This window comes from Gallinula chloropus, assembly GCF_964237585.1.
Source record: "Gallinula chloropus genome assembly, chromosome: 1".
NCBI lineage: Eukaryota > Metazoa > Chordata > Aves > Gruiformes > Rallidae > Gallinula > Gallinula chloropus.
The window spans coordinates 188549316-188617981 of NC_140085.1; the positions used below are offsets into that span (position 1 = coordinate 188549316).

At 56.1% G+C, this 68666-nt stretch overlaps 4 protein-coding genes across 4 annotated transcripts; all 4 read left to right on the forward strand.

Moving 5' to 3' along the window:
- Positions 1–3794: 3794 nt before the first annotated feature.
- Positions 3795–16970, forward strand: LOC311189779 (proteasomal ATPase-associated factor 1-like; the record flags this gene model as incomplete). The annotated part of the gene is made up of 12 exons (XM_084261505.1): positions 3795–3841; positions 3932–3972; positions 5150–5253; positions 6132–6221; positions 7254–7352; positions 8590–8740; positions 10452–10646; positions 12232–12323; positions 13810–13925; positions 14565–14647; positions 15481–15563; positions 16580–16970. 12 exons carry the CDS (start codon positions 3795–3797, stop codon positions 16655–16657), a joined length of 1179 nt encoding a protein of 392 aa, XP_084117631.1. The 3' UTR covers positions 16658–16970.
- Positions 16971–17660: 690 nt separating this feature from the next.
- On the forward strand, positions 17661–21948 carry LOC311204276 (dnaJ homolog subfamily B member 13-like; the record flags this gene model as incomplete). Its single annotated transcript, XM_084279050.1, has 8 exons — positions 17661–17728; positions 18016–18119; positions 18403–18564; positions 19069–19226; positions 20454–20567; positions 20751–20864; positions 20962–21038; positions 21771–21948. 8 exons carry the CDS (start codon positions 17661–17663, stop codon positions 21922–21924), a joined length of 951 nt encoding a protein of 316 aa, XP_084135176.1. The 3' UTR covers positions 21925–21948.
- Positions 21949–44869: 22921 nt separating this feature from the next.
- LOC311191284 (proteasomal ATPase-associated factor 1-like) lies at positions 44870–58045 on the forward strand (the record flags this gene model as incomplete). Its single annotated transcript, XM_084263427.1, has 12 exons — positions 44870–44916; positions 45007–45047; positions 46225–46328; positions 47207–47296; positions 48329–48427; positions 49665–49815; positions 51527–51721; positions 53307–53398; positions 54885–55000; positions 55640–55722; positions 56556–56638; positions 57655–58045. The coding sequence occupies 12 exons, from the start codon at positions 44870–44872 to the stop codon at positions 57730–57732; spliced, it is 1179 nt and encodes a 392-aa protein (XP_084119553.1). The 3' UTR covers positions 57733–58045.
- Positions 58046–58735: 690 nt separating this feature from the next.
- On the forward strand, positions 58736–63000 carry LOC311198570 (dnaJ homolog subfamily B member 13-like; the record flags this gene model as incomplete). Its single annotated transcript, XM_084272546.1, has 8 exons — positions 58736–58803; positions 59091–59194; positions 59478–59639; positions 60144–60301; positions 61530–61643; positions 61827–61940; positions 62038–62114; positions 62847–63000. 8 exons carry the CDS (start codon positions 58736–58738, stop codon positions 62998–63000), a joined length of 951 nt encoding a protein of 316 aa, XP_084128672.1.
- Positions 63001–68666: the final 5666 nt, after the last annotated feature.

The following is a 68666-nucleotide window of genomic DNA, read 5'->3' on the forward strand; positions in this document are numbered from 1 at the left end:
CAGGCTGTCTCCAACCTTAAGACCTTTAATGATCTCCCCCACATTGGTGAGCACCAGGTCCAGCAGTGCATCGCCTCTGGTCAGTCTATCCACTATTTGAACCAGAAAGTTATCATCTACACACTCCAGGAGTCTCCTGGACCTCTTGCAGCTCGCCATGTGGTTTTCCCAGCAGATATCCGGGTGGTTAAAGTCCCCCATCAGGATGAGTGCCTGTGACCGTGATGCCTCCTGCAGATGAAGGAAGAAAGCCTCATCGGTAGTCTCTCCTTGATCAGGTGGCCTGTAGTAGACCCCTATCACCAGCTGCTCTTTATTAGCCCCATCCCTAATCCTGACCCACAGGCTTTCAACCTGCTCCTGGCCACCTTCCAGAGAGAGCTCCTCACAGTCTATCCACTTTTTAACATAGAGGGCAACCCTACCACCCTTCCTTCCTAGCCTATCCCTTCTAAAAAGGCGATACCCTTCTACGGGGGTATTCCAACTGTGGGAATCATCCCACCATGTTTCCGTGATTGCAACTAGATCATAATTCTCCAGTGACACCTGTAAATGTATTAGATGACACATTCTACCTGAAAGGAACAGCAAATCTTTTCCTCTTCACCTTCTGCAGATCACTCAGGAGTTTAAAAACCTAACACAGGCCCTCACCTCTTCACCAGCTACAAACTCGGTTAAGGGAAAGGTTCTCAAGACCTCTCCTCATGCTTTCACACTTCTTTATCTCTTCCAGCTTTTCTAAACCCTGAGACCAGCACTGAAGAGTGCTGAAAAGAGAGATCTACAGAGACTACCATCTACGGTCCCTTCCCAGTAAATTCTACAGTGCAGTTTGCACGTTGGTAACTCCTGAGCATCACATTTCTAACTCTAAGGTCTTGCTCCTCAACAACAGACAGTTACAGCTTGGGTCCTCCTCTTTCTCTCCCTTGCACATCTCACCATCAGGCCAAGGGGGATGGAGTGAAGCTGAAGAAGGGAAGGGTTGGGTTGGATATTAGGGGGAAGTTTTTTACAGAGAAAGTGGTGAGGGGCTGGAACAGGCAGCCCAGGGAGGTGGTGGGTGCCCCATCCCTGGAAGTGTTCAAGGCCAGGTTGGGTGGGTCCTTGTAGATCCATGCCTGGAGGTTGGTGGGCCTGCCTGTGGCTTGCCTGTGGCCCCCAACCTTTCCCTCCCCTGGTTGGGTTGCGAGCCCCTTAGTGCCCGACTCCTGCGAGCACAAGCTGGCCCCAGGCACCGCTGGCACCCCCAAAAGTGGGGTGGAGGTGGCTGGTATCCCAGTGGGTTTGCTGGTGCCTGGGGGTGTGGGTGGGCTCGGAACGGGGCCAGCAGCACCCACAGGGGACCCTCACCCAGGCCCCCTCATGCTGAGCAGCGTCTCAGGGGCTGCAGTGGAGATAGGCCCTGAAGCCCTGAGGCTCGACCCAGAGGCCCTGAAGCAAGGCTGACCTCTAGATGAGTCTCACACCCCAGCACCGTGTTCCCTCCACAGCGGTCGGGATGCCGCTGTCTCTCTCTTCACATCTCTCTCAGATGGGCTTTCACCAAGGCCCGCTACTCCTTCCCCGAGCCCTGGCCCGGTGCCATGGAGGAGCTGGAAGCTCTCAAGCCATTGCCAGCCCTCCAGACCCATCAAGATCCTGAGGGACTGGGGACAGAGCCAGGGCCAGCCCTTCACCAAGACTTCCCACTGGATCTGCCACTGGAGACTGACCAAGAGCAGGGCCATGGACAGGTCTGGGACAGGCCATGAGCAGCACGGACATGGAGCCTTCTCCTAGCAGACACCCAGCCATGGACATGGACAAGGAGTAGCTGGTCCTCGAGGTCATCCACACTCTGTGCAGCGTGGAGCGAGAGTGCTACAAGGAGCTACAGGCGTCTCTGGTCCTGTGGCAAGGGGCTATAAGGGGAGCCTGCAGTGTGATCCCACTTGGGGATCCCTCCCTCCAACCAATAGGAAGAAGGTGCTTGGCCAGATGAGTCTGCTGAAGCCCAGGCTGTGTCCCCGGTGTCTTGGAGAGGAGCAGCCAAGGCTGGACAAGGCTGCAGGGGAGGACTCAGTGAAGCAGGAAAACACATGTGATCCCCTGTGTGCCCAGCACCGCCATAAACAATACCTGCTGAACAGCCACCAAGGCTGGGGAGTTTAGATTCCTGCTTTTCAAGGTATCACCCTCAACTCGGAGTCCTGTGCCTGTTGTGATTTTTGGCTGGCAGCCCCTGTACCCAGCTCCCAAGGAGATGCCCTCAAAGTTTCTGCCCCCCGGGAGATGCCGTGGGCAGCCTGTCCTTTCCAGCTCCCCCAAATGCCTTTCTCTTTTCTTTTTCATAGCTTTGTTCCATGGAGGCAGCATCAGAGCAGCCTCTCACTCCTGAAGAGCACCTTCCCCACCCCCACGCGGCTTCCCACGAGAGAAATTCTGCCTTCCCCATTCCCCCCTCCCACCCCAATTCTCTCCTGTGGAACATGAGGTTATCACGCTGGAAGGACGGGATGCCATGCGGAGGGACCTGGAGAAGTGGGCCCAGGGGAACCTCATGAAGTTCCACAAGGACAAGTGCAGGGTCCTGGCCTTGGGTCGGGGAAATCCTCACTGTCAATCCAGGCTGGGAGAGGACGTGGTAGAGAGCTGGTGAGAGGTGTCCCTGCCCATGGCAGGGGGTGGGACTCAATGATCTTTGAGGTCCCTCGCAGCCCTGAGCAGTCTGTGACCGTTGCTGGAAAAGCTTTGGGACAGCACAGGGAAGGACACAGAATAGAAATCCGTGGTAGGGCTGTTGCAGAGCCGAGCCTCAGCTTGGGTACCCCAAGCGCTCCCAGTTTGGGCTATTTTGGACCGGAAACACCCATCTGTCCCCAGAAGCATCCCCTCCCCCTGGTGGCACAGACAGAAAGGAGCCCTTTGGCCACCAACAGATTTAATTCCCCAGTGCTGCTGCCAGAAAATCGGGGTCAGGGGGGTGTGGCTGTCCCCCACACCTGGGCCACTGGGGGTGGGCTGGGTGACAGCACCAGCACCAAAGGTCCCCAGTGATTTCAGTTCCCAGGTGGTGAAGCAGGGTGGGCTTGGTGTGAGCCAGGTGCTGCTCCACGGGGCTGGGTGTCACGCTGCCGGCGTGCCATGCACTCGCCGAAAGCACGGACCTGGGGCTGGCAATGGCGCCAGTCCTGCCGCGCCGCCATGCAGTCCTGCAGCTCCCGGTGCTGCGCGGTGCAGCCCGTGCGTGAGATCAGGGCGTCCACTGGGTCCTCCTCCTCCTCAGTCTTCTCCAACGACGGAGAGTTCCTGGCGTGCCCGGGTCTCGCCATCGCTGAGCCAGGCTGGAGCAAGGAAGCAGGGTTTGGGGTGCTACCTTCCCCTTCTTTGGGGGCACAAATTTCCGGGTGCCCAACACCCCACCCGTGGGTGCTCAGCACCCTCCTCACCCCCCACCTGCCCTTTCGCCCCAGCACGAGCCGTGCACTTTCTATGCCACTCCCGCGGGGGTCCAGCACCGGCCCCCACGGCCCCCCTTTCCCTTTCCCTTCCCCTTTCATTGCCTGCCCCCTCCCCCTCCATTGCCTTGCCCGCGCCCGCGCCCGCCCCCGCCCCCGCCCCCGCCCCGCCCCCCCCATACCCCTCCCCGTGCCTACCCAGCGGCGCAGCGCGGCCCCTTTAAGCCCGGTGACGGGGCGGGGCGCGGCTGTGGAAGCGCCCGCTCACTGGCGGCGTCTTTCCCTTTGCGCTTGGCGGGGGGCGGCGGGCAGGCCGGAGGCGGCAGAGGCGGCGTTGGCCGCGCTGGGATGGCGGCGGCGCTGCGGGTGCAGAGCGACTGGAGCCGGGCGCTGAGGTGGGCGCGGCCCTCGCCGTCCCCTTCCCCCGCTCCCTTCTCTGCTCTCTTTCCTCCGGCTCCGCTCACAGCCGCTCTTCCTCTCCGCAGGAGGGACGAGGGTGAGGCCTGGCTGAGCTGCCGCAGCCCTGGTGAGTGCTGAGGCGGTGTGGGGGGGCTCAGGGGGTGGCGGGCTGGGGCGAGAGGAGGCACACGGGGACACAGCACGGGCAGTGCTGTCAGGGACCGCAGAGATGGTTGAGTCCCGCCCCCTGCCATGGGCAGGGACACCTCTCACCAGCCCCAGCTGCTCAAGGCCCCATCCAACCCAGCCTTGGACACCTCCAGGGAGGGGGCAGCCACCACTTCCCTGGGCACCCTGTGCCAGGGCCTCACCACCCTCAGAGGGAAGAATTTCTTCCCATTATCCAATCTAAATTTCCCCCCTTCCAGTTTAAACCCGTCCCCCCTCGTCCTGTGTCTCCCTGCCCTTCTGAAAAGTCCCTCCCCAGCTTTCCTGTAGCCCCTTCAGGGACTGGAAGGTGCTGTAAGATCTCCCCAGAGCCTTCTCTTCCCCAGGCTGACCCAGACCACCTCTCCCAGCCTGGCTTCACAGCAGAGGTGCTCCAGCCCTCTGATCATTTCCGTGGCCTCCTCTGGGCTTGTTCCACCAGTCCCATGTGCTGCTTACGTTGGGGACTCCAGAGCTGGATGCAGTATTCAAGAAATTAATTAGGTTTTTATCTAGTATAAACAGGGCAAGTGAATAGTTTTCAACTCTGTGCTCATGTTTTGTTCTAAAATCTGTCTCTAAGGGCTAAATTATATGAAATGCTCCAGGCTGGGTTGGTGTAAAGAATTGCAGCAAAATTCCTTTCAGGTCCAGCTGAATCCATAACTTTTCCTTGTGTTTGTCAGGTTAATCAAGATCTTACTCACTTTTACAGTGCTAAACCCGAGGTTGAAACTAATAGCATTTACAGGATCCTAGAATCCCCTGGGTTAGAAGAGACCCTTGAGTTCACCGAGTCCAATCAGGGCCTGGTCCACCTCTAGATCATGTCCTTAAGCTCTTCATCTACACCCCTTTTAAATACCTCAAGTCTGGGGCTTAAGGGGGTGGAGGGGTGCTGTGGGTTAGGAGAGATGAGGCAGTTGGGGGGCTGTGTAAGAAGGAGTGAGGGCGGTTGGGAGTGTTTCCTGTGTCTCAGGGAGGGCTGAGGGTGGTTGGGAGGGGTGCCCTGTGGTTTGGGGCGGGCTGAGGGGAAGATAAGCTGGGGAGGGGGTGGGGTTGAGACGTGGCTGAGCTGATGGCTGTTCTCCCCACAGGGAAGCCCACCCTGTACGGCAGCTTGACCCGCCGTGGGCTCAGCACTGAGGGCGTCCCTGACATCGCTGCTTCCGAGGGCTTCGTGGTTGGGGAAGTCACCGAGGTGCTGGGGTGGGCTGGGGGATCGGTAACTGCCTTCTGTGTGTGAAGGGGTGGTACTGTTATACCAGCCAAAATAAGAGCCTAAAACTGTTTCCCAGTTCCCTGCATGGATTATCCAGCTGTCCTTGGCACCTCGCCTGTGCTGGGTCCTGGAGCTGGTCCGTAGCATCCGCTCATGAGTCTCCCTCTCTGGAGGTATTCAAGACCCATCTTGAGTTCCCAAGGTGAACTCAACTACAAGCCCCAAGCTGCTGTTCCCAGACTGCCACTGGTCACACACAGCCAAACTGGTGAGGTGGAACAGGTCTGGAACGAGGTGTACAGGGAAGGCAACAGCTCCCAGCAAAACAAAGTATATGGAGCAGGAGATCACCAGTATCTTCTCATGGAAGAACTTTTCCTGGTGAGGGTGAGGGAGCCCTGGGACAGGCTGCCCAGGGGGGTGTGGAGTCTCCTTCTCTGGAGATATTCCAGCCCTGTCTGGATGCTGACCTGTGCGCCCTGTCCTAGGGAGCTGCTTTGGCAGGGGGTTGGACCTGATGATCTCCTGAGGTTCCTTCCAACCCCTGGGATTTTGTGATCATGCTGGGGTCGTGTGTCCCATAATCTTAGCATCTCCTGACTTAGAAGGGACCCACATGGATCATAGAGTTCAACTCCTGGCTCTACACAGGCCCAGCCAACTCCTGTGGCCATAATGGCCATCACTTCCCACCCCAGGCTTTGTGTCTTGCAGCAGTAGAACGAAGCAAGCCCAACACTCTGCTTCATCCCTCCTCAGGCTCTTGAGAGACCACAGCCAGGTCCAAACCACAGTTCCACCTCGACAGCCTGACGGCCCTTCTAACTCTTCTTCTTCCCTTTTCTTCCCTCCTCTAGAAAAGCATTCTCATTTCTTGTCCACATGAAAATGCATCCACAAAGTTTCTGGCTCCTTACACAACTTTTTCCAGGATTCATCAGAAAAGTGTAAGTAACCTTGTGAAATGAGGTGGGGGGGAAACACATGGGACTGACCCCGAGCTTTCGCAGCGTGTCTCAGGCGTGTTGCATGCTTGGTCTGAGGGTTGACCAGCAGTGTGACTTCATATTTGAACTGGGTCATTAAATGTTATAGGATCAGAGAAACTTGGGGAAGTTGCTTGTGATTGGGAAAGCTGGAGAGCTGGGCAGGGAGAAACCAGGTGAGGTTTGATAAAAGCAAGTGGAGAGTCTTGCACTTGGGAAAGAATTGTACAGGCTGGGGGTGAGCTGCTGGAGAGGAGCTCTTCAGAGAAGGACTTGGAGGTCCTGGTGGGTGACAGGGTGGCCATGAGCCAGCAGTGTGCCCAAGGAGGCCAATGGGATCCTGGGGTGCATGAAGAGGAGCGTGGCCAGCAGGTCAAAGGAGGGGATCATCCCCCTCTGCTCTGCCCCGGTCAGGTCACACTTGGAGTGTTGTGTTCAGTTCTGGGCTCCCTGGTATAAAAGGGACAGGGATCTCCTGGAGAGAGTCCAGAGGAGGGACACGGAGATGATGAAAGGCCTGGAGCATCTCCCCTGTGAGGAAAGGCTGAGTGAGCTGGGGCTGTTCAGCCTGGAGAGAAGCAGCCTGAGAGGGGATCTGATCAATGGTTATCAATATCTGAAGGGTGGGACACAGGGGGACATGGCCAGCCTCTTCTCAGTGTCTGTGGGGACAGGACAGGGGGCGATGGCTTCAAGTTGGAAGTTTCTTGGGGTCCCTTCCAACCCAGACCAGTCTGTGATTCGATGATTCTTGTCCTTGTGTAAGGGTGTTAAGTGTTAGAAGAGCGTTACCAGGCTGGAACTGTGAAGCCGTGGTGATGGAAACTCTGCGAGGTGCTTTAAATCCCCCCAGCAGTGTATGTCTGGGGGTGACAGTAGCACCCGGGGATGTACTTAGCAGGTCTCCCCCAGCAAGGAATTAGGCTCTGGAGCAGAAAACCCTATGTAGGAGGTGACACAAAGCTAATGTTTGGTGTTTCCACCCTCCTGCAGGTTACCTGTCTCGACATTTCCAGCGGCGGTGGGCTCGGCGTGTCAACCAGCACAGATGGGACCATGAAAATCTGGCAGGCTGCAAATGGAGAAATAAGAGTAAGAGCATCTAGCTTTGATGTTGTGTGTTGGCTGTGACCTTAACAAAGTCCTTTGACCATGAATTCAGTCAGGCTACCCATACGCTGTGGCCTAGGGAAGGTGGGAACCTGACTTTTGATTGCAGAGCTAATTGAAATTATCCACCTGGGAGGTTTGAAGTTCAATCTCTTGGAAAGCCTGACTGCTCCCAAGGGAAATGATGGCTGGCAATCCAGAGGGAAATCCCAGGTTGAAAACGAGAAAGGGTGGTTAGGAATGACAGCTCCTAACCTGTGTGCTGCAAGCCCTGAATTGGCTTCTGCAGTAGAGAAGAGGTGAGGAAAAAGACTCCTGCCTGTGATGAATTAACTGGGTCGTGGCTAGAAACACCGGTTACTGTGGTTCTTGTGCAGCTTGACCTGTCAGCTGCTTGTTTAGCAATGGATAAAGACATTTCACCCGTTCTTAGAACCAAATGTAGCATCCTTTGCTGTGTAATTAGCGACTCCAGCAGTGGAGGGAGGCACAAAGTGGACCTGCCAGCTCTGTGCCTGCCTCAAATTGAGATGAGTTCCCTTGCAAGAACCCAGACCCAGAGGATTTGAGCTTAATCCACTGCCCACGTGTGAACACCAAGTTTTAGAATCCCAGACTGATCTGGGTTGGAAGGGACCCCAAGGATCACAGAGTTCCAACCGCCCTGCCACAGGCAGGGCCACCAACCTCCAGGCCTGGAGCTACACAAGGGTGCCCAGGGCCCCATCCAACCTGGCCTTGAACACCCCCAGGTACAGGGCACCCACCCCCTCTCTGGGCAGCCCGTTCCAGCCCCTCACCACTCTTTCTGGAAAGAACTTCCCCCTAATATCTAATTTAAACCTCCCCTCTGTTAGCTTTAATCCACCCCCCTTGTCCTGCCATTAATTACCCTTTTAATAAGCCATTTCCCCTCCTGTTTATCTGCTTCCTTTAGGGAAGGGAAGGCTGCAGTGAGGTGCCCCCAGCTCCTTAAGTCTCTCTCCGTAGGGGAGGTGCTCCAGCCCTCTGATCATCTCCATGGCTCCTCTGACCCCTCTCCAACAGTCCCACATCTTTCTTGTGTTGGGGCCCCAGCTCTGGACACAGGACTCCAGCTGGGGCCTCCCGAGGGCAGAGCAGAGAGGGACAATCCCCTCTTCTCCAGTGTCACAGCTCAAGAGTCGCTCTGTGTAAGGGTGATAACAATGGAACTAGCACGTAGTTCTTTGTTTTCCAGAGACTGTTGGAAGGCCATGTGTATGATGTGAATTGTTGCAGGTTTTTTCCATCGGGCCTGGTGGTTCTGAGTGGAGGAATGGATGCCCAGCTAAAGATCTGGTCAGCAGAAGATGCCAGCTGCGTAGTAACATTTAAAGGTCACAAAGGAGGTACAGAGTGCTCAGGCTTTAAATACTGCTTCATCTGCCATGTGTATAACTGTTTTGTGCCTGAGGGGTAACGGTCAGTCACCAGCCTACTGGAACAGGCTGCCCAGGAGGGGAGAAGCCTCCCTTGTAAGGCAAGACAAGACAACCCCTTTTTCCTTTTTCTCCTTTGGGTTTTGGGGAAATATTTTGACTCCTCCAAGTCTCAGGATGTCACCATGTGAAGATGCCCTGGCTGCAGGGCTAACCAAGGGTCAATAAAAGCTGGGACTTGGCTACAGAAGCCCAGCCAGAGGTAGATTTTGAGTGGCATGTGGTCAGGGCTGTGGGCTTTGGCTTCTGCCCCCTCAGAAATCTGAAATGCGTTTAAAAGATGTGCCGGTTCTGAGGATAAACCTGGCTGGACCTGTGTGGAGCCAGGAGTTGGACTCGGTGATCCATATGGGTCCCTTCCAAGTCAGGAGATTCTGGGATAAACAGCTCTAGGGTGAGGCTGAAGGCCACTCTCTACAGGGCGATGACAGGAAGAGTTTCATCTAGTGCAGTCACTACAGATATTTCTATTTGAGTTCTGGGAGCTTGATAGAATCACAAGGCTGGAAAAGACCTTAAGATCATCAAGTCCAACCATTCCCATCCTAAGCACAACCATAACCCTAAGTACCTCATCTACCCTTTTTTTAAAACACCCCCAGGGGTGGAGACTCAGCCCCCTCCCTGGGCAGCCTGTTCCACAGCCCCACAACTCTTCCAGGGAAGAACTTTTCCCTCCCATCTGAGCTGACCCTGCCCTGGTGCAGCTTGAGCCCATTTCTCTTTGTCCCATCTCCTGTCCCCTGGCTGAAGAGACCATCACCCACCTCTCTGCACCCTCCTGGCAGGTCAGTGGAGACACTGAGAAGGTCTCCCCTCAGCCTCCTGTTCCCCAGGCTCAACACCCCCAGCTCCCTCAGCTGCTCCTCAGATGATTTGCAAAGCATCAATTAAATCCTCTAACCATCATTTTTCAGATCCAGACTCAACATCCCCATGGTTAACTCTTTTGGGGATGTTAGCAACTGGAATGAACTGTGCTTCTGATGTTGCTGTAGCTGGATGATGTGGATGCTTCTTGCCCCACACAAGCCTTAGCATGATCCAGAGTTGGGCTGGGCTTGGACTTCTGTCCAAGTTAGAGGCTGATTTTGGAGCTGGAAACTCAGCTGTGATATCAGCTCAGTCTGAGGCAAGGTGTTGCCAATTATTTTACTGGTGATTCATGAAGTCACAGAAGCATAGGGGTTGGAAGGCACCTCCAGAGCCCATTGGGTCCAACCCCCCTGCCAAAGCAGCTCCCTAGGACAGATCACACAGGTCGGTGTCCAGCCGGGGCTGGAATATCTCCAGAGAAGGAGACTCCACACCCCCCGAGCAGCCTGTCCCAGGGCTCCCTCACCCTGACCATGAAAAGTTCTTCCATGATACTGGTGATAATCTGCCTTTGTGCCAGGTGATGGCTCCTGCTCCATATGCTTTGCTTTGCTGGGGGCTGTTGCCTTCCCCGTACACCTCGTTCCAGACTTGTTCCAGCTCAGCCAGTTTGGCTGTGTGTGACCGGTGGCAGTCTGGGATCAGCACTTTGGGGCTTGTAGCGCAGTTCACCTTGGGCAATGAGCTGCTGCGTCTGTCCGTCTTCCATGCTGTCTGTCTGACTGTGGCCTTTGCCTTGACACAGGTATTTTGGACACTGCCATTGTGGATCGGGGAAGAAATGTCCTCTCCTGCTCTAGGGATGGCACCGTGCTTCTCTGGGACTGCGGGAAATCCTCCTGCCTGGGTGTCATCGCTGACTGTGGCTCTCCTGTCAACGGCATCGCTGTGGGTGCTGCTGACAGCTCCCTCAACCTGGGCTCGCCTGAAAAAGCTCCTAGTAAGGATCTTGCTCTTAAAAATTCATATTTCTTCTCCTAGCCCAAACTGCTTAGGTTTGTCACCAATAATGCTGAGTGTGGAGCTTGCTTCTGTGCCCCTCCTATCTGGGGAAGGGACCCTGGGTGACCAGACCAGAGCACTCTGGTCCTGTGGAGGAGTTGAGCGTTATCAAGCAGGTTAAGACCGACTGAGTCTCTCTAATTGCTCCTGGGGTGTCTCAGTTACTGTTACACAGCCAGGGAATTTGAGTATTATAAAGGAAAAGCTTTATGTGGAGTGAACTGGAGACACATGGCTCTTTCCTTGTGGTGGTGTGGCTCTGGCTGGAGGCCAGACATCCACCAAAGCTGCTCTGTCAGTGCCCTTCTCAGCTGGACAGGGGGAAAATAGATATTGAGGGGCTCAGGAGTGGAGATAAGGTCAGGGAGAGATCATTCCACAATCAGCGTCAGGGGCAGAACAGACTCAACAGGGAATAAAGGAGAGAGACTCTAATTGATGGCACTGCCCTGCACCCCCAGTGACACCAGAGTTGGGTGATGAGAAGTGTGGCCAGATCTTAAAGCACCTCCCCCCACCCCTCCCTTGTCAGCAGACTGAGCTTTAGCCAGGATTTCACTCCCTTCTTCCCCCCATTGTGGAACGGGGAGGGTCAGGGACTGGGGGAATGGGGATTTGGGTCAGTTTCTCACGAGCTGTTTTCCTTCCTTCTTAGCTGGGGAGGGAGGGATGGGGGCATTCCTCACCCCCTCTCCCTGCTGCACTGTGGGGTCCCACCCACAGCAGACAGTCCTCCAGGAACTTCTCCCGACATGAATCCTTTCCTGTGGGGCTTGAGCTCCTCACCAAGTGCCTCAGCGTGGGTCCTTCCATGGGGAGCCGACCTTCAGGCCCACCCAGACTGCTCCAGCCTGGTCCCCTACAGGGTCACAAGCTTCCCTCCCTCCCACCCAGCAGACCTGCTTCGGTGTGGGTCTGTCTGTCCACAGGCTCCAGGTTTCACTGCCAGGAGCTTGCTCACACCTGGGATTCCTACGGGGTCACAGCGCCCTTCAGGTGTTCCCACCTGCTCCAGCACGGGATCGTCCATGGGCTGTAGATGGGATCTCTGCTCCCTGTCATCGTCCATGGGCTGTGGGGGGACACCCACTCCACCATGGGTTTCTCCAGGGGCTGCAGGGGCATCTTTCTCTCCGGCACCTGGGGTGCCTCCTCCCCCCTTCCCTGCCCTTGGTAGCTGCACAGCTCCTCACATCTCCACTCCCTTCTCTGGGGGCACAAAGCAGCTGCTTGAGGGTTTGTTTCTCCTCACTGTGGTTCCCAGAGATGCTGTGACCATCGCTGATGGGCTCGGCCTTGGTCAGCAACGACTCCGGCCTTGAGCCATCTGGTGTTTGCTCTGTGGGGCCTGCAGAGAGCTTCTGGCTGCTTTTTGGCAGCCCCCCTTCTCCATGAGAACCCAGCCACCCAAAACTGTGAGACTCAGGGTACAGAGTTAACGCCATTACGGGTTCAGCTGTCGGGTTTGGGTATCACCAAGGCTCATTCCGTCCCCCGCTGGAGTGAACTGATGTCTTTGTCAGGTGACCGTGAGGTTGGGACAGAAGGGAAAGTCCTGCTGCTGGCTCGAGAAGATAAGAAGCTTCAAGGAGTGGGACTGCAGAGCAGGCAGCCGGTAAGGGGACTCTCAGAGGTGTTTCCCTGGGGAAGGTGCTAGAAAATCCGCTCAGAGGCATCAGGCCTTTGGCTTCTGTTTCCTTGGGTTGGAAGCTGTGGGTTGTGTGGCTGTGCAGAGCACTGGGCTGAGGAATGAAACCAGGTTCAAAACAACCCAGATCAGTGAGGTGGTTAGTGTTAATCCTGTTCCTTTCCCCTGGTGAGGTCCCCCCCAGGCCACACAACGGGACAGAGCCAGGCCAGGTGGTGGTGGGGAGCTGATCCACCTGCCTTTGGGCTTGTGTGCTCCCCAGATATGCTCTAAACGAAACACCAGTACCACAAAGTGGTGCTGTCTGTGCTTCCCACTGGCCAGATTTATTTGAGAGGGGGGAGGTTAAGGATTAGGAATTGGCTCTGGAATTTAACCCAGGTACTGGGTTAAATGAAAGGCTCTTTAAACACTGGCCAGTAGATGTCACCGTGAGTGCAGGAACCGCAGGCTGCCTCCTGCATCCAGAGTGGAAAGCTGCTCTTGGTTCTGCCTGGTGTTTTAACCACGGTGTGAAGGGAACCTCAGGTGGTCAGCAGTCCATTGCTCTCCTTTTGGAGAGGGAAGATGGTGGTGAATGGAGTCACAAGTGGTGTTCCTCAGGGGTTGGTCCTCCAACCCACCCTCTTTAATATCTTCATTGATGATTTGGAGGAGGGAATTGTGTGCTCCTTCAGTAAGTTTGCAGATGACACCAAGTTAGGGGGAAGTGTGGATCTGGCAGAGGGTGGGAATGCCCTCCAGAGGGACCTGGGCAGCTTGGATCGATGGGGAGAGGCCAGTGGGATGGAGTTCAACACGGTGACACGACGGATCATGACGTGAGGAGGTCTCCCCTCAGCCTCCTCCAGGCTGAACACCCACAGCTCCCTCAGCCACTCCACGTAGGATCAAATCTCAGCCTTTTGGCTAAGAGTGTAGTGTCTCTTCTTATCAGTTTAATATCTGATACGTCCTTGATGAGAGGGTTTTATATTAAATGAATTTTTCGTCTTGGGAGTTGAACCCTGAATTTGCCTGTGGCAGGGGGGTGGGAACTTGGGGTCCCTTCCAACCCAGACCATTCTGTGATCCTGTGATTTGCCCTCCAGCCCCTTCCCCAGCCTGGTTGCCCTTCTCTGGACACATTCCAGGACCTCGGCGTCCTTCTTACGGTGAGGAGCCCAGAACTGGACCCAACAGTCGAGGTGCAGCCTCACCAGTGCCCAGTCCAGGGACACAGGATCATCGAGTCCAACCCCAGGATCCAGGAGCATTTCCTGACTGCGCCGTGTCTGCTGACTTGGCGAGACTGATCCTGGAGACCTGTTCTCCTGCCCATCTTGGAGCAGGGCTGAGGGGTTACTAACCTGGCTCTGGGTTTGCCAGTTTGTGCTGTGGCTCCTGGAACTTCTGGGTGTCCCGTGGCCTCATCTGTCAGTGTCTGACCCTTGCATTTGTTCTGTGTCCTCAGGTGTTCCTCTTCATCGGATCCGATGCGTTCAACTGCTGCACGTTCCTCTCTAGTACCTACATCCTAGCAGGGACTCAGGATGGGAACATCTATCAGCTGGATGTGAGAAATATTAGGTGAGTGTGTGCCAGGAGCTGGGAGTTAATGAACAACCAACATGATCTCCTACTGGAAGGCGACCTGCTCAGTAAAAGGATCATATAATCATAGACTGGTCTGGGTTGGAAGGGACCCCAAGGATCATAGAGTTCCCACCCCCTGCCACAGGCAGGGCCAACAACCTCCAGGCCTGGATCTACACAAGGTTGCCCAAGGCCCCAGACCAACCTGGCCTTGAACACACCCACGGATGGGCCACCCACCACCTCTCTGGGCAGCCTGTTCAAGAGGGCAAGGTGTGGATGTTGTCTACCTGGACTTAGTAAAGCCATTGATGCTGTTTGTTAGGGCACTCTCCTGGAGAACCTGGCTACTCAGGGCTTGGGTGGGCTTACGCTTCACTGGGTAAGAAAAAGAGCTGGATCCCCGGGCCCAAAGAGTTGTGGTGAATGGAGTTAAATCCAGTTGGTGGCCGGTCACAAGTGGTGTTCCCTGGGCTCAGTTCCCAGACACTCCTGGGTGATCACTGATCACACCCCCACGTCCTGCAGATGTTCCTCCTGTTATCTTCTAACCCTGAGCTCGTATTCACGCATTGGGGTGGGCTCCTGACTACAGCCTGTAACCACCTTCCTTGTTTCTTCTCCTCCTTCTAGTGCTCCAATCCAGGTGATCCATAGATCAGGAGCACCAGTGCTTTCGCTGCTCCCATACCGAGACGGATTTATCGCCAGCCAAGGTACCTCAAGTGTTCCCCTCTTCCAGTAGAAATTGTAGAAGCAAATTGAGGAGCTTTGTGCTCTTCGTTACCCTTTTACATATAAGCACAGTCTGTGTGGGCAGTGTGTCCCTGGCAATGAGTGAGGGGATGTAGCTGTGTTACGTGGCTGCTGTTGGCATCGTGAGTTCCGTTCCTCACCTTCCCTGTGTTCCTCCAGAATAGGGTCTGAGGGCGCCTCTCGGCTGCTAGAGCCTTTTCTCATCTCTCTGACATCTTCACAGCATGTTTCCCTCTGTACCCTGTGATCAGTGACCCTGTACTGGGCATTGGTGAGGCTGCTCCTCCAGTGCTGAGTCCAGTTCTGGGCTCCTCACCATCAGAAGGACATGGAGGTCCTGGAGCAAGTCCAGAGAAGGGCAGCCAGGCTGGGGAAGGGGCTGGAGGGCAAATCCTCTGAGGAGTGGGTGAGGGAGCTGGGGGTGTTGAGCCTGGAGAAGAGGAGGCTGAGGGGAGACCTTCTCAGCGCCTCCACTGACCTGCCAGGAGGGTGCAGAGAGGTGGGTGATGGTCTCTTCAGCCAGGGGACAGGAGATGGGACAAGGGGAAATGGGCTCAAGCTGCACCAGGGCAGGGTCAGCTCAGATGGGAGGGAAAAGTTCTTCCCTGGCAGAGTTGTGGGGCTGTGGAACAGGCTGCCCAGGAAGGGGGCTGCGTTGGACTTGATGAGCTTAAAGGTCTTTTCCAACCTCAGGATTCTGTGCCCAGGCCTTTTCACTGGGCCCACTGGAGCTGTCTGTAATTAAGAGCGTGGCTCACTTCACTAATCGCCCTGTTTTCCTTCCTCTGGCCAGGCGATGGAACCTGCTTCATCATTCAGCAAGACCTCGATTACATCCTGGATCTCACAGAAGCGGACTGTGACCCTGTGTACAAGGTGAGGGATGCTGTCTTATCACCCCAGGTAAGGGGTGTAGGGAAGCTTGATGCCAGGTAGCAGGCAGCTGCCCTTATCTCAGGACTTGGCAGCCTGCACCTCAGGTTCCTTCACACAGTTGCCTTTTAAGCTGGTTTCCCCCCCTCCCCCAAATAATCTAAATATTTGGCATAAACAAACCCTCTGGCCTCTTATCTGCATCATGCAGGAGCGATACCAAAGCAGCAGAGTAGCTTGGTTGTTGGAGCAGCTCTGGCAGAATTAACTGAGCTGTGAATTAATTGCTTGGAGGATCCTTGGGGGTAGAAGCAACAGCTGGCTGGGCACTGCTGCCTCTTCTCTTGCCCCCTGGTGACTCGGGACCCAAAAGCAGGCCTCTGGCTCCTGTGTTTCCGGACACCCCGCTGCCCTTGGGAGTGTGACACGGGTTCCCTCAGCTCTCAGCTTGGTGGTGCCAGTGGAAATGTGCTTTTGGTTTTAACCCACAGAATCACCAGGTTGGAAAAGTCCCTTAAGCTCAGGGAGTCCTGTCCTGTGCTGACCCAGATCTCTCAGTACCTCATCTCCCCATCTGTTAAACACCCCCTTGGGATGGGGACTCAGCCCCTTCCCTGGGCAGCCTGTTCCACAGCCCCACAACTCTGCCAGGGAAGAACTTTTCCCTCCCATCTGAGCTGACCCTGCCCTGGTGCAGCTTGAGCCCATTTCCCCTTGTCCCATCTCCTGTCCCCTGGCTGAAGAGACCATTGCCCACCTCTCTGCAGCCTCCTGTCAGGTAGCTGTAGGTGCTGAGAAGGTCTCCCCAACCCACTCCAGCTCTGCCAGCCAGTTTTCCCCCTTCTAAGTACCACTCCTGTGGAGGCTGAGATCTGACCCACACAACTCCTTGGTGTCTCACCCCCTTTTTGCATTTAACAGAAGAACCTCTGGAATCAATGCCAGAAACAGGCTGTTAGCTGTCACTTGAGCAGCAACTCTCCTTAAATCCCACTCACTTTCCCCTCCCTCTTTTTCAGGTAGCTGCTTGGGAGAAGCAAATTTACACGTGCTGCAGAGATGGCATAGTGAGGAGATACCAACTTTCTGACCTTTAGTTGCCTGGATCAGTGTGGAGTTGCACCAAAGTAACTCTTCCAAGCTTATTTTCTGGGGTGGTGTGTTTGAGGTGCGTGTGTAGAAGCTTCTGAGGCCTGTGGAATCTTCTGAGGCCGTTGGGATGAGCGGGCTCTGTACAGCTGTTTTTGGGGATGTTTCTTACTGTGGGACAACTTTGGATTTTTTTTTTTTTTTATTGAGTGGGAGAGAGGGGCTCTGAGGTGTCAGGGAGGGTCTTGTGCTGCCACACATCTTCTCACTGCTGGCATGGGGCGTGGGGGGTGTGTGTAAAATAATAAAATATATTGGATGTGGGGGTGACCTTATGGCAGAATGGCCTGAAATAAAGCAACTGCTTTAGTAACACCATGTGGGAAATACATTTTCACAGACTCACAGAACTGCAGGGGTTGGAAGGGACCTCCAGAGCCCATCGGGTCCAACCCCCCTGCCAAAGCAGCTCCCTAGGACAGGTCGCACAGGTCGGCGTCCAGACGGGGCTGGAATATCTCCAGAGAAGGAGACTGCACACCCCCCTGGGCAGCCTGTCCCAGGGCTCCCTCACCCTCACTGGGAAGAAGCTCTTCCCCAGATTGGTGTGGAACTCCCTGTGCTCCAACTTGAGGCCATCGCCCCTTGTCCTGTCCCCACAGACAATGAGAAGAGGCTGGCCATGTCCCCCTGTGTCCCACCCTTCAGATATTGATACCCATTGATCAGATCCCCTCTCAGGCTGCTTCTCTCCAGGCTGAACAGCCCCAGCTCACTCAGCCTTTCCTCGAGGGGAGATGCTCCAGGCCTTTCATCCTCTCCGTGTGCCTCCCTCCTCTGGACTCTCTCCAGGAGCTCCAGGAAAACTCATTTTAAAAAGCCAAAGTGTTTTTAAAAGGAAATAGAAAGAACCCGCGGGCGAGGCGGGGCCCGGGGCGGGAGGGCAGAACTGCCCCTGCCGTGCTGCCCTGCGCGGCCCGGAAGCGCCGGGCTCCATGGCAACGGGACGCCATGGGGCAGAACTACTACGCCGTGCTGGGCCTGGAGCGGGGGGCCGCGGACGCCGACATCAAGAAGGCGTGAGGGGCTGCGGCCTGGCGGAGAGGGGAGCCCCAAGGCCGGCCGGCGCTGGGGGGGTGCGGGACGGGGGTGTTGGGGATGGGGGAAGCCCCGTGTGTCTCCGCAGCAGGGCCCTGAAGTGGGAGGTGGGGAGGAGGGAGGGGCCTGGGAGAAGCGGCAGGGCCACAAATCCTGGGAGAAGGAGGGAGGGAGCAGCCGGGGCTGGGGGTGTCCTGTCCCCGCGTCCCCGCCCCCCCAGGGCTGGCTGGCTGCAAGGCTGGCTTTTCCCTTCTTTTCCCCTCCATAGCTATCGGAAACTGGCCTTAGAGAATCATCCATTCAAATGCAAGGAGCCCTGGGCACCGGAGAGGTTCAGGCAGCTGGCAGAGGCCTATGATGTGCTCAGCGACCGTAAGTGTGGGGACAGTCCCTGCCCCTGGGTCTGGGGGGGGGGGTGGGCCTGGCAGTGAGACGCCTCTGCTCCGGCCAGAGGTCTAAGCCCCCTGTCATTAGCACCCTATGGAGGTGGCATCAGCCCTTGAGCCCCAGCAGCTGGCAGCTCTTCCTGCTGCCATCCCACTTGGAGAGGGATGGAAGCCCTTCTCCAGCCTCTTCCCGATCACAGCCTGGATCTCAGGCTCTTCCCCTGCTGTGGGAGACCATGGCCGGTGCTGACTCCTCCTTGTTCCCTAAGCCATGAAGAAAGGGATCTACGACAAGTATGGAGAAGAGGGTCTCAAAGGTGGCATCCCCTTGGAGTTTGGGGACGAGAACCCCTGGAGCGTGGGCTACGTGTTTCACAACAACCCTGACAAAGTCTTCAGGGAGTTCTTTGGTGGAGACAACCCCTTTGCAGGTAGGTGGGGGTGACACTCTCCTAACACATGAGCATGTGGCTGTGAAGTTTAACAGGGGCAAGTGCTGCATTCTGCCCCTGGGAAGGGGTGACTCTGGCTGCACACCCAGGCTGGGGGATGAGACACTGGAGGCCAGTCGTGCTGAGAGGGGTTTGGGGGAGTCTTGGTTGATAGCAAGTTACCCTTGAACCAGCAGCATGTGCAAGCAGCCAGGAGGGGCAACCACATCCTGGGGTGCTCTGACTTGACCTGTGTGGAGCCAGGGGTTGGACTCGATGGGCCTTATGGGTCCCTTCCAGCTCAGGAGGTCCTGGGATTCAAAATAAACACACTCCTAGGGAAAGACCACTTCAGCTGGAGCGGGAATGTGGTCACAAGCAGAAGGAGATGAGAGGTTCCTGTTTGCCTGGCATCCTTGGGGTGCTCCGTGATAAGGAGACCCCAGGGGACTCCCCGACCTCTGGTCAGAGTGAGGTGACCCCCTGCTCTGCTCACTCACCCAGAGTTCTTTGACAAGGATGGCTCGGAGCTGATCCTGCCCTTCGGAGGGCTGCGAGGAAGAGGAGCGATGAAGCAAGACCCCCCGATCGTGCGGGATCTCTACCTCTCCCTTGAAGACCTTTTCCATGGCTGCACCAAGAAGATTAAGATCTCCCGTAGGGTGGGTGGAGGTGGGGAGCTCAGCAGGGGGAGGAATTTGGGTCTGGACTCTGGCTGTAGGATGTTTTGGTGGCAGAACCTGAGGTTTTAGAGCTGGTCCTGCTCAGGGGGCTTGGCAGACCCCGGCACTCCGCATCTGTGCTGTGCCACAGAGAGGAATCTGAACCAGACTGAGCACAGATGCTGGAAGGATCTGAGCTGGTACCCTCCTCCTCTGGCTGGAGATGGGGAAATCAGCAGGAGGGGATGATGTAAAAGCTGATGGGAACAAGGGGCTTATTTTGGAGAGGGGACACAGCATTACCTGGGCAACCACAGACTCATTTTCCCTTGGGGCTGCATCTCCTTCATGCTGTCAGCAATCTGTATCCCTCTTCCTGCTGTCACCATCTCCTGGTTCCAGCCCTGAGTGTCTCCTGCTCAGTCTGACTCCATTTGTCCCTGCCATGCTGTGGAGTTGGAGCCACCCTCACTCTCCTCTGCACCGGCTTGAACGCAGCTGGATGAGCAGAGCAGCTGTGACCCCCTCTCCGTGCTGTCCCTCAGGGTGTCACAGCCCTGAGGAGCAGGACTTGGGGGTACCAGTGGGTGAGAAACTGGCCATGACCTGTCACTGTGCGCTGGCAGCCCAGAAAGCCCCCCCTGTCCTGTGCTGCATCCCCAGCAGCAGGACCAGCAGGGCTGGGAAAGGGGGATTCTGCCCCTGTGTTTGGGGGTCCGCAGGACAAGGAGGACATGGAGCTGTGGGAGCCAGTCCCCAGGAGCCCCAGAGATGATGGGAGAGCTTGAGCCCCTCTGCTCTGGAGCCAGGCTGGGAGAGCTGGGCTGGCTGAGCCTGGAGGAGAGAAGGCTGCTTCTGGGGAGAGCTCCCAGCCCCTTCCCATCCCTCAAGGAGAGCTGGAGAGGGGCTGGTGCCCAGGGCAGGGAGGGCCGGGCCCAGGGAAATGGCCTTGAGCTGCAAGAGGGCAGCTGGAGAGGGGCTGGGGGGCAGAAATCCTTCCCAGGGAGGGGGGAGGCCCTGGCACAGGGTACCTGGAGAAGCTGGGGCTGCCCCTGGCTGCGTCTCAGGGTTCAAGGCCAGGTTGGATGGGGCCTGGGGCACGCTGTGCTGGTGGGGGTGTCCCTGCCCGTGGCAAGGAGGCACTGGGGGGGAATTGGAGGTCCCTTCCAAGCCAACCCAGTCTGTGATTCTCTGAGCCAGCTCTTCTGATCCCCTCATCTCCCCCAGGTGATGAATGAAGATGGTCAGACAAGCACCATGAGAGAGAAAATCCTGACGATCGAGGTGCAGCCGGGGTGGAAGCGGGGCACTCGCATCACCTTTGAGAAGGAAGGAGACCAGGTAATGGTCATGGTGGGAAGTTCTGGGCCGGGTTTCCTCAGGACCAACCATCTCTCCAGGCCATGGGCACTTTGTCACATGGCTCCCAGCACAATTCCCTGGTCCTGATAGAAAACCATTTGGTTTCTAGCAAACCATCCCCAGGTGTCTTTTCAGTTTGGGTTTTTCTCCCCTTAATTTTAGGGCCCAAACATCATCCCATCTGACATCACCTTTGTTGTCCAAGAGAAACTCCACCCGAGGTTTCAAAGAGTCAACGACAACCTCACCTATGTCAGCACCATCACCTTGGGAAAGGTAAAGAGCCAAGGGAGGCAACGGGGCCAAGCCCAAACCTCTGCTTTCCCTCTGGGGCTGCAGATGCAGCTCTGAGTCCCACTCCCGTGCCTTGCAGGCCCTCATCGGCTGCACGGTGGACGTGAAGACGCTGGACGGGCGGCTCCTCAACATCCCCATCAACGACATTGTGGAGTAAGTGCTGCTGGGCAGATGGATGGTTGGGCTGGGTGGCCAGATGGGGCCTTTCTGCAGAGCTCGGTGGCCAAGGAGATGAACAGGCGCTCGGGAAGAATCACAGAGTCACAGAGTCACAGGGTTGGAAAAGCCCTTAAAGCCTCAGCCTCCTCTTCTCCAGGCTCAACACCCCCAGCTCTCTCAGCCGCTCCCCAGAGGATTTGCCCTCCAGCCCCTTCCCCAGCCTGGTTGCCTATTTCTGACACAAGCCAGGATGCCATTGGCCTTCCTGGTCACCCGGGCACACTGCTGGCTCATGGTCAGTCACCCACCACCCCCAGGCCCTTCTCTGCCTGACAGCTCTCCAGCCAGTCTCCCCCAGCCTGTAGCACTGCTCGGGGTTGTTCTGTCCCATGTGCAGCACTCCAGCCTGTTCAGATCCCTCTGAAGAGCCTCCCTACCCTAAGGCTGATCAACACTTCCTCCCAGCTTAGTGTCATGACCTCAGGATTGACCTGGAAAAAGGTGGGAAAGGCAGTGAGGTGAAGGCTGGGTGGTAGAGCCCACAGGGCACGGGACGTGGGGATGTGAGGCTGGAGGAGGACGGGCTGTCAGTTGAAGCTGGAGGAGCAAAGTGACCTCCAGAAACCCCCTGAGAAGCGTGCATGGGGCTCTGTGCCGTGACACGTGGCTGTGGGCTCCAGGCCAGGATTGTCCTGTGGCTCCTCAGCCCCTTCCTTTGCTTTGCAGCCCCAAGTACTGCAAGGTGGTGCCAGGGGAGGGGATGCCGCTGCTCCACGACCCCAGGCGCAAGGGCGACCTCCTCATCTACTTCAACATCTGCTTTCCCAAGAACCTTACAGCTGAGCAGAAACTGCTCTTGCAAAGGGCTCTCCTCTCCTAGGGGACAATGTCCTTCCCCTTCCCCTCTCACCGATAAAGTGCTGGAGCCAGCACTGTCACAGGCCAGAGCTGGGTGCAGCCCTGGGATCCTTGAGGCTGTTTCTCCCGTCTCTCAGATCCACCTTGTTTTCCCAACATGGTGCCAGCCTGCAGCAACCCAGAGGGTGATGGAGGATTCTTGTGGGGAGGGGGGGAGCAGGGGGGCTTGCAGTACTCCCAGCACAGCTCATGCATGAGGACAGGGAGGGTTTGGGCGTGCGGGGATGGCAAGGGGAGTACTGGGAGGTAGGGGAAAAGATTTACTCCAAGCCTCGCTGTAGCCATGACAACGGTTGGGCTCTGGCAGATGTGATCCCTGAGGTGCCTCCAGGATGGTGGCGATGGCCTCAGGCGTTGGGCTCAGGAGGGGACCCCCTGCCCATGGCCATTGGGCCCCATTTCAGCTGCTCATAGGTGAGGAATGTCACAAGGCTCCAGGACCTGAGCAGCAGGAACCTTCCAGAGTGTCTGGGCTCAGGATGTCCTGTCCCATCTTCCTCCACTCCAGCAGCAGCTGCGTTTTGGAAGAGGATGGACAAGGGTGGCAAACCCCTTGTAGAAAGCCTCAGGGTCCGCCCCCTCCCCCCTCCCCCATGTTGGAGCAGGGCCAAGGCGCTGCAGCTGCCACCGTCCCCATCCTGCCCTGAGCTCAACTTAACCACCTCCATGGGGGGAGGAGGCAGCAATGGTTTTTGGGGTGCCTGCTCCCTGGTTCTCCCTGTCCATGGACACGGCGGGGGGTGACAACTCAGTCTTGGGGTGGAGAGAGGGGTGGGGGCTGTCTGCTGCAGGTGCCACGGCCCCCACAGGAGGCAGGGATGGAGGTTGGGGTGCCCACCTGAAGGGATGAGGGGTGTGGGTGAGGCCTGGAAACCCCTAGAACCCCACTTGGGGCTGGCGGGGCAGGGCAGTTAGGAGAGAATTGGGGGACTCCCCAAGGCAGCTGGAGGGGACAGGGTGCTCCACAGGGAGAGTGGAGGGCTGGGGCGGGGGGTCTGACACAGGATTGGGGTGTCCCAGGAGCAGACACAGAGCAGACCCTGTGCAAGGACACAGAGAGGCAGGGGGCTGGGGGGTGGGCTGGGTGTGGCCATCGCTGTGGCATCAAGGCTGCACAGCCCACTTCAGGTGACTGGTCTCTTCTAAGGGCAGTGGGGGTGCCTCCCACCTGGAGTGGGGGGCAGTCGCTCTTTGCGCCCACATGTGGCAAGTCTGGCCAGGGACTTGCACCTCTGGCTGCAATGTTTTTCCTTTTTCCCTTCCCCTTCCCTCTTCCCCTTCCCTCTTCCCTTCCCCTTCCCCTTCCCCTTCCCCTTCCCTCCCCTTCCCTCACCTCCCTGCCTCTCCCCTCCCCGCCTCTCCCCAGTCATCCCCTTTCCCTTGGCCATTCCCAGGGGCACACCCAGGGTTGGGAGAACACCTCTAAACCCCCATGAGAGGCACAGGAGCCCCAAGCTCTGCTGTGACCAGGCCCCATAGGGGCAGTTTATTGGAAGCAGCAGGCAGGAATAACAGGAATCACTGTGGAAAACGCTGGGAAATGTTGCTTTTGCAAATTGAAAAGGGTTATTGTATTTTCTGCAGAAGAATTTAGGATATATAGAAACTCTTGGTAACTGAACAAAACTGAACTTTATTGGTGTACACAGCTGTAACAACAATAGAAACCAGCCACAACCAAAACCAAAACCAAAACAACAAGAGCTCCTCACAGTGCATAGAATTCTATCATGCGGCATCGTTCACACATCGCCACGGCATCTGCAACCCTGCGACAAGAAGCATGGGGCCTCTGCCTAGAAGGAAAGCGATAACAGAACAGGAAAACCTTGATTCTTTCTAAACCAACTATCTGAGTTTGAAGAGACCTCTCAGTCTCAGCAACACCCACCTCTCTGGTTGCTGCGGGAGGTGAAACCGCACATGTTGGGTAGGCTGTGATGACCTGAAAGTCTAATAGCAGGGGAACAATACACCACTATAGCCATAGCAAGGACATTGTCCCTGCTGCCTGGCTAGAGTGCTGTAGAAAGGAAGCTCACGCATATGTGAATCCAGTGAACCCAGTATTTCCACCATGATGATGGTGCATGACAAAAAAAAGAAGACTCCAGCCGGTTTTGACCAGGCCTGGAGACCCACCTAAAGCTTAATTTGCTAAGTAATGGGTGATGGGGTGGGAAAGCTGTGGACTTATATCTCCACATTGCTGAAATGTTGCATTAAGACACTTGTAAAGGGTTAAGGAAGACTTGCTAACAGGATAGCTTGAAGTGCCACAGTGGTGACCTCCTATAAACAATGCCTCCCTTGAACGACTCTGCCTCACTGATAAAGAAGAAACACCAAGTGGGACATAAGTTTGAGCCTAACACCATATTTTAAGTAACTTACACACTCAAGGACTATGTGCTCTGTGGAAATAAAATGACTTGTTTGACAAGTTCCAGTACCCCCCTCCTCCTTATCTGTTCATGAATTCCGTGCTTGTCTCTAATGGGTCACAAATGCAGGCAAAGCATTTCATTGTAACTAGTTCAAGCTCCCCCTTGTCCTTGAAGGTACACAAAACCTGCTGAAACCCAACTTGGAGTTGGGATCAGAGTCAAGGGGTAACTGAGTCTGCTCAAGACCGAAGGTTACTTGCGGTGAGGAAGAGGAGCCATCTGACTTCGTGCCCACGACCCTCAACAACCACCATCAAACAGCAGTGCGCAGGCGCAGTGGGGAGGAGTTGATGGAAATCACTTCTTGGAACTCATTTTAATACAAAGCAGGACAGGTTATGAATATGTATACGTGTATCAGGTAACCTAATGATATTTGAATAAGGATGTGGTATAAAAGTGCTACAAACTGACCACAGCTGTGCCTACTTCGTTAGGTCACCTGCTCTTGCAAGAATGTATAATAAATTACTGTTTCACTAATGTGTCTACCTCAAGTCCTTTCTTTAGGACCATTGGCATTTCCCCACTCTCCCAAGCCTGGGGAGTTTTGATTCCTGCTTCTCAAGGCATCACCATCAGGACGAGCCGACAATCGGGGTAACAAAAGCAAGGGTGGAAATCAAAGCACCTTCATTCCTTCATGGCAAATGTAAGACCGTTGCTCCAGCAGGATTTTCCCACCTAGCGACCTGTCCTCAGAGATCAGTGGAGGATGGGTGAGAAGAAAAATGCAAACACGTACGGCAACGCCTGACAGATACTCTCCCAGCTTTGATAGCCTGCAGGCTCAGGCGCCTGCTGACCAAGAGGCCTTTAACAGCCTCCGGTGTCTTTTCATCTACTAAATGGTCTAACAATCTTTAAAATCCACAAGAGCTTTCTACACCTTCAAGTTCTTGCCATTAGGACTTCCCAAGGCATTTCTTGTGGACATGTCACCTGAAAATGTATTAGATGACACATTCTACCTGAAAGGAACAGCAAATCTTTTCCTCTTCACCTTCTGCAGATCACTCAGGAGTTTAAAAACCTAACACAGGCCCTCACCTCTTCACCAGCTACAAACTCGGTTAAGGGAAACGTTCTCAAGACCTCTCATCGTGTTTTCACACTTCTCTATCTTTTCCAGCTTTCCTAAACCCTGAGACCAGCACTGAAGAGTGCTGAAAAGAGAGATCTACAGAGACTACCATCTACGGTCCCTTCCCTTCCCAGTAAATTCTACAGTGCAGTTTGCACGTTGGTAACTCCTGAGCATCACATTTCTAACTCTAAGGTCTTGCTCCTCAACAACAGACAGTTACAGCTTGGGTCCTCCTCTTTCTCTCCCTTGCACATCTCACCATCAGGCCAAGGGGGATGGAGTGAAGCTGAAGAAGGGAAGGGTTAGGTTGGATATTAGGGGGAAGTTTTTTACAGAGAAAGTGGTGAGGAGCAGGAACAGGCAGCCCAGAGAGGTGGTGGGTGCCCCATCCCTGGAAGTGTTCAAGGCCAGGTTGGGTGGGGCCTTGTAGAGCCAGTCCTGGAGGTTGGTGGGCCTGCCTGTGGCAGGGGGTTGGAACTTCATGATCCGTGGTGAAGTGCTTCCCACTCTTGGTCCCTTCCAACCCAGACCATTCTATCATTTGATGAGTCTATGATTCTACTTTAAGAGGACTTGAACCTTAGGAGGTCAACCTGCTTCCACCAAACAGCTAAGACATCCCTGAAATCAGCTATGTATTCTACTAGCAATAATTGAGAGACTGGCATAACCAGTGTGCATGTCTTGTAAGCATAACCACCTGAGCTGCTGCCAGCCTCTCTACGTGTGCTTCACAAGGCCTGGGGGTGACACTGCGAAGAACAAGGCGAAGAACACGTTTCCCAGCTCCTGATCTGCCGCTGGCTTTGTGGCTGGGAATCCCCTGGGTCACCCCCCATCTGCAATGTTGGAGCAATAAATATTTTTCTGTTCCTAATGCTGTGGTCCATCCATCCATCCATCCATCCATCCATCCATCCATCCATCCATCCATCCATCCATCCCCCAACCTTTCCCTCTATCCCTTCCTCCCTCCCTCCCCTGGTTGGGGTGCGAGCACCTTAGTGCCCGACCCCTGCGAGCACAAGCTGGCCTCAGGCACCGCTGGCACCCCCAGAAGTGGGGTGGAGGTGGCTGGTATCCCAGTGGGTGTGCTGGTGCCTGGGGATGTGGGTGGGCTCGGACCGGGGCCAGCAGCACCCACAGGGGACCCTCACCCAGGCCGCCGAATGCTGAGCAGCGTCTCAGGGGCTGCAGTGGAGATAGGCCCTGAAGCCCTGAGGCTCGACCCAGAGGCCCTGAAGCAAGGCTGACCTCTAGATGAGTCTCACACCCCAGCACCGTGTTCCCTCCACAGCGGTCGGGATGCCGCTGTCTCTCTCTTCACATCTCTCTCAGATGGGCTTTCACCAAGGCCCGCTACTCCTTCCCCGAGCCCTGGCCCGGTGCCATGGAGGAGCTGGAAGCTCTCAAGCCATCGCCAGCCCTCCAGACCCATCAAGATCCTGAGGGACTGGGGACAGAGCCAGGGCCAGCCCTTCACCAAGACTTCCCACTGGATCTGCCACTGGAGACTGACCAAGAGCAGGGCCATGGACAGGTCTGGGACAGGCCATGAGCAGCACGGACATGGAGCCTTCTCCTAGCAGACACCCAGCCATGGACATGGACAAGGAGTAGCTGGTCCTCGAGGTCATCCACACTCTGTGCAGCGTGGAGCGAGAGTGCTACAAGGAGCTACAGGCGTCTCTGGTCCTGTGGCAAGGGGCTACAAGGGGAGCCTGCAGTGTGATCCCACTTGGGGATCCCTCCCTCCAACCAATAGGAAGAAGGTGCTTGGCCAGATGAGTCTGCTGAAGCCCAGGCTGTGTCCCCGGTGTCTTGGAGAGGAGCAGCCAAGGCTGGACAAGGCTGCAGGGGAGGACTCAGTGAAGCAGGAAAACACATGTGATCCCCTGTGTGCCCAGCACCGCCATAAAGAATACCTGCTGAACAGCCACCAAGGCTGGGGAGTTTTGATTCCTGCTTTTCAAGGCATCACCCTCAACTCGGAGTCCTGTGCCAGTTGTGATTTTTGGCTGGCAGCCCCTGTACCCAGCTCCCAAGGAGATGCCCTCAAAGTTTCTGCCCCCCGGGAGATGCCGTGGGCAGCCTGTCCTTTCCAGCCCCCCCAAATGCCTTTTTCTTTTCTTTTTCATAGCTTTGTTCCATGGAGGCAGCATCAGAGCAGCCTCTCACTCCTGAAGAGCACCTTCCCCACCCCCACGCGGCTTCTCACGAGAGAAATTCTGACTTCCCCGTTCCCCCCTCCCACCCCAATCCTCTCCTGTGGAACATGAGGTTATCACGCTGGAAGGACGGGATGCCATGCGGAGGGACCTGGAGAAGTGGGCCCAGGGGAACCTCATGAAGTTCCACAAGGACAAGTGCAGGGTCCTGCCTTTGGGTCAGGGAAATCCTCACTGTCAATCCAGGCTGGGAGAGGACGTGGTAGAGAGCTGGTGAGAGGTGTCCCTGCCCATGGCAGGGGGTGGGACTCAATGATCTTTGAGGTCCCTCCCAGCCCTGAGCAGTCTGTGACCATTGCTGGAAAAGCTTTGGGACAGCACAGGGAAGGACACAGAGTAGAAATCCGTGGTAGGGCTGTTGCAGAGCCGAGCCTCAGCTTGGGTACCCCAAGCGCTCCCAGTTTGGGCTATTTTGGACCAGAAACACCCATCTGTGCCCAGAAGCATCCCCTCCCCCTGGTGGCACAGACAGAAACGAGCCCTTTGGCCACCAACAGATTTAATTCCCCAGTGCTGCTGCCAGAAAATCGGGGTCAGGGGGGTGTGGCTGCCCCCCACACCTGGGCCACTGGGGGTGGGCTGGGTGACAGCACCAGCACCAAAGGTCCCCAGTGATTTCAGTTCCCAGGTGGTGAAACAGGGTGGGCTTGGTGTGAGCCAGGTGCTGCTCCACGGGGCTGGGTGTCACGCTGCCGGCGTGCCATGCACTCGCCGAAAGCACGGACCTGGGGCTGGCAATGGCGCCAGTCCTGCCGCGCCGCCATGCAGTCCTGCAGCTCCCGGTGCTGCGCGGCGCAGCCCGTGCGTGAGATCAGGGCGTCCACTGGGTCCTCCTCCTCAGCCTTCTCCAACGATGGAGGGTTCCTGGCCTTCGCTGAGCCAGGCTGGAGCAAGGAAGCAGGGTTTGGGGTGCTACCTTCCCCTTCTTTGTGGGCACCAACCCGCCCTGCCCCTGTGGGTGTCCTCATGCAACCCCAGGAGGAGCTCAGCACCCCTCACACCCCATGCAGCCTACCGCCCACTCATGGGGGCCCAGAACCTTCCCAAACCCACGGGTGCCTATCTCTCCTACTCCCACCCATGGGTGCTCAGTGCCTCCCCCATGAATCCCATCCCTTAGTATTGGCTTTAGAAAACAGAGAAAAACAGAGAGAAAGAGAAACAACGGAAGAGGTGCTGCTCTGCTTGGAAAATCTGGGAGTGTGGTACACGGAAAGGGGCTTCTAGAAGAAAAGGGGGGATGAAATACCAGAATCTTGATGGGTCTGGAGGGCTCACGATGGGTTGAGAGCTTCCAGCTCCGCCATCGCACCAGCCAGGGCTCCAGGAAAGAGTAGAGAGACACAGATCTGGTGTCCAAGAGGGAGCCCAGGGAGCTCACGGAGGTTGATGATTGGCATCTCGATAATGATATCGAGTGTTGTTCTGGTTTGGATTTATCATCCAAAGAACTTGTGCAGGTGGGACTGAGACGTTCAAGTAAGCACCAAGTGAGTGTGGAGTGCTGCTGTGTCTGTCTGTAACCGCATCCTGCTCTGTGGGTCAGCAGGAGAACTCCTGCCTGTCATGCAGGAGTTTGATTCCCAACGGAGTGGCTGCTCTGCTGGCACTGATTGGTTGGTCTTGATTTTGGAGCTGAGTATTGAAAATTGATTTAGATTTGATGAACTGTTGGTGTGAGTGAAATGAGTCAACTCTGGTGGGAGTGGTGAGCAACTGAGTGGCAGCAAATCTGGGAGAGAGAGAAATACTGACCACTAGAAACTCCAGGTTTGTTGTTTTGGGTTTGTATATTTGATGTAAGCAATGGGGAACTGAGAATGGGTTAGAGAGATGGGAGTTGGGTTATAAACAAGAACAGGGATCAAGAGAAACTCTAACAATAGCGGGGTGGGGGGGGTGGGGGAACAAAAGGAGTGAAATCTCCAAGAAAAAACCAGAAATGCCATATAAGGGGTGAAGGGATGAACTGGCTCTGTCACCGGTCCTCAAAAGCTTGATGGGTCTGGAAGGCTCACAGTCAGTTGAGAGCTTCCAGCTCCACCAGGGCTGGACTCGGGGAAGGAATCCAGGCAGACGGATCCTCTGTCCAAGCATGAGCCCAGGTTGTTCAGTGAGGCATGCGGGGACAGGCCCTTCATGCTCAATGTCTCCTCGTTCTCCTGGCTGAGGAGGAGAGAGAAGAGACCCAGTTGCAGCCTGGGCCCTCCTCTGGGACCCCCGGGCAGCAGCCCCTGCTCGGGCAGCAAGCAGGGCTGCCCACTCTGGGCAAAGACAGGGCACAGGCAGAGAGTCTGGGACAGGAGCTGGGCATCTCCCCAGCACTCACCACATGCCCTGGGGTGACAGAGGCTTCTCTGCACCTCCGGTTGCTTGGGAAGAACCTGTCGAGGGACGAGACAGGAGTAAGAGGCTGGCAGCCCCCAGCACAGCCCGGTGGCAGGGCTGCATTGGGGTGTCAGCCCTGACACAGGTGCTCGGTGCCGGGGCCACTCACTGCTTGGCTGCTCCTGATGCACTCTGGCCTTGCTCTTCCCAAACATCATCTTCCACCACTTCTGCAAAAAACCCCAGAACATGGGTGAGTGTGGAGCAGCTCCCAGCACTATGCTACAGACCTCCATGCTCCCCCCACACCACTCCATATGAAGACATGGTGTGGCCCGGTGTTCTGCAGAGTAACAGTCACCTACCTTGGGTCTGCTGCGGGAAGGCTCCACATCCATGGGGCTCTGCGCCCTGTCTCTGAGCAGTCCAGGTGACTGCTCTTGGTCCGTCTCCAATGGCCGCTCTAGAGGGAGAACTTGGTCAAGGGCTGGCCCTGGCTCTGTCACTGGACCCTCAACAGTTTCAAGGTTCTGGAGGGCTGGGGATCGTCTCGGAGCTTCCAGCTCCGCCATCGTACCAGCACTGGACTCGGGGAAGGAGTTGGGAGATGAGGATGTACTGCTCAAATCCCAGTGCAGAGAGCCCGGGGAGGGCAGCTGAACACATGGGGACGGGCTGTTCAGGGTCATTGTGTCCTTGTTCTCCCTGCAGAGGAGGAGTAAAAAGAGACCCAGTTTCAGCTTAGACCCTCTGGTGGGACCCCTGGGCAGCAGCCCCTCCTTGGCCGGCAGGCAGAGATACCCGCACCGGCCAGGGCACAGGTGGAAAGTATGGGGCAGGATCTGGGCATCTCCCCAGCACTCACCACATGTCCTGGGCTGATGCAGGCTCCTCTGCACCTCCAGTTGCTTGGGAAGAACCTGATGAGGGAGGACACATGAGTAAGAGGCTGGCAGCCCCCAGCACAGCCGCTTGTCAGGGCTGCCGTGGGGTGTCAGCTCTTTGAAGGGCGCTCGGTGCCGGGGCCACTCACTGCTCGGCTGCTCTGGATAGACTCTCGCCTGGCGCTTCCCATACATCATCTTCCACCACTTCTGCAAGACCCCCAGAATGTGGGTGAGTGTGGAGCAGCTCCCAGCACTATGCTACAGACCTCCATGGTCCACAGCACTCCATGTCATGACATGGTGCAGCGCAGTGTGGTGCAGAGTCACGGTCACCTACCTTGAGTCTGCTGGGGGAAGGCTCCACATCCCTGGGCCACCGTGCCCTGCCCCTGACCTGTCCAGGGAACTGCTCTTGGTCGGTGTCCATCAGCAGCTCCAGAGGAGGGCAAAGGTCAAGGACTGGCCCTGGCTCTGTCACCAGCTCCTCAACGGTTTCCGGGATCTGCAGGGCTGGGGATCGTCTCGGAGCTTCCAGCTCCGCCATCGTACCAGCACTGGACTCGGGGAAGGAGTTGGGAGATGAGGATGTACTGCTCATGTCCCAGTGCAGGGAGCCCGGGGAGGGCAGCTGAACATTCGGGGACGGGCTGTTCAGACTCATTGTGTCCTTGTTCTCCCTGCAGAGGAGGAGAGAAAAGAGACCCAGTTTCAGGTTAGACCCTCTGGTGGGACCCCTGGGCAGCAGCCCCTCCTTGGCCGGCAGGCAGAGATACCCGCACCGGCCAGGGCACAGGTGGAAAGTATGGGGCAGGATCTGGGCATCTCCCCAGCACTCACCACATGTCCTGGGCTGATGCAGGCTCCTCTGCACCTCCAGTTGCTTGGGAAGAACCTGATGAGGGAGGACACATGAGTAAGAGGCTGGCACCCCCCAGCACAGCCACTTGTCAGGGCTGCCGTGGGGTGTCAGCTCTTTGAAGGGGGCTCGGTGCCGGGGCCACTCACTGCTCGGCTTCTTTGAATAGACTCTCGCCTGGCGCTTCCCATACATCATCTTCCACCACTTCTGCAAGACCCCCAGAATGTGGGTGAGTGTGGAGCAGCTCCCAGCACTATGCTACAGACCTCCATGGTCCACAGCACTCCATGTCATGACATGGTGCAGGGCGGTGTGGTGCTGAGTAACGGTCACCTACCTTGAGTCTGCTGGGGGAAGGCTCCACATCCCTGGGCCACCGTGCCCTGCCCCTGACCTGTCCAGGGAACTGCTCTTGGTCGGTGTCCATCAGCAGCTCCAGAGGGGGGCAAAGGTCAAGGACTGGCCCTGGCTCTCTCACCGGCTCCTCAACGGTTTCCGGGATCTGGGGGGCTGGGGATCGGCTCAGAGCTTCCAGCTCCGCCATCGCACCAGCGCTGGACACGGGGAAAGACAAGAGATGCGGATGTGCTGCTCGAGACAGAGCCCAGGGAGCCCAGCCGAGCACACAGGGACAGGCTGTACAGGCTCATTGTCTCCTCGTTCTCCCGGGTTAGGAGGAGAGAGAAGAGACCTGGTTTCAGCTCGGCCATTCTGGTGGGACCCCCGGGCGGCAGCCCCTCCTTCGCCGGCAGGCAGGTGGGGATACCCGAAACAGGCAGGGCACAGGGCACCGGCAGAGAGTCTGAGGCAGGAGCTGGGAGTCTCCCCAGCACTCACCACGTGTCCTGGGGTGACAGAGGCTTGTTTGCATCTCCAGTTGATTGGGAAGAACCTGATGAGGAATGAGACATCAGTCAGAGGCTGGCAGCCACCAGCACAGACGTGTGCCTGCGCTGCAGTGGGGTATCACCCCTTTACAGGGTGCTCGGTGCCGGGGCCACTCACTGCTTGGCCGCTCCTCATGGACTCTGGCCTTGCTCTTCCCAAATATCTTCGTCCACCACTTCTGCAAAAACCCCCAGAACGTGGGTGAGTGTGGAGCAGCTCCCAGCCCTATCTACAGACACCCATGCTCCCCCCACACCACTCCATGTCATGAATGGTGCGGCGCAGTATGGTGCAGAGTAACGGTCACCTACCTGGGAACTGCTAGGGGAAGGCTGCACTTCCATGGGGCTCTGCGCCCTGTCTCTGAGCAGTGCAGGTGACTGCCCTTGGTCTGTCTCCAATGGCCGCTCTAGAGGGAGATCTTGGTCAAGGGCTGGCCCTGGCTCTCTCACCAGCCCCTCAACAGTTTCAGGGGTCTGGAGGGCTGGGGATCGGCTCGGAGCTTCCAGCTCCACCATCGTACCAGCACTGGACTCGGGGAAGGAGTTGGGAGATGAGGATGTACTGCTCACGTCCCAGTGCAGGGAGCCCGGGGAGGGCAGCTGAACACTCGGGGACGGGCTGTTCAGACTCATTGTGTCCTCCTCCTCCCTGCAGAGGAGGAGAGAGAATAGACCCAGTTTCAGGTTAGACCCTCTGGTGGGACCCCTGGGCAGCAGCCCCTCCTTGGCCGGCAGGCAGAGATACCCGCACCGGCCAGGGCACAGGTGGAAAGTATGGGGCAGGATCTGGGCATCTCCCCAGCACTCACCACATGTCCTGGGCTGATGCAGGCTCCTCTGCACTTCCAGTTGCTTGGGAAGAACCTGATGAGGGAGGACACATGAGTAAGAGGCTGGCAGCCCCCAGCACAGCCACTTCTCAGGGCTGCCGTGGGGTGTCAGCAATTTGAAGGGCGCTCAGTGCCAGGGCCACTCACTGCTCGGCTGCTCTGGATAGACTCTCGCCTGGCGCTTCCCATACATCATCTTCCACCACTTCTGCAAGACCCCCAGAATGTGGGTGAGTGTGGAGCAGCTCCCAGCACTATGCTACAGACCTCCATGGTCCACAGCACTCCATGTCATGACATGGTGCAGCGCAGTGTGGTGCTGAGTAACGGTCACCTACCTTGAGTCTGCTGGGGGAAGGCTCCACATCCCTGGGCCACCGTGCCCTGCCCCTGACCTGTCCAGGGAACTGCTCTTGGTCGGTGTCCATCAGCAGCTCCAGAGGGGGGCAAAGGTCAAGGACTGGCCCTGGCTCTGTCACCGGCTCCTCAACGGTTTCAGGTGTCTGGAGGGCTGGGGATTGGTTCAGAGCTTCCAGCTCCGCCATCGCACCAGCGCTGGACACGGGGAGAGAGTCAAGAGATGCCGATAGGCGTCTCGAGAGAGAGCCCGGGGAGCCCACAGATCCCAGCCGAGCACGCGGTGACAGGCTGTTCCGGCTCTTTGTGTCCTCGTTCTCCCTGCAGACGAGGAGAGAGAAGAGACTCAGTTTCAGCTTAGACCCTCTGGTGGGACCCCTGGGCAGCAGCCCCTCCTTGGCCAGCAGGTAGGCAGGGATATCTGAAATGGGCAGGGCACAGGTGGAGAGTCTGGGGCAGGAGCTGGGAGTCTCCCCAGCACTCACCACATGTCCTGGGGTGAGAGAGGCTTCTCTGCACCTCCGTTTGCTTGGGAAGAACCTGATGAGGGACGAGACATGAGTCAGAGGCTGGCAGCCCCCAGCACAGACGCGTGTCTGCGCTGCCATGGGGTATCGCCCCTTTACGGCTTGCTTGGTGCTGGGGCCACTCACTGCTCGGCTGCTCCTCATGGACCCTGGCCTTGCTCTTCCCAAATATCTTCGTCCACCACTTCTGCAAAAACCCCCAGAACGTGGGTGAGTGTGGAGCAGCTGCCAGCGCTATGCTACAGACCCACATGCTCCCCCCACACCACTCTATGTCATGACATGTTGTGGCACAGTGTGGTGCAGAGCAAGGGTCACCTACCTTGGGTCTGGTGGGGGAAGGCTGCACTTCCTTGGGGCTCTGCGCCGTGTCTCTGAGCAGTCCAGGTGACTGCTCTTGGTACGTCTCCAATGGCCGCTCTAGAGGGAGGTCTTGGTTAAGGACTGGCCCTGGCTCTGTCACCAGCCCCTCAGCAGTTTCAGGGGTCTGGAGGGCTGGGGATCGGTTCAGAGCTTCCAGCTCCACCATCGTACCAGCACTGGACTCGGGGAAGGAGTGGAGAGATGCCGATAGGTGTCTCGAGAGAGATCCCGGGGAGCCCAGGCGAGCACGCGGGGACAGGCTGTTCACGCTCTTTGTGTCCTCGATCTCCCTGCAGAGGAGGAGAGAGAAGGGACCATTTGCAGCCTGGGCCCTCCTCTGGGACCCCCGGGCAGCAGCCCCTCCTTGGCCGGCAGGCAGGCGGGGATGCCCGAAACGCGCAGGGCACAGGTGGAGAGTCTGGGGCAGGAGCTGAGCACTCACATGGCCTGGGGTGACGCAGGCTTCTTTGGATTTCCAGTTGCTTGGGAAGAACCTGATGAGGGACGAGACCAAGTGAGCGGCTGGCAGCCCCCAGCACAGCCCCGTGTCAGGGCTGCTGTGGGGTGTCAGCCCTTTCCAGGGCGCTCGATGCTGGGGCCACTCACAGCTTGGCTTCTCTGAAGATACTCTCGACCTGGTCTTCCCAAACCTCCTCCTCCACCTCTTCTGCAAAAACCCCCAGAACGTGGGTGAGTGTGGAGCAGCCCCCAGCCCTATGCTACAGGACTCCCCCATGCTCCACACTACTCCATGTCATGACATGGTGTGGCACAGTGTTCTGCGGAGCAAGAACCTTTGCCCTAAGAAATGCATAGAATACGTGTGATGTCACCCAATAAATGGCTTCACCTAAAATTCATATCGAATTGCTTGTTGCTCATCGCCGGTCTCCACAGCAAGACCCCCAGAACGTTGGTGAAATGGGAGCAGCTCCCAGCCACCCACACCCCCCGACACCACCCCATGTCAGGACTCGGCACGGCTCAGTGCGCTGCAACGTTCTCCTACCCGGCGCTTCCTGTCCCGTTGAAAGGTGGAGATGAACCGGAGATACATCGCCAGCATAATGAATGGCATCAGATCACCCACAGCCAGGGCGCCGAAGCAACCCATGGCTTGGGCTGAGCTACAGCTGTGTCCCTCCGGTCACCAATGAGTTCCAAGATCTCCAGTTATCTGCCAACCAAGACACTGACAAGCAATGGCTGAGGCTGCAGTCTGCAGTGACGCTGACAGACGACAGTGTCCAGTGCCAACTGCCCTGCGCCCCCTGACACCTGCCCGGCAGCCACACCCCCCTTTTGTGGCATCAGGGGCATGCTGAGCCCTCATTGGTGCTGAGCCCTCATTGGTGCCCTCAGAGGCAAGCAGAACTCTGATTGGATAAATCTGGTGGCACTCCAAGGCTCTTCCTCATGCCACTCCTGTCAGCCATACTTGGAAATGTGTCCCACCTGCGTAAGGAGAAGAGCAAGCACATCACGCCTTGCAAGAAACGTTTCAGGAGAGGGAAACTTCAGATTGCTCCTGACACCCCACAACCAGAACAAAATCGTTACCTTGAACACCCAAGATCCCACCTCTGGGTGCTTATTCCTTGGACCAAGCACCCTGCTTCCGAGATACAGAGTCACAGAACTGTAGGGGTTGGAAGGGACCTCCAGAGCTCATGGGGTCCAAGCCCCCTGCCAAAGCAGCTCCCTAGGACAGGTCGCACAGGTCGGCGTCCAGACGGGGCTGGAATATCTCCAGAGAAGGAGACTCCACACCCCCCTGGGCAGCCTGTCCCAGGGCTCCCTCACCCTCACCAGGAAGAAGCTCTTCCCCAGATTGGTGCAGAACTTCCTGTGCTCCTACAGTCTCCAGTCTGCCTTCATAATTCATCTCTGCCAGTCGCTCAGGGCTTTTTATCAGGCAACGAGATGTCTCATCTGTAGGCCAGGCTCCATCTAAGGTAACTTCAGCTCACCTGCTAACGACAGACAAAAGCATACGAGATGACAGGGCTTTGAGGCAAAGCTGCTCCATGCAGGAGCTGGGAGCTGAACACGTGGCTCAAACCAGCGTCTAAACCCAGTTCCAGGCTCAGAAACCTGCAAGGTTAACTGTGTAACCCTCAGGTTTGGGTTTGGGTAGCTGTCCCCTCTCCCACCGCAGACAGCCAGGACTGTAAAGCCCATCCTCACTCGCCGCCGTCCCCACACAGCGCAGATTTAACCATGACCTATTGAAACCTTCACCAACAGGTGGTTTTCTTTCACCATCGGGGTAAACAATCACTTCTTTCCTACAGATATCTCCAATGTCCTCCAGATTTGAGTTAGATCTACTTCTTCTTCAAAGTAAATCGACCTGTAGCCTGCAAAACAAGCCAATGCATCACAACTTGTCCATGAAAAGGCCTGCGTTCCCGCTATAGTCCTCCTCCTCCTTTCCCCACCTTGCCACCTAGCTCTGTCACATCTCCAGAACAGCACACTAGTGATGACCTTACTGGTGCCAGAGTGCAGAAGGCGTGTTACCAGCTTTGTTATACCCAGTTCTTTGGCACAGACCGATGGTTTTTGTTCTTGCTTCACACTGCCAACACAAACGCCAAGTGTGCCCTCAGCTATATAGCAGGTTTAGAAAAGGCTCTTTAAACCCAGTGTGCACCAGATGATTTTTCTTTCCTAAATAAAAGCAGGGAATAAGTCAGTTTGTGCTGAAGGTCCTTTGCTAGAGCTCAGCCAGCTCCAGCAGAGGCAGCAGCCGAATCAGAAGCAGCGATGATGGGTCCTGTGCCCATGCCCCACCAAGTCTGCACATCCCAATTTTCACATTTAAGGCCAGAAAGTGTCTTAAAAAGCTACAGGCACCGGTGTTCTTCTCAAGCTTCTCAAGTCATCCCATACCACAGGCTGTGCGAGCTACCAATCCCAAAGATGATGAGCCTCAGATGCAAGCTGTTGGTGATGCCAGGGCACTGTTTGCAATCCTACTGAGTTCTGCGTGCTCAGACTTGGGTTGCAAAGCTCTGAAATCCCTGCTTCAACTTGAAGGAAGTAAGAAGCTGCAGGTCCCCCTGTGTCCCACACTTCAGGACCTATTGTGAAGTCCATCACAACACATTAGTTTCTGCCATTGGTAAATGTCTCCTGCTCCTCCATGGATGGGATGGTGTAATAGGACAGTTCTCAGGACAATTCCTGCCACAGAATCACAGACTCACAGAACCGTAGGGGTTGGAAGAGACCTCCAGAGCCCATCGGGTCCAACCCCCCTGCCAAAGCAGCTCCCTAGGACAGGTCGCACAGGTCGGCGTCCAGACAGGGCTGGAATATCTCCAGAGAAGGAGACTCCACACCCCCCTGGGCAGCCTGTCCCGGGGCTCCCTCACCCTCACCGGGAAGAAGCTCTATCCCAGATTGGTGTAGAACTTCCTGTGCTCCAACTTGAGGCCATCGCCCCTTGTCCTGTCCCCACAGACACTGAGAAGAGGCTGGCCATGTCCCCCTGCATCCCACCCTTCAGATACTGATAACCATTGATCAGATCCCCTCTCAGGCTTCTTTTCTCCAGGCTGAACAGCCCCAGTTCATTCAGCACTGAGAACTGGGGTGGCTCCCAGTGGCCAGCTTCAGTGTTCCAGAAGATTCACTCCATTTCTTTTGCAAGCCCCACGGACCCAAACGAGCCGAGAATCGGGGTAACAAAAGCAAGGGTGGAAATCAAAACACCTTAATTCCTTCATGGCAAATGTAAGACCGTTGCTCCAGCAGGATTTTCCCACCTAGCGACCTGTCCTCAGAGATCAGTGGAGGATGGGTGAGAAGAAAAATGCAAACACGTACGGCAACGCCTGACAGATACTCTCCCAGCTTTGATAGCCTGCAGGCTCAGGCGCCTGCTGACCAAGAGGCCTTTAATAGCCTCCGGTGTCTTTTCATCTACTAAATGGTCTAACAATCTTTAAAATCCACAAGAGCTTTCTACACCTTCAAGTTCTTGCCATTCGGACTTCCCAAGGCATTTCTTGTGGACATGTCATAGAATCATAGAATCATAGAATGGTCTGGGTTGGAAGGGACCCCAAGGATCAGAGAGCTCCAACCCCCCTGCCACAGGCAGGGACACCAACCTCCAGGCCTGGAGCTACACAAGGCTGCCCAGGGCCCCATCCAACCTGGCCTTGAACACCTCCAGGGACCGGGAATCCACCCCCTCTCTGGGCAGCCTGTTCCAGCACCTCACCACTCTTTCTGTAAAAAACTTCCCCCTAATATCTAATCTAAACCTTCCCTCCTTAAGCTTTAGTCCATTCCCCCTTGTCCTGCCATTATCTGCTCTTTTAAAAAGTCGAATCCCCTCCTGCCTATAAGCTCCCTTCACGTACTGGAAGGCTGCAATGAGGTCCCCCCGCAGCCTTCTCTTCTCCAGGCTGAACAAGCCCAGTTCCCTCAGCCTCTCTTTGTAGGGCAGGTGCTCCAGCCCTCTAATCATCCTTGTGGCCCTCCTCTGAACCCTCTCCAACAGTTCCACATCCTTCTTGTATTGAGGGCCCCAGATCTGGACACAGGACTCCACGTGGGGCCTCACGAGGGCAGAGTAGAGAGGGACAATCACCTCCCTGTCCCTGCTGGCCACTCCTCTTCTGATGGAGCCCAGGATACCATTGGCCCTACGAGCTGCAAGAGCACACAGCTGGCTCATGTCAAGCTTCTCATCCACCACAATCCCCAAGTCCTTCTCAGCAGGGCTACTCTCAAGAAGCTCTTCTCCCAGTCTGTATCTGTGTCTGGGATTCTTCCGGCCCAAGTGCAACACCTGACACTTGGCAGTGTTGAACCTCATTAGGTTCCCTCGGGCCCATCTTTCCAGCCTGTCAAGATCCCTCTGGATGGCTTCCTTTCCTTCTGGGGTGTCGACCACACCACTCAGCTTGGTGTCATCCGCAAACTTGCTGAGGGTGCACTCAATTCCATCATCCATGTCATTGATAAAGATGTTAAAGATCACCGGTCCCAAGACAGACCCTTAGGGGACCCCGCTTGTCACCAGCCTCCACCTGGACATAGACCCATTGACCACCACCCTTTGGCTACGGTCTGTTAACCAGTTTCTTATCCAGTGGACGGTCCACCCATCAAATCCACTTCTCTCCAATTCAGAGACAAGGATGTGGTGGGGGACTGTGTCAAAGGCCTTGCACAAGTCCAAGTAGATGACATCGGTCGCCTTCCCTCTATCTACCGATGCTGTCACTCCATCATAGAAAGTCACCAGATTGGTGAGGCACGACCTTCCCTTGGTGAAGCCGTGCTGGCTGTCCCGGATCACATGCTCTTCCCTCATGTGCTCCAACATGTCGTCCAGGAGGATCTGTTCCATGATCTTCCCAGGCACAGAGGTGAGGCTCACCGGCCTGTAATTCCCTGGGTCTTCCTTGTTCCCTTTTTTATAAATGGGAGTGACATGACCTTTTTTCCAATCCCCAGGGACCTCTCCTGACAGCCACGACTTTTCAAATATGATGGAGAGCGGCTCGGCAACCACATCAGCCAGCTCCTTCAGGACCCTGGGATGCATGTCATCCGGCCCCAGAGACTTGTAGACATTCAGTCTCATGAGGCGGTCTCGGACTTGCTCTGCTCTTACAGTGGGGGGGGATTTACTCCCCCATTTCCCACCTTGAGTTTTAGGGATGCAAGGTTCTGGGATTTGAGAATTATGAGAATCCTGGCTGCCAGAGAAAACCGAGGCAAAGAACTCATTCAGTACTTCAGCCTTCTCCTCATCAGTCGCAGCCAATTCTCCTTTCTCATTTACCAAGGGGGGTACGTTCTCTTTGGCCTGTCTCTTCTGGCCAATGTACCTGTAAAATCCCTTCTTGTGATTTTTAACATCCCTTGCCAAGTTCAGTTCCATCTGCGCCTTGGCTTTCCTGATCCCATCTCTGCAAGTCCGAACAGCATCCCTGTATTCTTTCCAGGCTACACACCCTTGCTTCCAGAGCTTGTATTTGCCTTTCTTTTCCCTCAGTTTGACCAGCAGGTCCTTGCTTAGCCATGCTGGCCTCCTGCCCCTCTTGCCCGCTTTCTTATTCAGGGGGATAGAGAGTCTTTTAGCTCTCAGAAAGGCATCCTTAAAGAGTAGCCAGCTGTCCTCAACATTTCTGTCTCTAAGGACCACCTCCCAGGAGATCTTGGCCAACAAGTCCTTAAACAGCCTAAAGTTTGCTCTCTTAAAGTTCAGTGTCCTGGTCCCACTTTTCGCCAGGCCCACATTCCTTGAGATTACAAACTCAACTAGGGCATGGTCACTGCAGCCCAGGCTGTCTCCAACCTTAAGACCTTTAATGATCTCCCCCACATTGGTGAGCACCAGGTCCAGCAGTGCATCGCCTCTGGTCAGTCTATCCACTATTTGAACCAGAAAGTTATCATCTACACACTCCAGGAGTCTCCTGGACCTCTTGCAGCTCGCCATGTGGTTTTCCCAGCAGATATCCGGGTGGTTAAAGTCCCCCATCAGGATGAGTGCCTGTGACCGTGATGCCTCCTGCAGATGAAGGAAGAAAGCCTCATCGGTAGTCTCTCCTTGATCAGGTGGCCTGTAGTAGACCCCTATCACCAGCTGCTCTTTATTAGCCCCATCCCTAATCCTGACCCACAGGCTTTCAACCTGCTCCTGGCCACCTTCCAGAGAGAGCTCCTCACAGTCTATCCACTTTTTAACATAGAGGGCAACCCTACCACCCTTCCTTCCTAGCCTATCCCTTCTAAAAAGGCGATACCCTTCTACGGGGGTATTCCAACTGTGGGAATCATCCCACCATGTTTCCGTGATTGCAACTAGATCATAATTCTCCAGTGACACCTGTAAATGTATTAGATGACACATTCTACCTGAAAGGAACAGCAAATCTTTTCCTCTTCACCTTCTGCAGATCACTCAGGAGTTTAAAAACCTAACACAGGCCCTCACCTCTTCACCAGCTACAAACTCGGTTAAGGGAAAGGTTCTCAAGACCTCTCCTCATGCTTTCACACTTCTTTATCTCTTCCAGCTTTTCTAAACCCTGAGACCAGCACTGAAGAGTGCTGAAAAGAGAGATCTACAGAGACTACCATCTACGGTCCCTTCCCAGTAAATTCTACAGTGCAGTTTGCACGTTGGTAACTCCTGAGCATCACATTTCTAACTCTAAGGTCTTGCTCCTCAACAACAGACAGTTACAGCTTGGGTCCTCCTCTTTCTCTCCCTTGCACATCTCACCATCAGGCCAAGGGGGATGGAGTGAAGCTGAAGAAGGGAAGGGTTGGGTTGGATATTAGGGGGAAGTTTTTTACAGAGAAAGTGGTGAGGGGCTGGAACAGGCAGCCCAGGGAGGTGGTGGGTGCCCCATCCCTGGAAGTGTTCAAGGCCAGGTTGGGTGGGTCCTTGTAGATCCATGCCTGGAGGTTGGTGGGCCTGCCTGTGGCTTGCCTGTGGCCCCCAACCTTTCCCTCCCCTGGTTGGGTTGCGAGCCCCTTAGTGCCCGACTCCTGCGAGCACAAGCTGGCCCCAGGCACCGCTGGCACCCCCAAAAGTGGGGTGGAGGTGGCTGGTATCCCAGTGGGTTTGCTGGTGCCTGGGGGTGTGGGTGGGCTCGGAACGGGGCCAGCAGCACCCACAGGGGACCCTCACCCAGGCCCCCTCATGCTGAGCAGCGTCTCAGGGGCTGCAGTGGAGATAGGCCCTGAAGCCCTGAGGCTCGACCCAGAGGCCCTGAAGCAAGGCTGACCTCTAGATGAGTCTCACACCCCAGCACCGTGTTCCCTCCACAGCGGTCGGGATGCCGCTGTCTCTCTCTTCACATCTCTCTCAGATGGGCTTTCACCAAGGCCCGCTACTCCTTCCCCGAGCCCTGGCCCGGTGCCATGGAGGAGCTGGAAGCTCTCAAGCCATTGCCAGCCCTCCAGACCCATCAAGATCCTGAGGGACTGGGGACAGAGCCAGGGCCAGCCCTTCACCAAGACTTCCCACTGGATCTGCCACTGGAGACTGACCAAGAGCAGGGCCATGGACAGGTCTGGGACAGGCCATGAGCAGCACGGACATGGAGCCTTCTCCTAGCAGACACCCAGCCATGGACATGGACAAGGAGTAGCTGGTCCTCGAGGTCATCCACACTCTGTGCAGCGTGGAGCGAGAGTGCTACAAGGAGCTACAGGCGTCTCTGGTCCTGTGGCAAGGGGCTATAAGGGGAGCCTGCAGTGTGATCCCACTTGGGGATCCCTCCCTCCAACCAATAGGAAGAAGGTGCTTGGCCAGATGAGTCTGCTGAAGCCCAGGCTGTGTCCCCGGTGTCTTGGAGAGGAGCAGCCAAGGCTGGACAAGGCTGCAGGGGAGGACTCAGTGAAGCAGGAAAACACATGTGATCCCCTGTGTGCCCAGCACCGCCATAAACAATACCTGCTGAACAGCCACCAAGGCTGGGGAGTTTAGATTCCTGCTTTTCAAGGTATCACCCTCAACTCGGAGTCCTGTGCCTGTTGTGATTTTTGGCTGGCAGCCCCTGTACCCAGCTCCCAAGGAGATGCCCTCAAAGTTTCTGCCCCCCGGGAGATGCCGTGGGCAGCCTGTCCTTTCCAGCTCCCCCAAATGCCTTTCTCTTTTCTTTTTCATAGCTTTGTTCCATGGAGGCAGCATCAGAGCAGCCTCTCACTCCTGAAGAGCACCTTCCCCACCCCCACGCGGCTTCCCACGAGAGAAATTCTGCCTTCCCCATTCCCCCCTCCCACCCCAATTCTCTCCTGTGGAACATGAGGTTATCACGCTGGAAGGACGGGATGCCATGCGGAGGGACCTGGAGAAGTGGGCCCAGGGGAACCTCATGAAGTTCCACAAGGACAAGTGCAGGGTCCTGGCCTTGGGTCGGGGAAATCCTCACTGTCAATCCAGGCTGGGAGAGGACGTGGTAGAGAGCTGGTGAGAGGTGTCCCTGCCCATGGCAGGGGGTGGGACTCAATGATCTTTGAGGTCCCTCGCAGCCCTGAGCAGTCTGTGACCGTTGCTGGAAAAGCTTTGGGACAGCACAGGGAAGGACACAGAATAGAAATCCGTGGTAGGGCTGTTGCAGAGCCGAGCCTCAGCTTGGGTACCCCAAGCGCTCCCAGTTTGGGCTATTTTGGACCGGAAACACCCATCTGTCCCCAGAAGCATCCCCTCCCCCTGGTGGCACAGACAGAAAGGAGCCCTTTGGCCACCAACAGATTTAATTCCCCAGTGCTGCTGCCAGAAAATCGGGGTCAGGGGGGTGTGGCTGTCCCCCACACCTGGGCCACTGGGGGTGGGCTGGGTGACAGCACCAGCACCAAAGGTCCCCAGTGATTTCAGTTCCCAGGTGGTGAAGCAGGGTGGGCTTGGTGTGAGCCAGGTGCTGCTCCACGGGGCTGGGTGTCACGCTGCCGGCGTGCCATGCACTCGCCGAAAGCACGGACCTGGGGCTGGCAATGGCGCCAGTCCTGCCGCGCCGCCATGCAGTCCTGCAGCTCCCGGTGCTGCGCGGTGCAGCCCGTGCGTGAGATCAGGGCGTCCACTGGGTCCTCCTCCTCCTCAGTCTTCTCCAACGACGGAGAGTTCCTGGCGTGCCCGGGTCTCGCCATCGCTGAGCCAGGCTGGAGCAAGGAAGCAGGGTTTGGGGTGCTACCTTCCCCTTCTTTGGGGGCACAAATTTCCGGGTGCCCAACACCCCACCCGTGGGTGCTCAGCACCCTCCTCACCCCCCACCTGCCCTTTCGCCCCAGCACGAGCCGTGCACTTTCTATGCCACTCCCGCGGGGGTCCAGCACCGGCCCCCACGGCCCCCCTTTCCCTTTCCCTTCCCCTTTCATTGCCTGCCCCCTCCCCCTCCATTGCCTTGCCCGCGCCCGCGCCCGCCCCCGCCCCCGCCCCCGCCCCGCCCCCCCCATACCCCTCCCCGTGCCTACCCAGCGGCGCAGCGCGGCCCCTTTAAGCCCGGTGACGGGGCGGGGCGCGGCTGTGGAAGCGCCCGCTCACTGGCGGCGTCTTTCCCTTTGCGCTTGGCGGGGGGCGGCGGGCAGGCCGGAGGCGGCAGAGGCGGCGTTGGCCGCGCTGGGATGGCGGCGGCGCTGCGGGTGCAGAGCGACTGGAGCCGGGCGCTGAGGTGGGCGCGGCCCTCGCCGTCCCCTTCCCCCGCTCCCTTCTCTGCTCTCTTTCCTCCGGCTCCGCTCACAGCCGCTCTTCCTCTCCGCAGGAGGGACGAGGGTGAGGCCTGGCTGAGCTGCCGCAGCCCTGGTGAGTGCTGAGGCGGTGTGGGGGGGCTCAGGGGGTGGCGGGCTGGGGCGAGAGGAGGCACACGGGGACACAGCACGGGCAGTGCTGTCAGGGACCGCAGAGATGGTTGAGTCCCGCCCCCTGCCATGGGCAGGGACACCTCTCACCAGCCCCAGCTGCTCAAGGCCCCATCCAACCCAGCCTTGGACACCTCCAGGGAGGGGGCAGCCACCACTTCCCTGGGCACCCTGTGCCAGGGCCTCACCACCCTCAGAGGGAAGAATTTCTTCCCATTATCCAATCTAAATTTCCCCCCTTCCAGTTTAAACCCGTCCCCCCTCGTCCTGTGTCTCCCTGCCCTTCTGAAAAGTCCCTCCCCAGCTTTCCTGTAGCCCCTTCAGGGACTGGAAGGTGCTGTAAGATCTCCCCAGAGCCTTCTCTTCCCCAGGCTGACCCAGACCACCTCTCCCAGCCTGGCTTCACAGCAGAGGTGCTCCAGCCCTCTGATCATTTCCGTGGCCTCCTCTGGGCTTGTTCCACCAGTCCCATGTGCTGCTTACGTTGGGGACTCCAGAGCTGGATGCAGTATTCAAGAAATTAATTAGGTTTTTATCTAGTATAAACAGGGCAAGTGAATAGTTTTCAACTCTGTGCTCATGTTTTGTTCTAAAATCTGTCTCTAAGGGCTAAATTATATGAAATGCTCCAGGCTGGGTTGGTGTAAAGAATTGCAGCAAAATTCCTTTCAGGTCCAGCTGAATCCATAACTTTTCCTTGTGTTTGTCAGGTTAATCAAGATCTTACTCACTTTTACAGTGCTAAACCCGAGGTTGAAACTAATAGCATTTACAGGATCCTAGAATCCCCTGGGTTAGAAGAGACCCTTGAGTTCACCGAGTCCAATCAGGGCCTGGTCCACCTCTAGATCATGTCCTTAAGCTCTTCATCTACACCCCTTTTAAATACCTCAAGTCTGGGGCTTAAGGGGGTGGAGGGTTGCTGTGGGTTAGGAGAGATGAGGCAGTTGGGGGGCTGTGTAAGAAGGAGTGAGGGCGGTTGGGAGTGTTTCCTGTGTCTCAGGGAGGGCTGAGGGTGGTTGGGAGGGGTGCCCTGTGGTTTGGGGCGGGCTGAGGGGAAGATAAGCTGGGGAGGGGGTGGGGTTGAGACGTGGCTGAGCTGATGGCTGTTCTCCCCACAGGGAAGCCCACCCTGTACGGCAGCTTGACCCGCCGTGGGCTCAGCACTGAGGGCGTCCCTGACATCGCTGCTTCCGAGGGCTTCGTGGTTGGGGAAGTCACCGAGGTGCTGGGGTGGGCTGGGGGATCGGTAACTGCCTTCTGTGTGTGAAGGGGTGGTACTGTTATACCAGCCAAAATAAGAGCCTAAAACTGTTTCCCAGTTCCCTGCATGGATTATCCAGCTGTCCTTGGCACCTCGCCTGTGCTGGGTCCTGGAGCTGGTCCGTAGCATCCGCTCATGAGTCTCCCTCTCTGGAGGTATTCAAGACCCATCTTGAGTTCCCAAGGTGAACTCAACTACAAGCCCCAAGCTGCTGTTCCCAGACTGCCACTGGTCACACACAGCCAAACTGGTGAGGTGGAACAGGTCTGGAACGAGGTGTACAGGGAAGGCAACAGCTCCCAGCAAAACAAAGTATATGGAGCAGGAGATCACCAGTATCTTCTCATGGAAGAACTTTTCCTGGTGAGGGTGAGGGAGCCCTGGGACAGGCTGCCCAGGGGGGTGTGGAGTCTCCTTCTCTGGAGATATTCCAGCCCTGTCTGGATGCTGACCTGTGCGCCCTGTCCTAGGGAGCTGCTTTGGCAGGGGGTTGGACCTGATGATCTCCTGAGGTTCCTTCCAACCCCTGGGATTTTGTGATCATGCTGGGGTCGTGTGTCCCATAATCTTAGCATCTCCTGACTTAGAAGGGACCCACATGGATCATAGAGTTCAACTCCTGGCTCTACACAGGCCCAGCCAACTCCTGTGGCCATAATGGCCATCACTTCCCACCCCAGGCTTTGTGTCTTGCAGCAGTAGAACGAAGCAAGCCCAACACTCTGCTTCATCCCTCCTCAGGCTCTTGAGAGACCACAGCCAGGTCCAAACCACAGTTCCACCTCGACAGCCTGACGGCCCTTCTAACTCTTCTTCTTCCCTTTTCTTCCCTCCTCTAGAAAAGCATTCTCATTTCTTGTCCACATGAAAATGCATCCACAAAGTTTCTGGCTCCTTACACAACTTTTTCCAGGATTCATCAGAAAAGTGTAAGTAACCTTGTGAAATGAGGTGGGGGGGAAACACATGGGACTGACCCCGAGCTTTCGCAGCGTGTCTCAGGCGTGTTGCATGCTTGGTCTGAGGGTTGACCAGCAGTGTGACTTCATATTTGAACTGGGTCATTAAATGTTATAGGATCAGAGAAACTTGGGGAAGTTGCTTGTGATTGGGAAAGCTGGAGAGCTGGGCAGGGAGAAACCAGGTGAGGTTTGATAAAAGCAAGTGGAGAGTCTTGCACTTGGGAAAGAATTGTACAGGCTGGGGGTGAGCTGCTGGAGAGGAGCTCTTCAGAGAAGGACTTGGAGGTCCTGGTGGGTGACAGGGTGGCCATGAGCCAGCAGTGTGCCCAAGGAGGCCAATGGGATCCTGGGGTGCATGAAGAGGAGCGTGGCCAGCAGGTCAAAGGAGGGGATCATCCCCCTCTGCTCTGCCCCGGTCAGGTCACACTTGGAGTGTTGTGTTCAGTTCTGGGCTCCCTGGTATAAAAGGGACAGGGATCTCCTGGAGAGAGTCCAGAGGAGGGACACGGAGATGATGAAAGGCCTGGAGCATCTCCCCTGTGAGGAAAGGCTGAGTGAGCTGGGGCTGTTCAGCCTGGAGAGAAGCAGCCTGAGAGGGGATCTGATCAATGGTTATCAATATCTGAAGGGTGGGACACAGGGGGACATGGCCAGCCTCTTCTCAGTGTCTGTGGGGACAGGACAGGGGGCGATGGCTTCAAGTTGGAAGTTTCTTGGGGTCCCTTCCAACCCAGACCAGTCTGTGATTCGATGATTCTTGTCCTTGTGTAAGGGTGTTAAGTGTTAGAAGAGCGTTACCAGGCTGGAACTGTGAAGCCGTGGTGATGGAAACTCTGCGAGGTGCTTTAAATCCCCCCAGCAGTGTATGTCTGGGGGTGACAGTAGCACCCGGGGATGTACTTAGCAGGTCTCCCCCAGCAAGGAATTAGGCTCTGGAGCAGAAAACCCTATGTAGGAGGTGACACAAAGCTAATGTTTGGTGTTTCCACCCTCCTGCAGGTTACCTGTCTCGACATTTCCAGCGGCGGTGGGCTCGGCGTGTCAACCAGCACAGATGGGACCATGAAAATCTGGCAGGCTGCAAATGGAGAAATAAGAGTAAGAGCATCTAGCTTTGATGTTGTGTGTTGGCTGTGACCTTAACAAAGTCCTTTGACCATGAATTCAGTCAGGCTACCCATACGCTGTGGCCTAGGGAAGGTGGGAACCTGACTTTTGATTGCAGAGCTAATTGAAATTATCCACCTGGGAGGTTTGAAGTTCAATCTCTTGGAAAGCCTGACTGCTCCCAAGGGAAATGATGGCTGGCAATCCAGAGGGAAATCCCAGGTTGAAAACGAGAAAGGGTGGTTAGGAATGACAGCTCCTAACCTGTGTGCTGCAAGCCCTGAATTGGCTTCTGCAGTAGAGAAGAGGTGAGGAAAAAGACTCCTGCCTGTGATGAATTAACTGGGTCGTGGCTAGAAACACCGGTTACTGTGGTTCTTGTGCAGCTTGACCTGTCAGCTGCTTGTTTAGCAATGGATAAAGACATTTCACCCGTTCTTAGAACCAAATGTAGCATCCTTTGCTGTGTAATTAGCGACTCCAGCAGTGGAGGGAGGCACAAAGTGGACCTGCCAGCTCTGTGCCTGCCTCAAATTGAGATGAGTTCCCTTGCAAGAACCCAGACCCAGAGGATTTGAGCTTAATCCACTGCCCACGTGTGAACACCAAGTTTTAGAATCCCAGACTGATCTGGGTTGGAAGGGACCCCAAGGATCACAGAGTTCCAACCGCCCTGCCACAGGCAGGGCCACCAACCTCCAGGCCTGGAGCTACACAAGGGTGCCCAGGGCCCCATCCAACCTGGCCTTGAACACCCCCAGGTACAGGGCACCCACCCCCTCTCTGGGCAGCCCGTTCCAGCCCCTCACCACTCTTTCTGGAAAGAACTTCCCCCTAATATCTAATTTAAACCTCCCCTCTGTTAGCTTTAATCCACCCCCCTTGTCCTGCCATTAATTACCCTTTTAATAAGCCATTTCCCCTCCTGTTTATCTGCTTCCTTTAGGGAAGGGAAGGCTGCAGTGAGGTGCCCCCAGCTCCTTAAGTCTCTCTCCGTAGGGGAGGTGCTCCAGCCCTCTGATCATCTCCATGGCTCCTCTGACCCCTCTCCAACAGTCCCACATCTTTCTTGTGTTGGGGCCCCAGCTCTGGACACAGGACTCCAGCTGGGGCCTCCCGAGGGCAGAGCAGAGAGGGACAATCCCCTCTTCTCCAGTGTCACAGCTCAAGAGTCGCTCTGTGTAAGGGTGATAACAATGGAACTAGCACGTAGTTCTTTGTTTTCCAGAGACTGTTGGAAGGCCATGTGTATGATGTGAATTGTTGCAGGTTTTTTCCATCGGGCCTGGTGGTTCTGAGTGGAGGAATGGATGCCCAGCTAAAGATCTGGTCAGCAGAAGATGCCAGCTGCGTAGTAACATTTAAAGGTCACAAAGGAGGTACAGAGTGCTCAGGCTTTAAATACTGCTTCATCTGCCATGTGTATAACTGTTTTGTGCCTGAGGGGTAACGGTCAGTCACCAGCCTACTGGAACAGGCTGCCCAGGAGGGGAGAAGCCTCCCTTGTAAGGCAAGACAAGACAACCCCTTTTTCCTTTTTCTCCTTTGGGTTTTGGGGAAATATTTTGACTCCTCCAAGTCTCAGGATGTCACCATGTGAAGATGCCCTGGCTGCAGGGCTAACCAAGGGTCAATAAAAGCTGGGACTTGGCTACAGAAGCCCAGCCAGAGGTAGATTTTGAGTGGCATGTGGTCAGGGCTGTGGGCTTTGGCTTCTGCCCCCTCAGAAATCTGAAATGCGTTTAAAAGATGTGCCGGTTCTGAGGATAAACCTGGCTGGACCTGTGTGGAGCCAGGAGTTGGACTCGGTGATCCATATGGGTCCCTTCCAAGTCAGGAGATTCTGGGATAAACAGCTCTAGGGTGAGGCTGAAGGCCACTCTCTACAGGGCGATGACAGGAAGAGTTTCATCTAGTGCAGTCACTACAGATATTTCTATTTGAGTTCTGGGAGCTTGATAGAATCACAAGGCTGGAAAAGACCTTAAGATCATCAAGTCCAACCATTCCCATCCTAAGCACAACCATAACCCTAAGTACCTCATCTACCCTTTTTTTAAAACACCCCCAGGGGTGGAGACTCAGCCCCCTCCCTGGGCAGCCTGTTCCACAGCCCCACAACTCTTCCAGGGAAGAACTTTTCCCTCCCATCTGAGCTGACCCTGCCCTGGTGCAGCTTGAGCCCATTTCTCTTTGTCCCATCTCCTGTCCCCTGGCTGAAGAGACCATCACCCACCTCTCTGCACCCTCCTGGCAGGTCAGTGGAGACACTGAGAAGGTCTCCCCTCAGCCTCCTGTTCCCCAGGCTCAACACCCCCAGCTCCCTCAGCTGCTCCTCAGATGATTTGCAAAGCATCAATTAAATCCTCTAACCATCATTTTTCAGATCCAGACTCAACATCCCCATGGTTAACTCTTTTGGGGATGTTAGCAACTGGAATGAACTGTGCTTCTGATGTTGCTGTAGCTGGATGATGTGGATGCTTCTTGCCCCACACAAGCCTTAGCATGATCCAGAGTTGGGCTGGGCTTGGACTTCTGTCCAAGTTAGAGGCTGATTTTGGAGCTGGAAACTCAGCTGTGATATCAGCTCAGTCTGAGGCAAGGTGTTGCCAATTATTTTACTGGTGATTCATGAAGTCACAGAAGCATAGGGGTTGGAAGGCACCTCCAGAGCCCATTGGGTCCAACCCCCCTGCCAAAGCAGCTCCCTAGGACAGATCACACAGGTCGGTGTCCAGCCGGGGCTGGAATATCTCCAGAGAAGGAGACTCCACACCCCCCGAGCAGCCTGTCCCAGGGCTCCCTCACCCTGACCATGAAAAGTTCTTCCATGATACTGGTGATAATCTGCCTTTGTGCCAGGTGATGGCTCCTGCTCCATATGCTTTGCTTTGCTGGGGGCTGTTGCCTTCCCCGTACACCTCGTTCCAGACTTGTTCCAGCTCAGCCAGTTTGGCTGTGTGTGACCGGTGGCAGTCTGGGATCAGCACTTTGGGGCTTGTAGCGCAGTTCACCTTGGGCAATGAGCTGCTGCGTCTGTCCGTCTTCCATGCTGTCTGTCTGACTGTGGCCTTTGCCTTGACACAGGTATTTTGGACACTGCCATTGTGGATCGGGGAAGAAATGTCCTCTCCTGCTCTAGGGATGGCACCGTGCTTCTCTGGGACTGCGGGAAATCCTCCTGCCTGGGTGTCATCGCTGACTGTGGCTCTCCTGTCAACGGCATCGCTGTGGGTGCTGCTGACAGCTCCCTCAACCTGGGCTCGCCTGAAAAAGCTCCTAGTAAGGATCTTGCTCTTAAAAATTCATATTTCTTCTCCTAGCCCAAACTGCTTAGGTTTGTCACCAATAATGCTGAGTGTGGAGCTTGCTTCTGTGCCCCTCCTATCTGGGGAAGGGACCCTGGGTGACCAGACCAGAGCACTCTGGTCCTGTGGAGGAGTTGAGCGTTATCAAGCAGGTTAAGACCGACTGAGTCTCTCTAATTGCTCCTGGGGTGTCTCAGTTACTGTTACACAGCCAGGGAATTTGAGTATTATAAAGGAAAAGCTTTATGTGGAGTGAACTGGAGACACATGGCTCTTTCCTTGTGGTGGTGTGGCTCTGGCTGGAGGCCAGACATCCACCAAAGCTGCTCTGTCAGTGCCCTTCTCAGCTGGACAGGGGGAAAATAGATATTGAGGGGCTCAGGAGTGGAGATAAGGTCAGGGAGAGATCATTCCACAATCAGCGTCAGGGGCAGAACAGACTCAACAGGGAATAAAGGAGAGAGACTCTAATTGATGGCACTGCCCTGCACCCCCAGTGACACCAGAGTTGGGTGATGAGAAGTGTGGCCAGATCTTAAAGCACCTCCCCCCACCCCTCCCTTGTCAGCAGACTGAGCTTTAGCCAGGATTTCACTCCCTTCTTCCCCCCATTGTGGAACGGGGAGGGTCAGGGACTGGGGGAATGGGGATTTGGGTCAGTTTCTCACGAGCTGTTTTCCTTCCTTCTTAGCTGGGGAGGGAGGGATGGGGGCATTCCTCACCCCCTCTCCCTGCTGCACTGTGGGGTCCCACCCACAGCAGACAGTCCTCCAGGAACTTCTCCCGACATGAATCCTTTCCTGTGGGGCTTGAGCTCCTCACCAAGTGCCTCAGCGTGGGTCCTTCCATGGGGAGCCGACCTTCAGGCCCACCCAGACTGCTCCAGCCTGGTCCCCTACAGGGTCACAAGCTTCCCTCCCTCCCACCCAGCAGACCTGCTTCGGTGTGGGTCTGTCTGTCCACAGGCTCCAGGTTTCACTGCCAGGAGCTTGCTCACACCTGGGATTCCTACGGGGTCACAGCGCCCTTCAGGTGTTCCCACCTGCTCCAGCACGGGATCGTCCATGGGCTGTAGATGGGATCTCTGCTCCCTGTCATCGTCCATGGGCTGTGGGGGGACACCCACTCCACCATGGGTTTCTCCAGGGGCTGCAGGGGCATCTTTCTCTCCGGCACCTGGGGTGCCTCCTCCCCCCTTCCCTGCCCTTGGTAGCTGCACAGCTCCTCACATCTCCACTCCCTTCTCTGGGGGCACAAAGCAGCTGCTTGAGGGTTTGTTTCTCCTCACTGTGGTTCCCAGAGATGCTGTGACCATCGCTGATGGGCTCGGCCTTGGTCAGCAACGACTCCGGCCTTGAGCCATCTGGTGTTTGCTCTGTGGGGCCTGCAGAGAGCTTCTGGCTGCTTTTTGGCAGCCCCCCTTCTCCATGAGAACCCAGCCACCCAAAACTGTGAGACTCAGGGTACAGAGTTAACGCCATTACGGGTTCAGCTGTCGGGTTTGGGTATCACCAAGGCTCATTCCGTCCCCCGCTGGAGTGAACTGATGTCTTTGTCAGGTGACCGTGAGGTTGGGACAGAAGGGAAAGTCCTGCTGCTGGCTCGAGAAGATAAGAAGCTTCAAGGAGTGGGACTGCAGAGCAGGCAGCCGGTAAGGGGACTCTCAGAGGTGTTTCCCTGGGGAAGGTGCTAGAAAATCCGCTCAGAGGCATCAGGCCTTTGGCTTCTGTTTCCTTGGGTTGGAAGCTGTGGGTTGTGTGGCTGTGCAGAGCACTGGGCTGAGGAATGAAACCAGGTTCAAAACAACCCAGATCAGTGAGGTGGTTAGTGTTAATCCTGTTCCTTTCCCCTGGTGAGGTCCCCCCCAGGCCACACAACGGGACAGAGCCAGGCCAGGTGGTGGTGGGGAGCTGATCCACCTGCCTTTGGGCTTGTGTGCTCCCCAGATATGCTCTAAACGAAACACCAGTACCACAAAGTGGTGCTGTCTGTGCTTCCCACTGGCCAGATTTATTTGAGAGGGGGGAGGTTAAGGATTAGGAATTGGCTCTGGAATTTAACCCAGGTACTGGGTTAAATGAAAGGCTCTTTAAACACTGGCCAGTAGATGTCACCGTGAGTGCAGGAACCGCAGGCTGCCTCCTGCATCCAGAGTGGAAAGCTGCTCTTGGTTCTGCCTGGTGTTTTAACCACGGTGTGAAGGGAACCTCAGGTGGTCAGCAGTCCATTGCTCTCCTTTTGGAGAGGGAAGATGGTGGTGAATGGAGTCACAAGTGGTGTTCCTCAGGGGTTGGTCCTCCAACCCACCCTCTTTAATATCTTCATTGATGATTTGGAGGAGGGAATTGTGTGCTCCTTCAGTAAGTTTGCAGATGACACCAAGTTAGGGGGAAGTGTGGATCTGGCAGAGGGTGGGAATGCCCTCCAGAGGGACCTGGGCAGCTTGGATCGATGGGGAGAGGCCAGTGGGATGGAGTTCAACACGGTGACACGACGGATCATGACGTGAGGAGGTCTCCCCTCAGCCTCCTCCAGGCTGAACACCCACAGCTCCCTCAGCCACTCCACGTAGGATCAAATCTCAGCCTTTTGGCTAAGAGTGTAGTGTCTCTTCTTATCAGTTTAATATCTGATACGTCCTTGATGAGAGGGTTTTATATTAAATGAATTTTTCGTCTTGGGAGTTGAACCCTGAATTTGCCTGTGGCAGGGGGGTGGGAACTTGGGGTCCCTTCCAACCCAGACCATTCTGTGATCCTGTGATTTGCCCTCCAGCCCCTTCCCCAGCCTGGTTGCCCTTCTCTGGACACATTCCAGGACCTCGGCGTCCTTCTTACGGTGAGGAGCCCAGAACTGGACCCAACAGTCGAGGTGCAGCCTCACCAGTGCCCAGTCCAGGGACACAGGATCATCGAGTCCAACCCCAGGATCCAGGAGCATTTCCTGACTGCGCCGTGTCTGCTGACTTGGCGAGACTGATCCTGGAGACCTGTTCTCCTGCCCATCTTGGAGCAGGGCTGAGGGGTTACTAACCTGGCTCTGGGTTTGCCAGTTTGTGCTGTGGCTCCTGGAACTTCTGGGTGTCCCGTGGCCTCATCTGTCAGTGTCTGACCCTTGCATTTGTTCTGTGTCCTCAGGTGTTCCTCTTCATCGGATCCGATGCGTTCAACTGCTGCACGTTCCTCTCTAGTACCTACATCCTAGCAGGGACTCAGGATGGGAACATCTATCAGCTGGATGTGAGAAATATTAGGTGAGTGTGTGCCAGGAGCTGGGAGTTAATGAACAACCAACATGATCTCCTACTGGAAGGCGACCTGCTCAGTAAAAGGATCATATAATCATAGACTGGTCTGGGTTGGAAGGGACCCCAAGGATCATAGAGTTCCCACCCCCTGCCACAGGCAGGGCCAACAACCTCCAGGCCTGGATCTACACAAGGTTGCCCAAGGCCCCAGACCAACCTGGCCTTGAACACACCCACGGATGGGCCACCCACCACCTCTCTGGGCAGCCTGTTCAAGAGGGCAAGGTGTGGATGTTGTCTACCTGGACTTAGTAAAGCCATTGATGCTGTTTGTTAGGGCACTCTCCTGGAGAACCTGGCTACTCAGGGCTTGGGTGGGCTTACGCTTCACTGGGTAAGAAAAAGAGCTGGATCCCCGGGCCCAAAGAGTTGTGGTGAATGGAGTTAAATCCAGTTGGTGGCCGGTCACAAGTGGTGTTCCCTGGGCTCAGTTCCCAGACACTCCTGGGTGATCACTGATCACACCCCCACGTCCTGCAGATGTTCCTCCTGTTATCTTCTAACCCTGAGCTCGTATTCACGCATTGGGGTGGGCTCCTGACTACAGCCTGTAACCACCTTCCTTGTTTCTTCTCCTCCTTCTAGTGCTCCAATCCAGGTGATCCATAGATCAGGAGCACCAGTGCTTTCGCTGCTCCCATACCGAGACGGATTTATCGCCAGCCAAGGTACCTCAAGTGTTCCCCTCTTCCAGTAGAAATTGTAGAAGCAAATTGAGGAGCTTTGTGCTCTTCGTTACCCTTTTACATATAAGCACAGTCTGTGTGGGCAGTGTGTCCCTGGCAATGAGTGAGGGGATGTAGCTGTGTTACGTGGCTGCTGTTGGCATCGTGAGTTCCGTTCCTCACCTTCCCTGTGTTCCTCCAGAATAGGGTCTGAGGGCGCCTCTCGGCTGCTAGAGCCTTTTCTCATCTCTCTGACATCTTCACAGCATGTTTCCCTCTGTACCCTGTGATCAGTGACCCTGTACTGGGCATTGGTGAGGCTGCTCCTCCAGTGCTGAGTCCAGTTCTGGGCTCCTCACCATCAGAAGGACATGGAGGTCCTGGAGCAAGTCCAGAGAAGGGCAGCCAGGCTGGGGAAGGGGCTGGAGGGCAAATCCTCTGAGGAGTGGGTGAGGGAGCTGGGGGTGTTGAGCCTGGAGAAGAGGAGGCTGAGGGGAGACCTTCTCAGCGCCTCCACTGACCTGCCAGGAGGGTGCAGAGAGGTGGGTGATGGTCTCTTCAGCCAGGGGACAGGAGATGGGACAAGGGGAAATGGGCTCAAGCTGCACCAGGGCAGGGTCAGCTCAGATGGGAGGGAAAAGTTCTTCCCTGGCAGAGTTGTGGGGCTGTGGAACAGGCTGCCCAGGAAGGGGGCTGCGTTGGACTTGATGAGCTTAAAGGTCTTTTCCAACCTCAGGATTCTGTGCCCAGGCCTTTTCACTGGGCCCACTGGAGCTGTCTGTAATTAAGAGCGTGGCTCACTTCACTAATCGCCCTGTTTTCCTTCCTCTGGCCAGGCGATGGAACCTGCTTCATCATTCAGCAAGACCTCGATTACATCCTGGATCTCACAGAAGCGGACTGTGACCCTGTGTACAAGGTGAGGGATGCTGTCTTATCACCCCAGGTAAGGGGTGTAGGGAAGCTTGATGCCAGGTAGCAGGCAGCTGCCCTTATCTCAGGACTTGGCAGCCTGCACCTCAGGTTCCTTCACACAGTTGCCTTTTAAGCTGGTTTCCCCCCCTCCCCCAAATAATCTAAATATTTGGCATAAACAAACCCTCTGGCCTCTTATCTGCATCATGCAGGAGCGATACCAAAGCAGCAGAGTAGCTTGGTTGTTGGAGCAGCTCTGGCAGAATTAACTGAGCTGTGAATTAATTGCTTGGAGGATCCTTGGGGGTAGAAGCAACAGCTGGCTGGGCACTGCTGCCTCTTCTCTTGCCCCCTGGTGACTCGGGACCCAAAAGCAGGCCTCTGGCTCCTGTGTTTCCGGACACCCCGCTGCCCTTGGGAGTGTGACACGGGTTCCCTCAGCTCTCAGCTTGGTGGTGCCAGTGGAAATGTGCTTTTGGTTTTAACCCACAGAATCACCAGGTTGGAAAAGTCCCTTAAGCTCAGGGAGTCCTGTCCTGTGCTGACCCAGATCTCTCAGTACCTCATCTCCCCATCTGTTAAACACCCCCTTGGGATGGGGACTCAGCCCCTTCCCTGGGCAGCCTGTTCCACAGCCCCACAACTCTGCCAGGGAAGAACTTTTCCCTCCCATCTGAGCTGACCCTGCCCTGGTGCAGCTTGAGCCCATTTCCCCTTGTCCCATCTCCTGTCCCCTGGCTGAAGAGACCATTGCCCACCTCTCTGCAGCCTCCTGTCAGGTAGCTGTAGGTGCTGAGAAGGTCTCCCCAACCCACTCCAGCTCTGCCAGCCAGTTTTCCCCCTTCTAAGTACCACTCCTGTGGAGGCTGAGATCTGACCCACACAACTCCTTGGTGTCTCACCCCCTTTTTGCATTTAACAGAAGAACCTCTGGAATCAATGCCAGAAACAGGCTGTTAGCTGTCACTTGAGCAGCAACTCTCCTTAAATCCCACTCACTTTCCCCTCCCTCTTTTTCAGGTAGCTGCTTGGGAGAAGCAAATTTACACGTGCTGCAGAGATGGCATAGTGAGGAGATACCAACTTTCTGACCTTTAGTTGCCTGGATCAGTGTGGAGTTGCACCAAAGTAACTCTTCCAAGCTTATTTTCTGGGGTGGTGTGTTTGAGGTGCGTGTGTAGAAGCTTCTGAGGCCTGTGGAATCTTCTGAGGCCGTTGGGATGAGCGGGCTCTGTACAGCTGTTTTTGGGGATGTTTCTTACTGTGGGACAACTTTGGATTTTTTTTTTTTTTTATTGAGTGGGAGAGAGGGGCTCTGAGGTGTCAGGGAGGGTCTTGTGCTGCCACACATCTTCTCACTGCTGGCATGGGGCGTGGGGGGTGTGTGTAAAATAATAAAATATATTGGATGTGGGGGTGACCTTATGGCAGAATGGCCTGAAATAAAGCAACTGCTTTAGTAACACCATGTGGGAAATACATTTTCACAGACTCACAGAACTGCAGGGGTTGGAAGGGACCTCCAGAGCCCATCGGGTCCAACCCCCCTGCCAAAGCAGCTCCCTAGGACAGGTCGCACAGGTCGGCGTCCAGACGGGGCTGGAATATCTCCAGAGAAGGAGACTGCACACCCCCCTGGGCAGCCTGTCCCAGGGCTCCCTCACCCTCACTGGGAAGAAGCTCTTCCCCAGATTGGTGTGGAACTCCCTGTGCTCCAACTTGAGGCCATCGCCCCTTGTCCTGTCCCCACAGACAATGAGAAGAGGCTGGCCATGTCCCCCTGTGTCCCACCCTTCAGATATTGATACCCATTGATCAGATCCCCTCTCAGGCTGCTTCTCTCCAGGCTGAACAGCCCCAGCTCACTCAGCCTTTCCTCGAGGGGAGATGCTCCAGGCCTTTCATCCTCTCCGTGTGCCTCCCTCCTCTGGACTCTCTCCAGGAGCTCCAGGAAAACTCATTTTAAAAAGCCAAAGTGTTTTTAAAAGGAAATAGAAAGAACCCGCGGGCGAGGCGGGGCCCGGGGCGGGAGGGCAGAACTGCCCCTGCCGTGCTGCCCTGCGCGGCCCGGAAGCGCCGGGCTCCATGGCAACGGGACGCCATGGGGCAGAACTACTACGCCGTGCTGGGCCTGGAGCGGGGGGCCGCGGACGCCGACATCAAGAAGGCGTGAGGGGCTGCGGCCTGGCGGAGAGGGGAGCCCCAAGGCCGGCCGGCGCTGGGGGGGTGCGGGACGGGGGTGTTGGGGATGGGGGAAGCCCCGTGTGTCTCCGCAGCAGGGCCCTGAAGTGGGAGGTGGGGAGGAGGGAGGGGCCTGGGAGAAGCGGCAGGGCCACAAATCCTGGGAGAAGGAGGGAGGGAGCAGCCGGGGCTGGGGGTGTCCTGTCCCCGCGTCCCCGCCCCCCCAGGGCTGGCTGGCTGCAAGGCTGGCTTTTCCCTTCTTTTCCCCTCCATAGCTATCGGAAACTGGCCTTAGAGAATCATCCATTCAAATGCAAGGAGCCCTGGGCACCGGAGAGGTTCAGGCAGCTGGCAGAGGCCTATGATGTGCTCAGCGACCGTAAGTGTGGGGACAGTCCCTGCCCCTGGGTCTGGGGGGGGGGGTGGGCCTGGCAGTGAGACGCCTCTGCTCCGGCCAGAGGTCTAAGCCCCCTGTCATTAGCACCCTATGGAGGTGGCATCAGCCCTTGAGCCCCAGCAGCTGGCAGCTCTTCCTGCTGCCATCCCACTTGGAGAGGGATGGAAGCCCTTCTCCAGCCTCTTCCCGATCACAGCCTGGATCTCAGGCTCTTCCCCTGCTGTGGGAGACCATGGCCGGTGCTGACTCCTCCTTGTTCCCTAAGCCATGAAGAAAGGGATCTACGACAAGTATGGAGAAGAGGGTCTCAAAGGTGGCATCCCCTTGGAGTTTGGGGACGAGAACCCCTGGAGCGTGGGCTACGTGTTTCACAACAACCCTGACAAAGTCTTCAGGGAGTTCTTTGGTGGAGACAACCCCTTTGCAGGTAGGTGGGGGTGACACTCTCCTAACACATGAGCATGTGGCTGTGAAGTTTAACAGGGGCAAGTGCTGCATTCTGCCCCTGGGAAGGGGTGACTCTGGCTGCACACCCAGGCTGGGGGATGAGACACTGGAGGCCAGTCGTGCTGAGAGGGGTTTGGGGGAGTCTTGGTTGATAGCAAGTTACCCTTGAACCAGCAGCATGTGCAAGCAGCCAGGAGGGGCAACCACATCCTGGGGTGCTCTGACTTGACCTGTGTGGAGCCAGGGGTTGGACTCGATGGGCCTTATGGGTCCCTTCCAGCTCAGGAGGTCCTGGGATTCAAAATAAACACACTCCTAGGGAAAGACCACTTCAGCTGGAGCGGGAATGTGGTCACAAGCAGAAGGAGATGAGAGGTTCCTGTTTGCCTGGCATCCTTGGGGTGCTCCGTGATAAGGAGACCCCAGGGGACTCCCCGACCTCTGGTCAGAGTGAGGTGACCCCCTGCTCTGCTCACTCACCCAGAGTTCTTTGACAAGGATGGCTCGGAGCTGATCCTGCCCTTCGGAGGGCTGCGAGGAAGAGGAGCGATGAAGCAAGACCCCCCGATCGTGCGGGATCTCTACCTCTCCCTTGAAGACCTTTTCCATGGCTGCACCAAGAAGATTAAGATCTCCCGTAGGGTGGGTGGAGGTGGGGAGCTCAGCAGGGGGAGGAATTTGGGTCTGGACTCTGGCTGTAGGATGTTTTGGTGGCAGAACCTGAGGTTTTAGAGCTGGTCCTGCTCAGGGGGCTTGGCAGACCCCGGCACTCCGCATCTGTGCTGTGCCACAGAGAGGAATCTGAACCAGACTGAGCACAGATGCTGGAAGGATCTGAGCTGGTACCCTCCTCCTCTGGCTGGAGATGGGGAAATCAGCAGGAGGGGATGATGTAAAAGCTGATGGGAACAAGGGGCTTATTTTGGAGAGGGGACACAGCATTTCCTGGGCAACCACAGACTCATTTTCCCTTGGGGCTGCATCTCCTTCATGCTGTCAGCAATCTGTATCCCTCTTCCTGCTGTCACCATCTCCTGGTTCCAGCCCTGAGTGTCTCCTGCTCAGTCTGACTCCATTTGTCCCTGCCATGCTGTGGAGTTGGAGCCACCCTCACTCTCCTCTGCACCGGCTTGAACGCAGCTGGATGAGCAGAGCAGCTGTGACCCCCTCTCCGTGCTGTCCCTCAGGGTGTCACAGCCCTGAGGAGCAGGACTTGGGGGTACCAGTGGGTGAGAAACTGGCCATGACCTGTCACTGTGCGCTGGCAGCCCAGAAAGCCCCCCCTGTCCTGTGCTGCATCCCCAGCAGCAGGACCAGCAGGGCTGGGAAAGGGGGATTCTGCCCCTGTGTTTGGGGGTCCGCAGGACAAGGAGGACATGGAGCTGTGGGAGCCAGTCCCCAGGAGCCCCAGAGATGATGGGAGAGCTTGAGCCCCTCTGCTCTGGAGCCAGGCTGGGAGAGCTGGGCTGGCTGAGCCTGGAGGAGAGAAGGCTGCTTCTGGGGAGAGCTCCCAGCCCCTTCCCATCCCTCAAGGAGAGCTGGAGAGGGGCTGGTGCCCAGGGCAGGGAGGGCCGGGCCCAGGGAAATGGCCTTGAGCTGCAAGAGGGCAGCTGGAGAGGGGCTGGGGGGCAGAAATCCTTCCCAGGGAGGGGGGAGGCCCTGGCACAGGGTGCCTGGAGAAGCTGGGGCTGCCCCTGGCTGCGTCTCAGGGTTCAAGGCCAGGTTGGATGGGGCCTGGGGCACGCTGTGCTGGTGGGGGTGTCCCTGCCCGTGGCAGGGAGGCACTGGGGGGGGAATTGGAGGTCCCTTCCAAGCCAACCCAGTCTGTGATTCTCTGAGCCAGCTCTTCTGATCCCCTCATCTCCCCCAGGTGATGAATGAAGATGGTCAGACAAGCACCATGAGAGAGAAAATCCTGACGATCGAGGTGCAGCCGGGGTGGAAGCGGGGCACTCGCATCACCTTTGAGAAGGAAGGAGACCAGGTAATGGTCATGGTGGGAAGTTCTGGGCCGGGTTTCCTCAGGACCAACCATCTCTCCAGGCCATGGGCACTTTGTCACATGGCTCCCAGCACAATTCCCTGGTCCTGATAGAAAACCATTTGGTTTCTAGCAAACCATCCCCAGGTGTCTTTTCAGTTTGGGTTTTTCTCCCCTTAATTTTAGGGCCCAAACATCATCCCATCTGACATCACCTTTGTTGTCCAAGAGAAACTCCACCCGAGGTTTCAAAGAGTCAACGACAACCTCACCTATGTCAGCACCATCACCTTGGGAAAGGTAAAGAGCCAAGGGAGGCAACGGGGCCAAGCCCAAACCTCTGCTTTCCCTCTGGGGCTGCAGATGCAGCTCTGAGTCCCACTCCCGTGCCTTGCAGGCCCTCATCGGCTGCACGGTGGACGTGAAGACGCTGGGCGGGCGGCTGCTCAACATCCCCATCAACGACATTGTGGAGTAAGTGCTGCTGGGCAGATGGATGGCTGGGCTGGGTGGCCAGATGGGGCCTTTCTGCAGAGCTCGGTGGCCAAGGAGATGAACAGGCGCTCGGGAAGAATCACAGAGTCACAGAGTCACAGGGTTGGAAAAGCCCTTAAAGCCTCAGCCTCCTCTTCTCCAGGCTGAACACCCCCAGCTCTCTCAGCCGCTCCTCAGAGGATTTGCCCTCCAGCCCCTTCCCCAGCCTGGTTGCCTATTTCTGACACAAGCCAGGATGCCATTGGCCTTCCTGGTCACCCGGGCACACTGCTGGCTCATGGTCAGTCACCCACCACCCCCAGGCCCTTCTCTGCCTGACAGCTCTCCAGCCAGTCTCCCCCAGCCTGTAGCACTGCTCGGGGTTGTTCTGTCCCATGTGCAGCACTCCAGCCTGTTCAGATCCCTCTGAAGAGCCTCCCTACCCTAAGGCTGATCAACACTTCCTCCCAGCTTAGTGTCATGACCTCAGGATTGACCTGGAAAAAGGTGGGAAAGGCAGTGAGGTGAAGGCTGGGTGGTAGAGCCCACAGGGCACGGGACGTGGGGATGTGAGGCTGGAGGAGGACGGGCTGTCAGTTGAAGCTGGAGGAGCAAAGTGACCTCCAGAAACCCCCTGAGAAGCGTGCATGGGGCTCTGTGCCGTGACACGTGGCTGTGGGCTCCAGGCCAGGATTGTCCTGTGGCTCCTCAGCCCCTTCCTTTGCTTTGCAGCCCCAAGTACTGCAAGGTGGTGCCAGGGGAGGGGATGCCGCTGCTCCACGACCCCAGGCGCAAGGGCGACCTCCTCATCTACTTCAACATCTGCTTTCCCAAGAACCTTACAGCTGAGCAGAAACTGCTCTTACAAAGGGCTCTCCTCTCCTAGGGGACAATGTCCTTCCCCTTCCCCTCTCACCAATAAAGTGCTGGAGCCAGCACTGTCACAGGCCAGAGCTGGGTGCAGCCCTGGGATCCTTGAGGCTGTTTCTCCCGTCTCTCAGCTCCACCTTGTTTTCCCAACATGGTGCCAGCCTGCAGCAACCCAGAGGGTGATGGAGGATTCTTGTGGGGAGGGGGGGAGCAGGGGGGCTTGCAGTACTCCCAGCACAGCTTATGCATGAGGACAGGGAGGGTTTGGGCGTGCGGGGGTGGCAAGGGGAGTACTGGGGGGTAGCAGAAAAGATTTACTCCAAGCCTCGCTGTAGCCATGACAACGGTTGGGCTCTGGCAGATGTGATCCCTGAGGTGCCTCCAGGATGGTGGCGATGGCCTCAGGCGTTGGGCTCAGGAGGGGACCCCCTGCCCATGGCCATTGGGCCCCATTTCAGCTGCTCATAGGTGAGGAATGTCACAAGGCTCCAGGACCTGAGCAGCAGGAACCTTCCAGAGTGTCTGGGCTCAGGATGTCCTGTCCCATCTTCCTCCACTCCAGCAGCAGCTGCGTTTTGGAAGAGGATGGACAAGGGTGGCAAACCCCTTGTAGAAAGCCTCAGGGTCCGCCCCCTCCCCCCTCCCCCATGTTGGAGCAGGGCCAAGGCGCTGCAGCTGCCACCGTCCCCATCCTGCCCTGAGCTCAACTTAACCACCTCCATGGGGGGAGGAGGCAGCAATGGTTTTTGGGGTGCCTGCTCCCTGGTTCTCCCTGTCCATGGACACGGCGGGGGGTGACAACTCAGTCTTGGGGTGGAGAGAGGGGTGGGGGCTGTCTGCTGCAGGTGCCACGGCCCCCACAGGAGGCAGGGATGGAGGTTGGGGTGCCCACCTGAAGGGATGAGGGGTGTGGGTGAGGCCTGGAAACCCCTAGAACCCCACTTGGGGCTGGCGGGGCAGGGCAGTTAGGAGAGAATTGGGGGACTCCCCAAGGCAGCTGGAGGGGACAGGGTGCTCCACAGGGAGAGTGGAGGGCTGGGGCGGGGGGTCTGACACAGGATTGGGGTGTCCCAGGAGCAGACACAGAGCAGACCCTGTGCAAGGACACAGAGAGGCAGGGGGCTGGGCTGGGTGTGGCCATCGCTGTGGCATCAAGGCTGCACAGCCCACTTCAGGTGACTGGTCTCTTCTAAGGGCAGTGGGGGTGCCTCCCACCTGGAGTGGGGGGCAGTCGCTCTTTGCGCCCACATGTGGCAAGTCTGGCCAGGGACTTGCACCTCTGGCTGCAATGTTTTTCCTTTTTCCCTTCCCCTTCCCTCTTCCCCTTCCCTCTTCCCTTCCCCTTCCCCTTCCCCTTCCCCTTCCCCTTCCCCTTCCCCTTCCCCTTCCCCTTCCCTCCCCTTCCCTCACCTCCCTGCCTCTCCCCTCCCCGCCTCTCCCCAGTCATCCCCTTTCCCTTGGCCATTCCCAGGGGCACACCCAGGGTTGGGAGAACACCTCTAAACCCCCATGAGAGGCACAGGAGCCCCAAGCTCTGCTGTGACCAGGCCCCATAGGGGCAGTTTATTGGAAGCAGCAGGCAGGAATAACAGGAATCACTGTGGAAAACGCTGGGAAATGTTGCTTTTGCAAATTGAAAAGGGTTATTGTATTTTCTGCAGAAGAATTTAGGATATATAGAAACTCTTGGTAACTGAACAAAACTGAACTTTATTGGTGTACACAGCTGTAACAACAATAGAAACCAGCCACAACCAAAACCAAAACCAAAACAACAAGAGCTCCTCACAGTGCATAGAATTTTATCGTGCGGCATCGTTCACACATCGCCACGGCATCTGCAACCCTGCGACAAGAAGCATGGGGCCTCTGCCTAGAAGGAAAGCGATAACAGAACAGGAAAACCTTGATTCTTTCTAAACCAATTATCTGAGTTTGAAGAGACCTCTCAGTCTCAGCAACACCCACCTCTCTGGTTGCTGCGGGAGGTGAAACCGCACATGTTGGGTAGGCTGTGATGACCTGAAAGTCTAATAGCAGGGGAACAACACACCACTATAGCCATAGCAAGGACATTGTCCCTGCTGCCTGGCTAGAGTGCTGTAGAAAGGAAGCTCACGCATACGTGAATCCAGTGAACCCAGTATTTCCACCATGATGATGGTGCATGACAAAAAAAAGAAGACTCCAGCCGGTTTTGACCAGGCCTGGAGACCCACCTAAAGCTTAATTTGCTAAGTAATGGGTGATGGGGTGGGAAAGCTGTGGACTTATGTCTCCACATTGCTGAAATGTTGCATTAAGACACTTGTAAAGGGTTAAGGAATAGCTTGAAGTGCCACAGTGGTGACCTCCTATAAACAATGCCTCCCTTGAACGACTCTGCCTCACTGATAAAGAAGAAACACCAAGTGGGACATAAGTTTGAGCCTAATACCATATTTTAAGTAACTTACACACTCAAGGACTATGTGCTCTGTGGAAATAAAATGACTTCTTTGACAAGTTCCAGTACCCCCCTCCTCCTTATCTGTTCATGAATTCCGTGCTTGTCTCTAATGGGTCACAAATGCAGGCAAAGCATTTCATTGTAACTAGTTCAAGCTCCCCCTTGTCCTTGAAGGTACACAAAACCTGCTGAAACCCAACTTGGAGTTGGGATCAGAGTCAAGGGGTAACTGAGTCTGCGCAAGACCGAAGGTTACTTGCGGTGAGGAAGAGGAGCCATCTGACTTCGTGCCCACGACCCTCAACAACCACCATCAAACAGCAGTGCGCAGGCGCAGTGGGGAGGAGTTGATGGAAATCACTTCTTGGAACTCATTTTAATACAAAGCAGGACAGGTTATGAATATGTATACGTGTATCAGGTAACCTAATGATATTTGAATAAGGATGTGGTATAAAAGTGCTACAAACTGACCAAAGCTGTGCCTACTTTGTTAGGTCACCTGCTCTTGCAAGAATGTATAATAAATTACTGTTTCACTAATGTGTCTACCTCAAGTCCTTTCTTTAGGACCATTGGCATTTCCCCACTCTCCCAAGCCTGGGGAGTTTTGATTCCTGCTTCTCAAGGCATCACCATCAGGACGAGCCGACAATCGGGGTAACAAAAGCAAGGGTGGAAATCAAAGCACCTTCATTCCTTCATGGCAAATGTAAGACCGTTGCTCCAGCAGGATTTTCCCACCTAGTGACCTGTCCTCAGAGATCAGTGGAGGATGGGTGAGAAGAAAAATGCAAACACGTACGGCAACGCCTGACAGATACTCTCCCAGCTTTGATAGCCTGCAGGCTCAGGCACCTGCTGACCAAGAGGCCTTTAACAGCCTCCGGTGTCTTTTCATCTACTAAATGGTCTAACAATCTTTAAAATCCACAAGAGCTTTCTACACCTTCAAGTTCTTGCCATTAGGACTTCCCAAGGCATTTCTTGTGGACATGTCACCTGAAAATGTATTAGATGACACATTCTACCTGAAAGGAACAGCAAACCTTTTCCTCTTCACCTTCTGCAGATCACTCAGGAGTTTAAAAACCTAACACAGGCCCTCACCTCTTCACCAGCTACAAACTCGGTTAAGGGAAAGGTTCTCAAGACCTCTCCTCATGCTTTCACACTTCTCTATCTTTTCCAGCTTTTCTAAACCCTGAGACCAGCACTGAAGAGTGCTGAAAAGAGAGATCTACAGAGACTGCCATCTACGGTCCCTTCCCTTCCCAGTAAATTCTACAGTACAGTTTGCACGTTGGTAACTCCTGAGCATCACATTTCTAACTCTAAGGTCTTGCTCCTCAACAACAGACAGTTACAGCTTGGGTCCTCCTCTTTCTCTCCCTTGCACATCTCACCATCAGGCCAAGGGGGATGGAGTGAAGCTGAAGAAGGGAAGGGTTAGGTTGGATATTAGGGGGAAGTTTTTTACAGAGAAAGTGGTGAGGGGCTGGAACAGGCAGCCCAGAGAGGTGGTGGGTGCCCCATCCCTGGAAGTGTTCAAGGCCAGGTTGGGTGGGGCCTTGTAGATCCAGTCCTGGAGGTTGGTGGGCCTGCCTGTGGCAGGGGGTTGGAACTTCATGATCCGTGGTGAAGTGCTTCCCACTCTTGGTCCTTTCCAACCCAGACCATTCTATCATTTGATGAGTCTATGATTCTACTTTAAGAGGACTTGAACCTTAGGAGGTCAACCTGCTTCCACCAAACAGCTAAGACATCCCTGAAATCAGCTATGTATTCTACTAGCAATAATTGAGAGACTGGCATAACCAGTGTGCATGTCATGTAAGCAGAACCACCTGAGCTGCTGCCAGCCTCTCTACGTGTGCTTCACAAGGCCTGGGGGTGACACTGCGAAGAACAAGGCGAAGAACACGTTTCCCAGCTCCTGATCTGCCGCTGGCTTTGTGGCTGGGAATCCCCTGGGTCACCCCCCATCTGCAATGTTGGAGCAATAAATATTTTTCTGTTCCTAATGCTGTGGTCCATCCATCCATCCATCCATCCATCCATCCATCCATCCATCCCCCAACCTTTCCCTCTATCCCTTCCTCCCTCCCTCCCCTGGTTTGGGTGCGAGCCCCTTAGTGCCCGACCCCTGCGAGCACAAGCTGGCCTCAGGCACCGCTGGCACCCCAAAAAGTGGGGTGGAGGTGGCTGGTATCCCAGTGGGTGTGCTGGTGCCTGGGGATGTGGGTGGGCTCGGAACGGGGCCAGCAGCACCCACAGGGGACCCTCACCCAGGCCCCCGAATGCTGAGCAGCGTCTCAGGGGCTGCAGTGGAGATAGGCCCTGAAGCCCCGAGGCTCGACCCAGAGGCCCTGAAGCAAGGCTGACCTCTAGATGAGTCTCACACCCCAGCACCGTGTTCCCTCCACAGCGGTCGGGATGCCGCTGTCTCTCTCTTCACATCTCTCTCAGATGGGCTTTCACCAAGGCCCGCTACTCCTTCCCCGAGCCCTGGCCCGGTGCCATGGAGGAGCTGGAAGCTCTCAAGCCATCGCCAGCCCTCCAGACCCATCAAGATCCTGAGGGACTGGGGACAGAGCCAGGGCCAGCCCTTCACCAAGACTTCCCACTGGATCTGCCACTGGAGACTGACCAAGAGCAGGGCCATGGACAGGTCTGGGACAGGCCATGAGCAGCACGGACATGGAGCCTTCTCCTAGCAGACACCCAGCCATGGACATGGACAAGGAGTAGCTGGTCCTCGAGGTCATCCACACTCTGTGCAGCGTGGAGCGAGAGTGCTACAAGGAGCTACAGGCGTCTCTGGTCCTGTGGCAAGGGGCTGCAAGGGGAGCCTGCAGTGTGATCCCACTTGGGGATCCCTCCCTCCAACCAATAGGAAGAAGGTGCTTGGCCAGATGAGTCTGCTGAAGCCCAGGCTGTGTCCCCGGTGTCTTGGAGAGGAGCAGCCAAGGCTGGACAAGGCTGCAGGGGAGGACTCAGTGAAGCAGGAAAACACATGTGATCCCCTGTGCGCCCAGCACCACCATAAACAATACCTGCTGAACAGCCACCAAGGCTGGGGAGTTTTGATTCCTGCTTTTCAAGGCATCACCCTCAACTCGGAGTCCTGTGCCAGTTGTGATTTTTGGCTGGCAGCCCCTGTACCCAGCTCCCAAGGAGATGCCCTCAAAGTTTCTGCCCCCCGGGAGATGCCGTGGGCAGCCTGTCCTTTC